The 51,343-nt window shown below is 46.0% G+C and overlaps 1 protein-coding gene and 1 long non-coding RNA gene across 3 annotated transcripts; one reads left to right on the forward strand and one right to left on the reverse strand.

Annotated features, from left to right (window-relative positions):
* Nucleotides 1-18,866: 18,866 nt before the first annotated feature.
* Nucleotides 18,867-36,615, reverse strand: LOC131915025 (uncharacterized). 2 transcript variants are annotated; one of them, XR_009380246.1, is made up of 6 exons: nucleotides 36,410-36,613; nucleotides 25,890-26,002; nucleotides 25,489-25,587; nucleotides 24,129-24,236; nucleotides 23,521-23,629; nucleotides 18,867-22,118 (listed from the first exon to the last, which is right to left on the reverse strand). It is a non-coding gene; the product is annotated as an uncharacterized LOC131915025 (long non-coding RNA). The 2 variants fall into 2 exon arrangements; XR_009380245.1 differs by having other exon boundaries at nucleotides 25,489-26,002; nucleotides 36,410-36,615.
* An 8,746-nt stretch (nucleotides 36,616-45,361) lies between these two features.
* Commd4 (COMM domain containing 4) lies at nucleotides 45,362-48,812 on the forward strand. The gene is made up of 8 exons (XM_059267925.1): nucleotides 45,362-45,467; nucleotides 46,722-46,793; nucleotides 47,026-47,091; nucleotides 47,290-47,329; nucleotides 47,562-47,681; nucleotides 47,862-47,942; nucleotides 48,248-48,424; nucleotides 48,554-48,812. Exons 1-8 carry the CDS (start codon nucleotides 45,465-45,467, stop codon nucleotides 48,592-48,594), a joined length of 600 nt encoding a protein of 199 aa, XP_059123908.1. The 5' UTR covers nucleotides 45,362-45,464; the 3' UTR covers nucleotides 48,595-48,812.
* Nucleotides 48,813-51,343: the final 2,531 nt, after the last annotated feature.

Raw genomic sequence — 51,343 nt, forward strand, 5'->3', positions numbered from 1 at the left:
AGGGTCATAGTACAACATAAATGATGGTCAGGGTGTTGTTTCTCTTATTAATCATCTTATCATATTCCCATGAGCAATTTACAAGATATCACTACTTCAATTACTATTCAGGTCTGGACTTAGTGCACTTTGGTTTCTGCCCATTCTTTCCAAAGTCACTAAGGATTTCCCTACTGCAAATCCTGCTGACATTATCACCACAACCTGCAGTAGCTTTAAATTTTAATTTCCCCAAAGGCCCAGGTATTGAAGGCTTTGGTTCAGTGGTGGTCTTACCAGAGACCAAGGCCATGGAACAAGTAGATCCCAACAAACCAGATCAGCAATTCTCCCCCAAACCAAATAGAAATGATTATTAGATCAGTGCCTTATTCACCCATCATCAGAGAGGCTTTCTCCTGCAGCAGATGGGAGCAAATACAGAGACCCACAGCCAGACATTATGCAGAGAGAGATAGACTCCGGAACACACAGCTCTAAATGAGATATCTCCATCAAATCATCCCCCTTAGAGCTCAGGGAACCCCAAGGAAGAGGGGGCAGGAGTGAGGGAGACAGAGGGGACAGAAGAAACCAAGAGAACAAGACCCTCTAAAACCACTGAGCAAAGCTCATATGAATTCAGATACTGAAGCAGCAATCCCAGGGCCTTACACCAGTTGGCATCAGGTCCTCTGCATAATACTTTCAGTTTATTATTTTTAGGGGACTTCTGAAAGTGTGAATGAACGGGACTCTGATTCTTGTGCTGTCTCTTGGGGCCTTTTTATTTTTCTGTTGCCTTTTTTCCTTTATTAAAAGATTTCTTTTATTCATTTTACATACTAACCACAGATCCTTCTCTCTTCCATCCTCCTGCTTCCCCCCCCCCAGCCTTCCCCCCCAACCCACCCCCCATTCCCTCCTCCAAAAAGGTAAGGCCTCCCATGGGGAGTCAGCAAAGCCTGGTACTTTCAGCTGCGGCAGGTCCAAGCCCTTCCCCCTGCATCAAGGCTGTGCAAGGTGTCCCACCATAGGTAGTGGGCTCCAAAAAGCCAGCTCATGCACCAGAGATGGATCCTGATCCTACTGCCAGGGGACCCCTCAAATAGACCAAGCTACACAACTGTCTCGCTTATGCAGAGGGTCTAGTCCAGTCCCATGGAGGCTCCACAGCTATTGGTCTAAAGTTCATGAATTCCCACTAGCTTGGTTCAGTTGTCTCTGTAGGTTTTCCTGTCATGATCTTGGCCCCCTTTGCTCATAGAATCCCTCTTCCCTCTCTTCCATTGGACTCCTGGAGCTCAGCCTGGTACTTGGCTGTGGATCTCTGCATCTGCTTCCATCAGGTACTGGATGGAGGCTCTATGATGACTTTTCTGTTGCCTTGGATTGTCCAACTTTGATAGATGGTTTTGTTTTTTCTCACTGTATTTTACTTTGTTACATTTTGTTGTTATGTCTTAGAAGCCTGTTCTTTCTAATGAGAGACAGAAAGGGAGTGGATCTGGATGGAAAAGGAGGTGAGGAGAAACTGGGAGGAGGAGAAGGAAGGAAAATGTATTCAGAGTCTATTGTGTGAGAAAAGAATCTATGTTTAATAAAAGGGAGAAAAATAGAAAAGATACTGATTAAAAAGCAGAGTGGGAAAGTCAGTCAGTGAAGCTACCTCAAGCATTCAAGCACAGCATCAGCCCTGTCTTCTAAGGCACTGTCACCAGGCCGGATTAACCATTATTGCAAGACTGTCAAGTAGTGTCTCAGCGTGACTGTTGCTCTGATGTTGACTATGACCAAAAGCACCTTTGGAGGAAAGGGTTCATTCTGCTTACACTTCTGGGCAACAGTCCATCACAGAGGGAAGCAAGGGAGGAACTCAAGCAGTGCAGGAACCCAGGGCAGGAGCTGATGCAGAGCCCACAGAGGAGAGCTGCTTACTGGCTTGCTCCTCATGGCTTGCTCAGCCTGCTTTCTTACAGAACCCAGGACCACCAGCCCGAGTGTGGCACTGCCCAGGATAGGCTAGTCCCTCTCCCATCAATCACTAATTAAGAAGATGCCCCACAGGCTTGCCTGGCTACAGCCCTATGGAGGCACTCCCCCTCCCCCACCCCCGCATCTTCCCTTCTTTGAGATGACTGCAGCTTGTGTCAAGCTGACATAAACTAGCCAGCACAGGTAGATTTTGTCCATACAAAGTTGTCTGATCACTTGTTTTGATGCTTGCACAAGATGCTTATACATCAGACCTGTTTTTAGAATCCGAGGTGATTTGGGGAGAAATTACCCAGAGCAGAGGAATAGACACAAAATGGAGGTGGAAATGCCAAGCTTTTATTATGCACTCTGTAGCAAGCAGCATCCTCCTGCAACCTCAAAGAACGAGGCTGCTTGGAGCCTGCTTGGGGTCCACTGGAGTAGTCAACCCACATCCAGGCAAATTTAGAGGGAGGAACGGCACAGACCCTTCTATATACATCCATCCTGCTAGACCAGCCCTCCAGTGGGACTCAGGCACCTCTCCACCTGTCCTCTTGCTGACAAGCCCCAACCCAGCTGGTAATTGACAGGCTGAAGAACAGGCAAGTCAAAGTTCTGGGCTACCTCCTTGGAAACCTGCCCAAGGACCAAAGTCCGTGGCTATCTCTACTTTCCCTCACTCCTGTGCCTCCTCCTCTGCCTCTCTGTTACATCTGTTCACTTCATGTACTTTTAGAAATATACATAAATGGGCATTTTCTGTTCTTCACACTGTAGACACACCCTACTTGAGTATCCATTCTCAGTGGATCCCAAACTACAGTAGATGTAAGGGTTGATGTCAGGGACACCTGTTAGAAAACATACTTCAGGCCTCATCTTGAACAATTACAAGTGAGTGAATCTGAGGTAGGGTGCTAGAATTTAGGAACCTCACCCCAATGTCTGCTGATTCAGAGAATCAAGGAGCCATATTTTAAAGTATTTTTCCTCAAAGCTTTCTCCTATTATTAATATGTATGGCTTTATTATATTATTCCTGTTTTCATTGCATTAGTGTTGGCAATCGAGCAGCAATTTTCTCAAAATCTGTGGTCACAGACATGGATGTATATTTGTTCATAAAGCACTTGCAGATGCAGACCACTGTACCATGAAATTACTCCAGTGGTTTTGTTTATAGTCTCACCATAGTGAATACTGTGAATCAAGAAGCAACATTGATTCAACTATGGGAGAACGCAAACTACTCCAGAGAGAAGCTGTTTGTGTCCACGCAGACTCTTCTATAGAAGTGATTTCAACTTGAAACAGTCAGTATACTGCACTTACGTCTATAAAATCCAAATTGCTAATTATCTCTAACATTTTGCTTCTATGAGATTGCTGTTACTTCTTCATTTTCAACTTTACCACAGGGAAAGTAATATTATTTACTCATATCTATCAACATGATTCATAACTATTGCCTAATTATTTGGTATATTTATATTTGTTATATATGTGTCTGTCTTGAGTTGCTAATTAAAACTCTAGTCAGTCACTTAACATTGGTCCAATGGAGGCATTTATAGAAATACAGCTGAAATATTTCTGAACAAACAACTTACAGGATGCCTCATACAGAAGTAATTCCTGTATTAAAAACATTTCCCTCAAATATCCTCATATTTATTGGAACTAATTAGAAGTAAACAGAAACTATGAGTATCCTTAGGGCACATTTACCTGCAGGCACTGGGTCCATTGTTGATAGTTTATTGTTTCTAGAGCTTCACAGCATGCATACTGTTGTGCAATGCCTTGGTCTAAACTACTGAGTGGAATGAAAGAATGAATGATGCACTCTGTAGCCTTGGCACCTCCTTTGCCAAAGTCCTCCTGAGAGATGCTGCAGTGAGCAATGGATGGGTGGCTGTGGAAGCTGTTGCCTCAGCCAGTGAAGTCCACCTGTTCCTCCTTCAGTCCTAACCATGGAGTACAGATTCTCCCACTCCTGAAGAATCTAAACCACACAGTACAGATTCTCCCACCCCTAAAGAGTCCAAACCATACAGAACAGATTCTCCTACTCCTGGAAAGTCCAAGCCACACAGTTCAGACACTCCCACTCCTGAAGAGTCCAAACCACACAGTACAAATTCTCTGGCTTCTAAAAGTCCAAACCACACAATACAGACTCTCCCACTCCTAAAGAGCTCATTTGATTTAAGAACTGTTTTATCTCATTTCAAACACAAAGTTAGAATTAAATATCAATGTGGGGACTGGGGAGAAGGCTCAGTGAGTAGAGAGCTTGCCATGCAACCATGAGGACCTCTGTTTGAACGTCCACAACCCATGTAAAGCTGGGGCTGCAATGCTTGCCTATAAAATCCCAACAGCGGAGGTGACGATTGAAAAATCCCCTGAAGCCCAAGGGCCAATAGCCCAGCATGCAGTAGGTAATGACAGCATCAGACAAGGTGGGAAGAGAGGACCAACGTCTGAGATTGTTCTCTGACCTTTTCGAGTGCATGACTGTACTTATCCCCCACACCCTCTTCTCTCTCAACACATAAGTGGAATTTCATCTGCTATTACAAATTAGAAGGAACAAAGAAAATGAAACCCAGTTAACTGGCTGCAAATGAGCAGCTACAGCACACCAATGGGAAGAGGGTCCCTACATAGACTGAGAGCTGTTTATGATGTGTGGATTTATAAATTTAGAGATTTGGAGATTTGCACTCGCTTGTTTGCCAAGGCTAGTATAAGTGATGCTCCTGCTTCAGGGTCTTGAGTAGCAGGAACTACGAGAGGATTTAGTACCAGGTTCAGCCCTCAAAATATTACTCAACTAAGAGCCTTATATGAAATAATGAAGTACCATTTCACCTACATTATGATACAGGGCAAGTGACTACACCCCAGTTCTTTATGAATGAGGTAGGAGATGGGGTCATCATGTTTACTTCCTACTTGAAGGCTGGTGGGGCCTGTGTTGTCAGTGAACATGACTCTTTTTGACCTGAATAGATCAAATGAGACTGATGCACAGCAGGTGTTCATAAACTTGTGCAAATTCCCAGCACCTTCATTCAGGGCCTTTAAATTGCATTGCCCATGAGAACTGTAACATCATATTGCATATTCATTTGTTGGAAGTATATGTCCCCAACTACATCAGATTCTGAGATTAAAGAGGGACAAACTGTCTCTTTTCCCCATCTATATCCCGAGTTCAGCTCTCTGCATTATCAATAGGATGGGACACAAGATTGGGAACTGGCAAGTCCATATAAAGAGCTCACAGAATAATCAGTTAAGGTATGGTCAGTGTCATTATTCCCATGCTCACAGATTAAAAGAAAGCCTACGTTTTAAAAAGGAAACAATACACCTGGTTTTCATGCTTTCAGAGAAGTTTCTGCCTGGGTCTTATTTTTTAATAAAATTGAGCCGTAAAAAGGCAACAAAGCTGGGTAGTGGTGGCTCACTCCTTTAATCCCAGCACTTGAGAGGCAGAGACAGGTGGATTTCTGTGAGTTTAAGGCCAGGCTGAACTATAGAGTGAGTTCCAGGACAGCCAGGGCTAGGCAGAGAAACCCCGTGTGGAATAAAAAAGCAAACAGACACACCTTCATAAGAATGCTTTTCTGGGTCTCCATTGGACCTGCTTGTCTCCACAGCCCACTCCCTTTCCCACACATAGTCCTTCCTTTCTTAGGGCGGAGTGACCAAGGAAAAAATGTGTTTTATGAAGGTGTCAGAATCCATTTTGTCTTAAAGGGACAAAATACCATAGAGTGGTTATTGTATAATGAGCAGACACGTATTGGCTCACAGTTTTAAAAAGCTGCAAGTCCAAGATCGAGGGCTGAGCATCTGTTTCAGCCTCCTTATGATGTAATAAGAAGAAATTCAGACTCTCAATGTCCCAATGACTTTTCCTCAAGTGAGTCTGTGTTGCTAACCACAAAGTTATTAGTGCAAAATCTGGAAACCTTATTTAAATCATTACCTGAGTAAGCAGGAACACATATATCAATTCCTTGACCAAATGATCAGTTGGTGAGCATCACAAGGGAATGGGCATTTGGGCTAGATTATTTTGTTGTCATTTAAAAAAGCATTTTCTATAAGTGAACATAATACATATTTGTACATATAGATATCAGTATGTGTGTATTGTCTTGGACTACCTACTGGCCCAAACCCATGTCAGCCTGAGGGAGCTACCAATCTGCCCCAGAGCCAGTGATCCTACCTCCCTGGCCAGGGATCTTACACCCTCCAGGTTGGGCCTGAGTCACCTACCGGACTGTTGACCTGCATTGTATGGGGCCCATGGACACAAAGCATGTCCTCCAGGCTGCGAAGTCCCACTCTTTACATTTTAATCAGCTGAGACTTGTTGCGTGAGCAGAGGGAGGGCCCTGGACAGGGTGGGGGTGACAGAGGCAGACAAATCCTAAGGAAGGGGCTGTGGATACATACCCTCATTCCATCCCTAGGTCTACAATAGAGAACTGAGGCTCAATGAGTAACTACTTGGAGACACACACTGACGTAGTAGTCAGTCCAGGGTATGGACTGAGCATTCTGACTCCCAGTCTTAGGCTCCATGTACTGTTGTAAAGTATTATTTTAAGGTGTGTTACTTTTATGTTACATTTGTTTAACTCTGTGAAGCTGTGTTACTGTGCCTGTCTAAAACACCTAATAAAGAACTGATAAATAAAAGGTCTAATAAAGAGCAGAAGGGCCAATAGCTGGGCAGGAAAAAGGATAGGCGGGGCTGGCAGGCAGAGAGGATATATGGAAGGAGAAATTTGGAAGGAAGGAAGAAGTAGCCAGAGAACCAGCCATGGAGTAAGAAACAAAGACAGGTATACAGAAATAGAAAAGGAAAAGCCCAGAGGCAAAAGGGAAATGGGATCATTTAAGGTTAAGAAAAGCTGCCTAGAAATGAGCTAAGCTAAGGCCGAGCATTTATAATTTAGAATAAGCCTCTGGGTGTCATTTATTTGGGAGTTGGATGGTGGGCCCTGCAACGGAGCAAAAACAAACAACAACAATGCAGCCTTTCCCATCTTCCTCTGTTCACATCCTTAGCCTAAGTTCACCCACCCTTGGGTATGCCGTGTCCGTCTCTTCGGCAGGGGACCTGTTATGGGAAAGATGAGAGTCCCATGGGGCATTAGAGGTGGGTGTTCTCTTCCTTGAGCCCTCACTGTATTCCTACATGCTTTCAAGGACACATTTTGCACTAGACTAGGGACAGAGAAGGATGTTGTCTCAAACTGATCATGCCTTGCTGAGACTAAGAGTGTGCATGGGAAAGAGGTGACCATCCTGAAGGCCAGCATCCACATGGTGGAATTCCTGAGGCTGTGCAAGTCAATTGAGCACATCTGAGTCCAAATCCTGACTTCACTTTTACTTTGTGGCAGTGGTGTAAGACTCCTTGTCTCTGTGTGTCAGTTTGCCTTGAATAACACGGAGCTGGTAACCTCTGTGGCTCTTGGGATTGAATGAGACAAAATGTCAAGCACTGGCCTAGATCCTAGAAATCTGCGAGGTCCCGGGAATCAGGGGCTGCCAAATACATGGAGGCCACACTGCAATGTTTGCACACACTGGCCTTCAGGAGAAAGCAGGGTCTTCACCCTCCAGTTAACTGGCTGTGTGACCCTGACTACATTCCCACTCCCACTCTGGACTCTGTGCTGTATGTAAGGAGAACAGGCAGATGAGCCCAAAGAGACATAGGGAATCGCATTGCTCCCAAGTCCCCATGACTGAGGAGAGAACCATCCTAAAGGTCACTAGGGGCAGGGAAAAGGTGTGTGTTGGGATATTTTCAAGGACTGAGCTGTATTATAAGTGAGTCTAGAGAACGTCTCAGATGTCTGCTGCCTGCAGTCCTCCCGTCAGACACCAGCATCATCCTTCAGGCATCCAGGGGCAGGTAAGGGTCAATGACAGATCCCAGTGCTGTGCCCCACAGCCCTGAGCCTACACTGCACAGAAATGCTGCTAAAAGTGAGACCATCTGCCTTCCCTCCCCTTCCCATGCTTTCCCAAATCAGCACACCTGGATGGCCTTCTCTCAGTCTTTATATCTGCCTCTGTCTCTAGAGGACAGGTGACACCTGCCCCCGGGTCAATTAAGAATCATAGTCCCATTCCTCATGAAGCCTGAGTATTTGTGATTCAGATTGAATCACTGAGAAGTCCATTGACTGCTGAACAGATGAGTCTGGCCTGGATCCTAGAAATCTGCCCAAGGGCCCTGTCGACTGTACCCACCACCCACCCACCCAAGTCACTGCCTTGGATAGGAGTTATTTCCATGACTCAGACCCTAAATCAAAGGGGCCAAAGGCCACACAGGAGCCTTCCATGGCTTCAAGAAAGCAGCAGTGGCTACGAGGCCCCAGGGAGTCTTTCAGATCCAGATGCTCCTCTGGGGGCACTGTTTCACACACTCCCATCACCTTGTCACCTGTCCGTCATTCCACAAACACTTAGGGCGCCTACGTGGAGCCCAAAGTTCTCTCGTGGACAAAACACAAAGTCCTTCCCCTCTTCAGCTGACAGCTAGTGAGGGAGGCAGGCACTGGTAAGATCGGGAAATGAAACTCAGAGAAGATGGGTTGGATACATTCTAGACAGAACAATTAAAATACAGAAAGAGAATGCAATGATGGGCATGATGTTTTAGAGAGTCTAGTATGGCCAGAGAAAGCCTCTCAGGATTCATGGTGTTTGCAGACAGGCCTGAGGGAAATGAGAAGGGGGTCATTTGGGCACAGGGCAGTAGGATGCTCTGAGCAGAGGGAAGAGCAGAGCAGGATCCTGGGGTGGGGTAGGACATAGATTCAGGAAGCAGGCTGTTCTGGCCCCTCTGGAGAGGTTGAGGAAGCAAGTGTACAAAAGTGCAGGACAGGGTGCCAGCCTGAGGGCCTGGAAGGTCCTCAAAATGACTGCAGTATTAATGTACGGTGGAAGCCTCTGAGTTTGTTTTATTGTTTAATATACAATAATATTTACATGCTTTTAAAACATTTTAACAATTCAGTTCTTTCTAGTCAGTTGTGCAGACCCAACCACCATCAAGCTGAGCACTTCATTAGTAGTCACTCCACAGTCTCATTCCTTGTAGGATGGTGCTCAGTGAAGTAGCTTATTTCACTCAAGAATAGAGCTGGGGTGTGGATGTGAGCCCCAAGAAGTGTTCCTGCACCAGCCACCGGGTACATGAGAGGTGGGGCAAAATGTATGCATTAGCCATATGTACCTTGCCATGTACCACTCTAAAGGAACCAGGTTCTAAGATATAATACTTTGAGAAAGAAAGTTCTGCTGACCTTCACCTTGTATCCCAAACACTGGCTGAGGTCAAGGTCCTGTCCTGTCCTGAGAACAGACTAAATTTTAATAGATTTGTGACAGCTATCACTTCGACAACCTTTGTGAAAGGCTGTGATGTTTTGTTCTTGACTAGAGATTAAGTCAATAGCATTGGAACCAAGGACTTCTGGTGCCAATGCCTGCAGGTTTCCTCAAGGAAGGGAATCCTTTGCAACAAATGCCTTCAAGTTGAAAGTTCAAGAATCTCAGTCCAGTATCATGGACTCCATTCATTATCCACTCCTGTCTCTGGGCTACCACACTAAAGGTGGCTCTGGCTGTCCAGAGGCTGAAGTAAGCTGAAGGCCAGTGTGGTCCTGAAGCCTACTGGCCCCAAGCAACAGTGCTAAAGCCCTGGCCCCAAATGTTCTAACAGGTCATGCAATTGGACCCTTGGGTTGGAACTAGTCGGGCTGCTTGTGGAAGAGGAAGGTGAGGGAATATAGAACCCACTCCCCACGGGATATCTTTGTTTTTCCCAGAACAGGGGTTAGTGGTTTCCTCCTACTTCCTGCCTTCTGAGCCAGGGCTTAAGCATTCTGGCTCTTCTGTGTCATTCATGTCTTCTGATAAGAACAGAATTCTGGCCTCACTGTCAAAGTCATCTGGAAAAGGTACAGAGACATCAGAATCTCTATACACCAAAGTCCCACCTCAAAGCCACCCGGAAGAGTAGCTCTTCTTGCTCTGGCACAGTAGATGACATCCACAGTGTCAGAGCCACCACAGACAGCACTTCTTCACATGTGTCCACTGTCCAGAAATAGTGTTTCCTGAAAAGACACGTTCCTTCCCAGGGGATATCAGAGCTCCCTTTGAGGAGTAGGTAGCTAGGTAGCTCTAAAGAAGCTGCTTGGGAACACCGCAAGAGGAATGGAACCCTTCAGATCAAGAAGCAATGGCTCAGTCCAAAGCCCTTCCACTCAGAGGGTGAACTGAGGCATGGAGAAAGAAGGGTGGATCATACACCAGGAAGCCCTCATCCTTCTGCCAGAAAAGCCAGAGTCAAGGGGACAGAAGCCTGCGGGTTACCTGGAAACTGCTGTAGGGGGAGGAGGAGACAGAGAGCAGCAAGGGGAGCATGGAAACCCAGAAGAGAGGAGGGGCAAGTCTCTAGGAGCACCACAAGCCTGGGAGGGAATGTGGTCTTCAAATCTAGTTAAGCAGGCAGCTTAACTCTGGGGCTCAGATTCCCAGCAGCAGATATCCCAAGGAAAGGGACCTGATCTCTCTGGGTCCCAAGACAGGGTAAAAAGGGCATAAAGAGAGGATTGGCTGAGGCCCTGAGGGACCCTGAGCTACCCACACTCAGCAGGACACTAATACTGGCATTTCAGCTTAACCAAAGGAAAATGTGGGATCAGAAATATGGGACAGCCAGACCCCAAGTTTCCTGGTAGTACTTTATCTTCGTGCTTCTCCATTCCAAACTAGGAGAAACCCATGGCTTAGCATAATGTTGGGAAAGATACAGGGAACCTTCTGCACCTTAGTTTCTAAAGCTAAGAGGCTTATTCCTGAAGGCTGTGTGCAGAGGAAGTAAAGTTGTATGTGACCGTTGCAAAGAGGGCATGTTAGTGTGTATCTGGTGCACATGTATGTGTGCAAATGTTTGTGTGCTGGCCAGAGGAGCACCTTGGTGTCATTCCTCAGGCGTTGTCCCCCATTTTCTCTTTTCTGAGAAAGGTGGTCAATGACCCACAATATGACACACAGGCTAGGCTGCCTGGACACGGAGCCTAAACTGAAAAGGGGGATTGAAAACTCCAACTGCTCCCCCAGTGCACAGCTTCTCTCATGAGCTTCTAGGACTACAATCGGGGTCTCATGCCTGCAAGTCGAGTACATTACTAGCTGACCTATCCCCCCAATGCTAGAAAGAACATTCAGAGTTTTGACTAACTGTTACTTGTTGATGAAGCCTGATTTTGTTATATGATGAATGACATATTTGTATTGAATTTCTGTGATTTCAGACCTACAAATTATTTATTTCCCTTTTTTTGATTTTCTTTTTTATTATTATTAAGAAATTTTCTATTCATTTTACATAGAAATGACTGATGGAAGGAGATGCAGAGATCCACAGCCAAGTCCCAGGCAGAGCTCCAGGAGTCCAATCGATGAGAGAGAGAGAGAGAGAGAGAGAGAGAGAGAGAGAGAGAGAGAGAGAGAGAGGAGGGATTATATGAGCAAGAGATATCGAGACCATGATTGGAAAAAGTACAGAGACAACTAGCCAAACTAGTGGAAACACATGAACTGTGAACCAATAGCTGAGGAACCCCCATGGAACTGGACTAAGCCCTCTGGATAAGTGAGACAGTTGTTTAGCTTGAACTGTTAGGGGGCCCCAGGCAGTGAAACTGGGACCTGTCCTTAGTGCATGAGCTGGCTTTTTGGAACCTAGTGCCTATGCTGGGACACTTTGCTCAGCCTTGGTGCAGGGAGGAAGGGCTTGCACCTGCCTCAACTGAATGTACCAGGCTCTGCTGACCCCCAGGGGAGACCTTGCCTTGGAGGAGGTAGGAATGGGGGGTTGGTTGAGGGGGAAGCCTGAGGGGTGGGAGGAGGGAGGACAGGGGAATCTGTGGTTGATATGTAAGACGAATAGAAAATCTCTAAATTAAAAAAAAAATTTAAAAAGAAATTTTCTATTCATTTCACATAGCAACCACAGATCCCCCTCTCCTCCCTGCTCCCACCTTCCAGCCTCCCCCCCCCCAATCCCAATCTCCCCCATTGCCATCTCCTCCAAGGCAAGGCCTCCCATGGGAAGTCAGCACAGCCTGGTACATTCAGTTGATGCAAGTCCAAGCCCCTCCTCCCTGCACCATGGCTGTGTAAGGTGTCCCACCATAGGCACTGGGCTCCAAAAAGTCGGCTCATGCACTAGGGATGGATCCAGATCCCCCTGCCAGGGGGCCCTAAACAGTTCAAGCTAAACAACTGTCTCTCGTAACCAGAGGGCCTACTCCAGTCCCATGGGGGCTCCACAGCTATTGGTCTACTATTATGAGTTCCCACTAGCTTGGCTGGCTGTCTCTGTATGTTTCCCCATCATGATCTCGATGTCCCTTGCTCATAGAATCCCTCCTCTCTCTCATCAACTGGACCCCTGAAGCTCCGTCTGGCACCCGGCCACGGATCTCTGCATCTGCTTCCATTAGTTACTGGATGATGGCTCTATGATGACAGTTAGGGTATTCACCATTCTGATTACCAGAGTAATTACCCTCTCCACTATTGCTAGTAGTCAGACCTACAAATTCTTAAGGCTTCAGATTGTTTGTGATATATGTTCCTTTTGTTTCCATTCTCCATGTCAAAATAGATTCTATGTCTCATGTATAGTTTTTCTACAAATACACAACAAGTACTTATGTCAGCAGAGGTAAGCAAACAGGCTTTGGTTTGATTGCCTGAATGATTGGGGAAAAACTTGAAAATTGCTGAAAATCAGCTGTTCCAGAGGACTAGGGTTCAATACCAAGCACTGACATGGTGGCTCAGCATCATCTGTAACTCCAGTCTCAGGACGTCCAATGTTCTCTTCTGGGCTCTGTGAAAGTCATGGTGCATAGATACATATGTAGGCAAAAGATCCATATACATAAAAATAATAATCATAATGATTAAAAAATTTTTAAAAACTGCCTTAAAATCTTGAGCAGATGAGGCTGAGTGTTATAGAGCATTTGCTGCTCTTTCTGAGGACTTGGGATCAGTTGCAGGCCCCTCAGTGGTGGTCCAGAACCATCTGTAACTCCAGTTCCAGGGACTTCACATCCTTTTCTGGCATGGTACCATGTGGCCACATCCAAATAGATTTTACAGACACTTGAATACAGGGAAATTTGTGTATTCTTCAGTTCTCTATTCTGTGAAAGATGACACTAACATCTCATAAGGACTCATTTTGTTGTATATTAATTGTATATATTGTAGATGAAGTTATTTCAAGAAATATTTTAACAAATATTAACCAGTCCAGTTGAGGGATGGCATTTAATGGTATTATCATACTTTCACATGAACATCTGCTCCTGTTTATTAAATCTTAATCACAACCAAAATATAGAATTCTATACTACCCAAGTATATGTTGAGACGTCTCAAGTCACCTAAGAACTGAAGCATGAACATAATGCGTAAGCACATATCCATGGCAACAGTATGACATAATTTTCAGCGTGTCTTCACAATCCACACTGGGACAGCCAGCTGCTTGGTCACTGAGTCAGCTATGGGCTCGGCTTGTCAAAAGACTTCGCCATACAAACCTGATGATTCAAGTTTGGTCTATTAAAGCTCTGGTAGAATGGGAGAACCAATTTCTCAGAATTTCCCACTAACCTCCATCCATATACCATGGCGTGGGTGTGTCACACTAAAATACCAAAACATGCACCCAATAATGATTTTTTTAAATAGGTTATACTAACCTATTTTATTATTAATCTAAATATTATAAGTGATACTTTATTACAATATTCATTCACTACCAAATCATATACTTTGTCTCATCTGTTGATGTACTATGAAGTTCCTTGTCCACATTTCTGACTTGACTGAAAATTTTTTCTATTACTAAAGTTCTTGGCACATTTAAGAGGAAATAAAACAGAAGAGAACAGCTTTGAAGGTCCCAGGCATCTCTTCTACAGGTTTGGGTCCTACTAGAGAGTCAGAGCCTTATTGGAGAGGTGGGCCTGGAGGCCACAGGGAATGACACTACCCGCTGGAAATATAAGAATGAAAGTGTGGTACATATGTGTGGCAGGAATTTTTCTCTCTAGAGGATAGGATTCGAGGAGATGTCTACCCCCTCCGTCAAAAGTCCGACTGATGAACCAAACTTTGATTCCTTCAAGGATCACCCTGGGCAAATTAATTTACTAGGCTTACTTAGAGAGCATGCCTGAGGGGTTATGGGCAGGAGTGACCCTAAAATAGCCATGCTGGAAGTCTGCACCCAACATGGATGATGTCTCCCCTATGACTGCATAAATAGAGGTGCTATGGGTTAAACTACCCAGACTGTATACTATGTATACCTCCCTCTTCATCGTCCTTGAGGCCACCTACAACCGGGTCTAATTTTTATACAAATGGCTGGAGGAGTGACTAGATACTCAGTTGAGAGTACAGTGACTTCCAATGCCCAACAGCCAGGAGAGCATATTGCCAAAGCCAGCCTTGATTACTATTTCTTACAGAGATATGGGTCAAGATAAACCTTGGTTACAGTTTAGCCCTGGGATTATTCCAGGCAGTAGAAGCTAGATTCACACTCCATGAGAGTAGTCTTGGATAGTATGTATAGATACACACTGTACAAGGACAAAGGAAGCTGTCACTTCAAACTCTAGCCTGCTCAAGATCAGGCTGTCACGTCTAGTGTGGCTGGGCCCAAGTTAACCACAGGTCAGAGCTGATGCACAGTGCAGTGCTGGAGGCCTTTGGTTAATTTGGGGTGACAGCAGGGAAGACAGCATATTGGTAGAGGGTGAGACCCACAGAGATGCAACATTATCCTATAGGCACTCAAACACAAGCTAGGCCCAGGTCCAAAACCAACTCAAGTGCTTTAACAGATGGCCCACAGGGCCTAGAACCTCACCAGAACCTTTAGTTAGGTAGGAGCCCCAGCAGACAGATTTCAGCTCACACCACTATAGTAGTAGCCCACAGCAAGTGTGGCTCATAAAAGACCAGGATCCTCAGACCAAATATCCAGAGCCCTGAGCCACATGTCCTAATCCTTCAAATAATGCCACTCCCCATGATCCTATGGAGGTCATTTTCATTCAATGTACCACACTAGGTAGAGTCACAATTTCATATCATAGAAAGTGGTGCTAGACATCATCCCTTCTACGTGGGAGGCAGTGTTATCTACAACTACTGTGAAGGACTAATGCATTCAATCTGTTTTGACAATGCCTTCAACAACACTGCAGTGCATTTTGTGTCAATAGGAAGTTGTGTTGCAGCTACTGAATTCTGCCTTAACGAATCTTTAAGTCTCTAACAGTCTATACATCACGGTGGAAACTGGAATGCAGTCACAACAAAATTTAAGTCAGCTGAACACCATGAAGGGAACCAGAAAAACCCATAACTGCTCTGTGTTTCAACACTGATGTCATTCTTTCTTGAAGTACACCCATCTGACTCCAGTGACGCCTCTGGAAGATTGGAGAACAGTGTACACGTCACACCTGCACTACAGTCAGTGTAGGGAAGGTTCCGTTTATAGGAGTGGGACAGTAGACACGAAGAGCAGTGTGAATGTGGGTTTGGGCACGGTAGCAGGTGGCCACATCTCAATCGCTTTAATAGACACTTGAAAACGGAAATTTGCGCAATTTCTCGGTTCTCCATTCTGTGAAAGATGACACTAACATCTCACAAGGACTCATTATGACCCCAATGAGACTAAAAAAATTCTCCAATGAATGTAAAGCCTTAAGGAAAAGCATGTACAGAAGTTCTCTGTGAAGCCTGCTAAGTGTCAAAGAGCCAGCTAGACCACAGTGGCTGGAACCAGAGATGGTGTTCGCATGGCCTCGGGGCAGCACACTTGGCTCTTCTCTTCGTTCTTCACACAACCATGTTTCCAGTTGGCCAAAAAACACCTGAGAGCGAAGATGACCTTGGATCTATCATGTGCACAATCCTGCCCCATATTCTCCATCAATGTGGAATTTTCCCCTTCAGCTATAATCAAGAGTAACCCTTCCTCCTCTGATTAGCTTCCCATCAGGCCTTTGGTGACAGCAATGAGGAAAGTTACTAACACAGTGATTCAGGGGTAGAGTCCCTTCGTTACTTTTGCCTATTTGGAGGTACATTAAACTGACTTGCTCCTTCCCACTGCCTCTCAAGCAGCTGTTATACCATGATGTCCTGCATCTTCTTGTCACTGTTGATGGTCTGCTCAGACCATCGCTGACTGGGAGAGAGTCAGAAGAGAGTGCCTCACACACACACTGGTGTCTGTAACAGGTGAAGAAGCCGCACTGCCTCACACAAGAACAACCTTGGTATTCCTGCTCCGTATCAAAGAGAACAAAATGGCTCCGGGTAAAAGGTAACAGAGAAAGGGTAACTGAAGGATGTGACGGGGAGGTGGGTTCTTGAGGGCTCTGCAGGACATGCTGCAAAACCACAGGAGCACCTAGGACACACAGGACATGTCGGCCAGACAGTTCCATTTTGTGATGAGTAGACAGTTGAGGGGAAAGGCTGATTGGATTCTATTTATTATGATTAGAGTATAATCTAGTGTCTTAGAACTGAGACAGCTCAGAACTAGCCAAGAATGGTGTACACTTGAGTACCAGAGAACTCAGAGGACAGACATTGGCCATAGACAGACGCAAGGTGATAGGAGAGACAGGGAAGGAGAGTGAAGCTTGAACACAAGGAAAGCAGAGGCCAGGAGTGTAAGCCCCTTGAGCCACACAAGTGGCCAGGCCCCTCCCCCAAGGACCCCCAACTGCCAGACTCCACCCACAGGACATTCTAACTGCCCTAACTGTGGGCCCAGCCCCAACCCCACAGAGTAAAAAGCCCAATCTCTGGACGTGAAATCCCACCAACCTCCAGCCTGAAAAGTTTCACTCTCCCTCCCCAAGAAACTCTATATAAGCCCTGTATCCTGTTCAGTTTTCTACTGGTTCCCACCTGAGCAGAGGGAGCCACCCTCCTGTTTTATTCCCTCCCAATAAATCTTGTGTGAGGTTTGTTGTGGGGTGTTACTTTGTGGTATTCCCTGGCTCCCGACTGCCAGGATACCTTGCCATCCTCACTGTAAGGCTTACAAGGAGAGATCCCAGAGTTGACATACTACTGTCCAGGAGTTTCCCCTTATGAATTTTAGTGGCAGCTGGGGTGGGGGGACTTGCAAGCAAAACTCAAGCATCTTGAGTACTCAAGAATACTTGAAGAGGGGAGGAAGCTGAACCAAACACTCATACACGTCATCAATCAGTGGGTCTAAGGATCCTGGACAGACAGGCAGTCCTCTGACCTCCCTTGCCTGGTTCCTGCAAGCCCCCGAGGTTCAGGAGAACAGCCTGGAAATGAGTTGAGTTCCTAATTGCTGTGATCGCTTCCCAGGACAGTGCAGCTGCCACAGGGAGCAGACAAGGGTGACTTGTCCTTCCTTAGGTGTGCCCTTTCAATATTTTAATTGTGTGCTTCATTATGATGCTTTATGGTAACTGCAGCTCTGTGTCTCAGCAATTAAAAAAACCCAACAACTTAGTATTCTCCCCATGGCTGAAAATGGAATGGATGTATTCACAACAAAAAGAGGTCGGTTGAATGGCATCTAAAAGTTTGGTCTATCTCTTGAGTCACTTCATTGCAGGGAAACATGTAGGTTTATCTTTGTGCTGACCCACTAAATGCTATAGCGGGGACCTGAGTACAAAGAAGATCCTCCAAGGATCAGAGGAGTAGGAAGATCTGAGCTGGGATTCAGATTAGACATGGGATGTGTAAGAGGCATTCCCAAGGCCTTCCAAAGAACCCAGAAGGGACAAAGGTGGAAGGCTAAGGCTGGATTGTTAAGGTAGACGATTGGCATTCATGCATTCACCACTGGATCTGTGTGAGACCAGGTCAAAATACTTACATTGGATATATGAGTGACCTGGTGCACTCTGGCATTCACAGTGCCCGGGAAGTTTGAGCTGCTCAGGGCCAGGGCCCAGCTCTACACCCAGACTGAACCCTAGTTGGAGCAAGCATGTATGGAAAGAATCCAGCTACTTGGTAGAAGGTTAGGCCCCACCCAACTCTCATGGCCCCAAGATGTATCTACTAGAAAGAGACTACGTATATGCCTAGTCATCTAGGTTTAGAAGCCACATGAGTCTGGGCTGAGGAGAGAAGGCTGCTAAGACAGTGGCCACAGCTTCTCCCCTGGACACCACAGTCCTGGGAAGAGCTGGTCTTGATTTCCACTAAGGGCTGGGGCTGTGTTACACCCATGTGCTTCTCTTCCTCTTTCCCTGTCTCTGATGAGCAGAGCAGGGTTACACCTCTGACCTGGGGTGACGGGGTAAAACAAAGCCTGAAGTCCCACAGGGAGGCAGATGGACAGGAGCGCCAGTGAGATGTCTTGTGAGATGGCACAAGACTGTCCACGTATCATTAGAACCTGGGGTCTTCTAGCCAGCTGGAAAGAAACAAAGAGGGACCCTGTTTGATGGAAGGGCAGGGCCCAGCACGCAGACCTGCCTCTGACAAGGACTTCCCACCTTCTGGGAAGCCTTATTATGGCCAGACTCCTATAATAAATGCATGTTCTCCTGGCCACACACCAGAGTGTGGAGGACTTCTCTCTGACCCTGGGCAAATTAATTTACTAGTCTTACTTAGAGAGCAGGCATGAGGGGTTATGGGCGGGAGTGGCCCTAGAGTAAGTAGCCTTGCTGGGAGTCTGCATCAAACATGGATGATGGCTCCCCTATGGCTGCATAGATGGAGCTGCTATAAGTTAAACTACCCAGACTATATACTATATAGCTCCTCTTCATCATCCCTGAGGCCACCTACAATCAGATCTAATTTTTTAATAGTACAAAAATAATGTTTCTGTGTGAGATAATTTGGTCAGCAGACAGACAATTTTTACAAAGAAAGGGGAAAGTGTCTGAAAACCAAACAGGCTCCCTGGATTTTACCTGAGGGTTGACTGAGAAAGCTGCCATCTGCACATGTGGCCTGTAAGCTGTTGCTGGGCCTCTGAAAGAATGCAATTAAGTCAATGCATAGATAGCTAGCAATCAGAGATTCTCATAACAATATGCAAACCAAGACTGCACGCTTAGGTCACTCCATGCTTGCTCCTGATTATCAACAGTTACTGTATGTACTTTCATCACCAATACCACCCCTCAGGTGTCATTACAGAAATAGTTGTGCCTGTTAAGCTGGTTGGATACTGAAGAATGGAGCCGCTGTGAGTTGTAAAATTACAGGCATGCCCTGTTGTGTTATAATAAAATAACAACCCTGCCCGAATCCCTTTGGTGTTGACCCAACTTTGGTATTCAGTCTTGATGGCCTCCAGTTGTTTGTGGTCCAGGGCAAGGGGAGGGAGTGTGGAGGCTGTTTCTTGCTTGGGGGAAGCACCCATGGAACTGAAAGGATTGGAAGGAGAAAGGGGAGGGATTGAGGCACTGGCAATTGTCACTGCTTCGCACTGGGTAAGGGGGGGGGGGGGGTAAAGGAGGCTCAGTTGGCATGGGCGATGACCAGTCTTGGGTGAGTATGGTGGTCAAGGGTTCACGGCTGTGAGCTGTGGGAGAGCATTGCTCGTTGGTTTGAGGCTCTGCCCACGACCCTGGAGAGTTAGGGACTGATTGGGATTGGATGGTCTGCCGTGGGGATCTCCCATGGTGGTTCTTTGGCGGGGAGGGAGGTGGTTCTGCAGTGTATCTGATCTGAGCTGGCTCGCTGTTGAATTGTCTGGTGTGCAAGATCTCAGGTGAAAGTTTGGGTCTGGGTTTTTCACAGAGCAAGTGCCCTTCATCTTCCTTACTTTCAGACTCAGCATCCAGGATTTGAAACATAGAATGTTGCGTGGGTGTACTGTCATGATCTGATAACTCACTTAGGTCATTGTCTTCCATATCTTGACCCTTGAGATCCTCAGAATCTGGTTCTGTAGTCCCTGCACTCCCTTGAGGCTGAACAGCAACTGGAGCAACCCAAGGAACTTGAAGAGATGCTGAAGCTACAAAACTCCCTGGGCTCAACGTGACTCTTTGATTATTGTTGCTTATCGAAGCAGCTAATTGTTGAAGCTTCTCCTGTTTTGCGGTGAGGATAATTTCAGCTTGTTGATTCCCAATTGCATGTTTCTTCTTATGAAAGTCAAGCAAAATCTTGGCTTCAGCCTGATCTAGACCTAACTGATGAATCTCTTGCTCCTCAGCTGCTCCTGTAATCTATGTTCAGCTTCACCAACTGCTTCTCGTAGTTGTTGATATTGCTCTCGTACGGTGACACCTGCTAGTATTCCATCATGTGCTGTTGTTACTCCCAGGGCAATGGCAGGCAAGTGTGGAAATAGCCATGTTCTAAGTTATTTACTCCTGACAGGTTTCACATTTGAGCAAATGGAGCATACTCATGGTGGTGAGCCAAACCTTTCAGAATAAGCCTAAAACTCTCAACCTCAGCTTGAACTTTTACAGTCTGAACTAGAAGGTGAAGCAAAATGTGGTCCCCTTCCTTACGGAGGATATGATCTAACACAGTTTCAACAATCGGGAGCCCAGAGAATCTTGCCTGAGAGAGTTTGTTATGATAATGATATCATCGGCATTGTGCCCAGCCTCTAAATTGATCCCTTGATAAATAAGAATTTAAATGTAAAGCTCACTCTCATGATCCCAAAACTAATTACCATAAAGCCTGGAGTCTGCCAGCTCTGTGGGTATTGTGGGAGCGCTTGCTCTGTACTTTCTCAAGGCAGGCCCTTTCCCCGACCACAAGTTTGGGAAGGAAAAGAGTGCAAAAGGAAAGAAACTGCCCAACTCGTCGACGCTCTCCAAGATTATTCATCAATGCTACTAAGGCTTGCCTTGTCCCTCAGCTAGGGCCCATCAATGCAAAAAACTCATTGAGATTACTATTATTTCTATTATCCAACATTAGTCTGTGAACCTCCAAGTATCAGCGGGCTGCACTTGTCTGCTTTTTTATTTCCCTCATAAGTGTGTTGGATACCTAGTGTCATAAGACAATTGTCCATCCTAGTCTCTATTGCATGGATGATTTGCGAGCAGAGTTCACTCGGCTCAGGAACATCAAGTGAGTATATCTTTCAACTCCTGATTAGTGATTCGATGGGTTGAGTGCCATAGTTCAAAATTCTACACAATTCTACATCATTTTGAATGTTAGAGTACCATGGAGAAGGGTTGCTGGTTCATTCAAACTATGACATTTTGAATGGGAAATGCCTCAGCTAGATGGACCCCAGATGATAATCCTAATCCAAGTCGATGTAAAGTTCAACGTTAATGTTTATGCTCATGAAGAATTTAATTTTCCTCCCATATTTAATTTTTATACAAATGGCTGGAGGGGTGATCGGATACTCAGTTGAGAGTACAATGACTCCTGATGCCCTCACATTCCGTGAAAGTATGTCATCAAAGCCAGCCTTGATTACCTCTTACAAACAGGTGGAGCTGGTACCACTCATGAAGATGGTAGCTGTACTGCTCAGAAGATATTGCTGTACATGTGTCCATTAGTAATCACACTACCATCCCTGAGAAATGCTACAAGTGCCAGGCTGCTTGGGACCTGGGGCCAGCAATGCCCATGACACCAGGAGAATGGCTGAGTCAAGTGTTGGCACGTTGTCAATCACAGAAACACTAGGTTGTTTTCAGATGGCTGACGAAAGCTGGGGACCGTGACCATCACTGGATGTGAAGACCACACTGGAGAATCACAAGACAGATTTGGGGAAAACCAGTCCCTTAATAGTTGAAAACTTTTACTATCTGCTAAGCTTGGTGATGCCAACATCATGGAAGGCAGGGCTGGGGTAGCACCTGGCTGTGGAGGGAGACTGTGGCTCTAGGAATTGAAAGCGCAGGACTCTGAAATTGCTGGTTAGAACTGTGGGAGGCAGTAGGTGTTCTGACAAAGGTCATCTTTCCATGGCAGAGCCTCCAGCAAGCACAGCAGAGTCCACGGCCAGCACTGCTCACCCTAATGCTCTGAAAGGCAAAGCACACACACTTCCGGTGTCTCATCCCTTCTCTGCTCCCTCAGCCTCTGGAGCACAAGGTGTGACCTGGATGCTCCCGGTCCCACTCACTGCATCCCACAGGGACGCTTTGACTTTACCCCATTCTCCTCCCCTCTCTTCAGGGTCCTTAGATCCCAATGTGCCATAACTGCTATATTTGTCAAAAAGAAGAGACACTGGCTCCATCATTCCTGCCTATGCCAGGTGAAGCCACACGGTTCAAGAACTTTCCTCTGGTTCATGCTTTCCCTCCTGTTTCATCAATATCAACTACAATAATCACTTAATTATTTCTCATATTATTTGTGTGGACCCCGTTTTGTTTCCCTGTTTTGAAGAGTCTAGAATTCTTGTGTCTCTCTCTGAAGATGTTGCCCTTGTGGTCTGGTTTCATTCACAGAGTCACACTCAGGAAGCTCTCTAGAAAGCACTTGTGTTACTAAAGCTAAGAGGCTTATTCCTGAAGGCTGTGTGCAGAGGAAGTAAAGCTGTAGGTGACTGTTACAAAGAGTGTGTGTTAGTGTGTACATGGTGCACATGTGTGGGTGCAAGTGCCCGTGTGCTGGCCAGAGGAGCACCTTGGTGTCATTCCTCAGGCGTTGTCCCCCATTTTCTCTTTTCTGAGAAAGGTGGTCAATGACCCACAATATGACACGCAGGCTAGGCTGCCTGGACACGGAGCCTGAGCTGAAAAGGGGGGATTGAAAACTCCAACTGCTCCCCCCAGTGCACAGCTTCTTTCATGAGCTTCTAGGACTACAATCGGGGTCTCATGCCTGCAAGGCGAGAACGTTACTAGCTGAGTTGTCTCCCCAATGCTAGAAAGAACGTTCAGTGCTTTGACCGACTGTTGCTTGTCAGTGAAGCCTGATCTTTCCATCCAATGAATGACATTTTTGCGTTGAATATCTGTGATTTCAGACCTACAAATTCTTAAGGCTTCAGATTGTTTGCATGATATACATTCCTTTTATCTCAATTCTCTATGTCAAAATAGATTCTCTATCTCATGTATGCTCTTTCAAGAAAGAAAATAAACAACACATAACAAACTGTTATAAATGAAAGCAGAGGTAAGCAAACAGGCTTTGCTTTGATTGCCTGAATGATTGGGGAAAATGTGAAAATTTCTTTTTTTTTTTTTTTTTTTTTTTGGTTTTTTTTTTTTTGGTTTTTTTTTTTTTTGGTTTTTCGAGACAGGGTTTCTCTGTGTAGCTTTGCGCCTTTCCTGGAACTCACTTGGTAGCCCAGGCTGGCCTCGAACTCACAGAGATCCGCCTGGCTCTGCCTCCCGAGTGCTGGGATTAAAGGCGTGCGCCACCACCGCCCGGCGAAAATTTCTTAAAAGATGACTCAGCAGTTAAAAGCACCTGCCAGAGAGATCCACAGCCAAGTACCAGGACGAGCTCCAGGAGTCCAGTCGAAGAGAGAGAAGAGGGATTCTATGAACAATGGGCATCAAGATCATGATGGGGAAACCTACAGAGACAACCAAACCAAATTAGGGGGAAACTCATGAAACTTAGACCAACACTCGTGAAGCCTCTATGGGACTAAACTAGGCCCTCTGCATAAGTCAGATAGTTGTGTAGCTTGATCTGCATAAGAGGCCCCCTGGCAGTAGGATCAGGATCCATCCCTAGTGAATGAGCAGGCTTTTTGGAGCCCACTACCTATGGTGGGACACCTAGAACAGCCTTGACCAGGGGGAAGGGCTTGGACCTGCCTCTACTGAATGTACCAGACTCTGCTGACTCCCCATGGGAGGCCTTACCTTCTTGTAAGAGGGAATGGGGGAGGTGAATTGGAGGAGGGGAGACTGGAGGAGTGGGAGGAGGGAAGAGGGGGATCTGTGATTGATATGTAAAATTAATAAAGAAATTTTTTCTTAATAAAAAAAGCAAAAAAATAAATTAAATAAATTCTTTTACCCATAAAAAATTAATAAATAAGTAAATAAATAAATAAATAAAAGCACCTGCTAGCTGTTCCACAGGACCAGGGTACAATACCAAGCAACAACATTGTGGCTCAGCATCACCTGTAACTTCTGACTCAGGGCATCCAATGTTCTTTTCTAGGTTCCCTGGAAGCCATATTACACAAAAATATATTTAGGCAAAACATCCTCATACATAAAAATAATAAATAAAATGTAATGATAGTTATCTATTAATTCTATGATATACAACAATAGCTTATTGAACAGTGAAAGATAGTGATATTAGATTTTGAACATACACAGTGATTAAGTAAGATGATACCAGATACTAACATGTCACTGTCCCACAGTGTATATAGCTCACAAACCTCAGAAACTCCCGCCATACTATATTTACTATAAACTATATACTATAAACTGTCTCCACATTTCTAAGGCTTCAGAGCAGGTGGGAGTAGTGACTCACTACTCACAAAGTGTGGGCATTTTGAATATTGATAATCAATATTCTCCTATAAGCACTGGATTTTTTTACAAAAATCTACATAGACTTTGACAAAACCTGACATTCAGTCAGTGATACCTGCCCTTGGCTATGTTAGCTCAGATTCTCCCTGATCACATGTTTTCTACAGGCTTCAGAAGTCAGGGATTTACACAGAAAATGGTCCTCACTGTGTGGGGGCTAACTATCCCACAGCTAAACAGCACAGTTTCACAGTTTGCAGCTTCTCAGAAGCAGGAGTGTGGAGGTGTGGTGTACTTCATAACCAGCATTCAAATTGCTTTAGGAGCCACACGAACACAGGGAAATTTGTGTGATTCCACAGTTCTCTGTCCTTGGCATGATGACACAACATTTTGTAACAACTCTTTTTTAAGGCTAATAAGTCTAAAAAATGACAAAGTTAAAGCATTATGTTCTGGTTTTGAAGGAGGAGTGCCTCCCCCTTTCATACAGACTCATGTGTCTGAACTCAGCTGGAGGTGCTGTAGGGAAGAGTTTGGAACCTTTAGAAGATGGAGTCTCCCTGAAGGACGTGAGGACTGCAGGAAGACTAGAGGTTCAAGAGTCGAGCCCCAGTTCTGTTTGCTCTCTGCTTCCTGAGTCTGCATGCAATGTGACCAGTCTGCTCCCTGGACCTCTGGCCACACCTTCTCTGTCCACTGCCTTGTCTTCTCTGCCTGGACAACATGAAGCACAATCCAGAACAAACCCCATCTACCTCAAATTGTTTCTTGTTGGGCTTTTGGTCATAGAATCTCACCATTATTTACACCGACCAGGCAGTCCATGTAATTTACTTTCCCATTCCTCTGCCTCTCTGGTAGGAGGGGACACCCAACTCCTGCTGCACTCTGTCCCACTAATCTGTCTAGGAATGTCAGTACTTACTGATGACGCCTTCCTTACTCTGGAGGCTCCGCACACTTGCCAGATCTTCCTGGCTCTTATTGTCTTCCTAGGGATCAATGTCCTGCAACTCCTCAAGGTCTGGAGGAAAGTCAGTAGAGAGAGTGGCTCACACACATGCTGCTGTCTGCAGCGGTGAAGCCACACTGCCTCCTATGAGAACAACCTCGGTTTTCCTCTGCTTCGTAGTACTCAGTTAGAAGCTAAAGGAACATTTAAATGCTTTGAAAAGTCTTTGGTGGTTGTTCTGCTGATGAGCTAGGTAAAGTCACACTTTCAACCAGTCAAGTGTAGTGTTAAACATCATGCATTTTACATGTGAGATTCAGTATCCTCTACAAGCACTGTGAATGGCTCATGTGATCATTCCATTTGGAGAGTACCTTCTTCGATGCTGCTGCATTGTTCTTTTGTTTGATGCTGTAGTGTGGCTATAGTATGTTGTCTTAAAGACTCTTTCCTGGTCAACTGCAGCCTTCTTATCTTATCATCGAAACTGGAATGTCATAAAACAGAAAAAAGTTAAGTGAGCTGAATACCATGAAGAAAACCATGAAGACTCATAACTGCTTGGTGTTTGTATATTAATGTCATTCTTTCTTGAAGTACACCCTTCTGCTCCAGTGATGCTTCTGGAAGATCACAGAGACCAGTGTACACGGCATACATGCACTCCATGGTCGGTGTAGGGAAGGGCTCAGTGTATATGGGTGGAAGAGTAGACAGGGCAGAGCAGTGTGTCTGTGGGCGTGGCATGGTACCAGGTGACCACATGCAAATAGCTTTAACAGACACTTGAATAGAGGTAAATTTATGCAGTTCCTCAGTTCTCTATTCTGTCAAAGGTGACACTTCTCCTGAGCACTCATTTTTTAACTTTTTTTTCTTTACTGAGGTCTCATTTTTAAATCCAACAAACCTAAAATACAACAACAACAAAGAAAAGAACAACAACAAAACCCAATGAATGTAAAGCCTTAAAGAAAAGCACAAACTCTACAGTAGTCCTCTGTGGGGCCTGCTAAGTGCCAAAGATTTAGCTAGACTGCAATGGCTGGAACCAAAGATGGGGTTCGCATGGCCTTGGGCAGTGCGCACTGGCTCTTCCCTTCATCCTTTACACAACCGTGATGTCTCCAGTTCATGGGAAGCACATAGTATCACCTCCAGGGAGGGAGGCATGTAAGCTCTATCCATACCTGCTACTTCTCACCTCAGGGACTTCTTTAGTTACCTTCATGTCACTGCAACTTAGCCACCTGACAGGAAACAATTAAGATAGGGCTGTAAATCCTGCTTCCGTCCATGACATAAAAGAGGCTGCTCCCTGCACAATCAGTGGTGTGAGGGATCTTGGGGAGTTCCACTTTCCCTCTGTCAGCTGTCTGTGAACATGCCTAACGACAAGATGACGACACTGGGAGGGGACCACACGGTGGCTCTGCTCCAAGTCATTCCAAGTGGTCGTCACGTGGTAATAGAGACTAAAAGCCGCTTCCCTTCATTTGACGGACTTTGGACAAACCTCCAACGTCAACCGACAGGACAAGAGGCATGGTGCTCTGGTCATTTAACGGACTGTGTGTCCCCTTACCCCTTTCCTGATGACAATTACCTCAGAGTCATCTGTGTAGCCTGGCTTGGGCCCAGCTGGGAGAACTGCAGAGGCCGTGCTCCTGTGAGTGTGCGTCTTCCATGCTGACCCCTCCCTCACCGAAGTCCAATTTCCACACTGCAGTCACCTCTGCCACACACAGGCCATCCGGGGGCAGGACAAACCAACAGTGCTAGCTCCCCTTGACCAAAATCCTCCTTACACCGTGCCTCAAAGCAGACACGTCCTGAAACATCAGGCAGTTAAGAAATGATGCCATGCAGTCACACTGCTGTCACTTGTGACTGTATAATCCAGTGAGTGGATGCAGATCCATATATCTGCTTCCTTTGCTCACATCGCCAGCAAACACGGAATCTGACCCTCTGTGCTGGGAGTTATTTTCAGGCATAGAGTCTAGCATGTCTTTGAAACAGTGTGGTCAAAGACCCTGAGTGATAGCCTGGCATTGACTGGAGTCCGTAGTAGACAGGAGGCCTTAGCAGACTGTGTGGCCCTATATGTGTATAAATGGCCTTCATAGTGATGATGCACCCCACCAGTTCTTACTAGACTGATCCATGTTAAAATGGAACCCAATTTTGACATGCATCCACCTTGCTTCTGGATATAGACTCCTCCTATACTGTTTCACTGGTTCTAGTAGCAGGCGGGCTCTTTTCTGGGTTTGGTGGTGGAGGCTGCAGCTTTCACCCATCATCTCATGTCGCAGCCTAGGCTGGCTTGGACATGCCTAAGACTGGAGATGACCTTTAACCCCTGGCATGCAAGGTGCCACAATACCCCAGTTTACACAGCACTGAGGATCAAACCCAGGACACCTTGAGGGACAAGCTGTGCTTCCATGTCTCAGCACACCTGGACTTTCTGGCCCCTTCACAGTTGTGAAAATATGCATATTGGGTTTTGGATGCTGCTTTGCATGTATGATGTGTGTGGCAGGAATAGCAGAGTTTGTGTTCTCTGCAAGTTGTACTGTTCTGGGTTTTTTCTTGAAAGTTAGAATACTTCCATAGGGACTAATGTCCTGGTAAGACATTAGGTAGAGACTGATACCTCATGTTTAAACCCATTTGCTCCAGTGATTACAGACACAACCTGGTTTCTCGCTTGGTTCCTAGTTGGTCAGGGTAAGCTGAGAAATCTACCATACCTGACTGGCCTAGGTTGGAACAACTGAATGTAGGTACAGTGTGAATTCTGACTTCTTTGCATGAAGATTGGGTTAGTAGACTGGGAAAGCTGATAGGGGAACCCGATAGAGGTGAATGCAGGGTTACTGAGACCTGAGCTTGGGTAGCAATTGCTGCTTTGTTTGTGGACTACACTGGCTGTCTTCACTGCCAGTCAGGTACCCAAAGAACAGCGGTGCACCTGACAAAAGACAACCAGTATGCACATCATTCTTATCGAAAAGCAATTGTGCCCTAAGGAAGTTTTCCCATGACACCTACAGGATCTTCTCTTTCAGACTGGACCTGCAATGCAGAGCAAACAGTCTTGGCCAACCTCATGTTAAATTCTGGTCACACATATCTTTGCTTCTGCTAATGGTTTATTATTTTTAAAGTCTCATTTTTGGTATTTTACCCATATAAATGTTTTGCCTACAAGTATGCAATTACACCACGTTGTGTGCAGTGGCTATGGACAGAAGAAGCGGGCATGATCCTCCAGAACCGCAGCAACAGATATGTGTAAGGCACCACGTGGGTGCTAGAAATGGAACCCGTTTCCTCTGCCAGATCATTCACTGCTCTTAACACCTGAGCCAGCTCTACAGCCCACTCTGTAGATTTCAGCAATGATGAACCAGTTGGTAAGACTGCTCAAAACGACATTCTCTATTACTCTGCTGTGTGATGCGGTCCCAAAGACCTGTGACATGTGACAACAAGAAGTGTACTTCACACTTTTCTCTATCCTTCCAGATTGTGCAACTCTGTAACTTGGGCTTACTAATGGGTTTCCCAAAGCTGCAATGAAATATGGCTCTGAAACAACCTGCTCTGGTGAGATGAATCACTAATTAGAGTTGCTTCCCTGCCCAGAATGTCTACTCTAAGCTCCTCACTGTGAAGGGCTCACTACTACAATGTCCCATGTGGGACATATTAACCACTGACTATCTTGACTTTGTGGGAACACAGTTTAAATTCTTTAACCTTAGAAATACCCAGAACAATGGTCCACCCCAGAACAGAGTGATCTCATGGCATGACAGTGGGCCCTGGCTGCTTTATTACTGGGGTACAGAAGAAGCTAGTTGGGACTGTTATACAATGGTTTGAGAAGTGGGCTTAAGCTGATGGGGATGAAGATGTCACAGACACCAGAGAGCATCCTTACTGAGCACTACCAGAACCCAAGGAGGAAGGTGTTCTTCCCAGTCCTTATCACCTACACAAGCTCTTGTTCTGTGGTAGCCCTGGTCAGGGAGAGGAAAATGGGGAAAAGTCTCCGGGGCCATAATAGGACACATTAGACAACTGAGGTTGCCCCTGTTATCAGGGTAGATTTGAATGCTACATCAGTAGAGTAATCATCCACAATGGTGAATCGGAAGAGGAGACCCAGAAGGAGATCCAGTTGTGCTGCCAGAGTGGCGAACTGTACATCTGGCCAGAGTGTGGCCACCCACAGCAGCTGCTATCTAGCCTGGAGGTTTGAACTGCCCTCTGCACCTCTGGGTCCACCCAAGACCAACTATGAGTTCTGCTAACCAGAACTCAAGACCACACATTTCCCATCTCTGAAACCATGCTCTGTTTACCTTTTGCCCAACTGCACTCCAGTGTGTTTGACACCAATTTCATGTGCCTTTTTGTATCCTAAGCCAGTGGACATTTTTGGACCAAATCCTTCTGTACCAAAGTGTCAGACAACCCTTGTGTCACTGTGAAAGTTGACTCTGACTGCCCTATATAGAGAGATTAAAATCTTCTGCTTAAAATAAAAAAAGAAAAGAAAAGAATTCCCTAAAGAGGACAAGGGTATTTACACACACACACACACACACACACACACACACACACACACACACACACCAAAAAAAATGTTATTGTTAATGTACCAGTCAACTTTTGAGTGAAAAATCGTACAAGGTTTAGTCAAAACAGAATCATTTGTTCAGGAGGATAAAAACTGACTAACATACAGTATGGACCTGGCACCAGCACTTTATATGAGGAGGTTTCTATGTCCTGGGCAAAATTAAACATCATCCAATTCCCAAGTAAACACGCCAATACCTATACTGTACATGTTCGGTTTGATTCAAACATAAAATCCAATGACAAGACAGGAATCACAAGGGTCACCTTGCTGTCTAGAAAAGGCAAAGGCCACCTTCCTTTGACCATAAATGGAGCAGCTCCCTCCTCTTCCCTTGTGCTGGTCACACTCTGAGCTTGCAGGCATTTTCTGTAGAGGCAGACAGAATGGCATGACCAGGGAGAAGGGAAGAACACAGAGGTTTTGTAGATAGTAAGGCAGAACTCTTGTAGAGTTCATCAGAGCCAGGAGTAGAGAGCAAGTAGAGATGAAGGGCGAAGAAACAGAGGACAAAGATGAGGTGAGAAGCATAAGAGCTTAGTTGTTAGCAGGACTATGAGGGGGCAGTAAATGAGAGGACAAAGAGGGACTGAGTGTCAGGACGGAACTGAAGTTATGTAGACAGGATTTCATGCCAGGGAAACAAAGTTAACAGACATAAGAGCACAGTGTACGTTGATTTTTTCCCTCAGATGTCCCATGCCGGACGTAGCATCTTTCCCAGACTCTGGGCAATCCAAAAAGGCTATCATTGGAAAAAGCACTGTAAGTCCCAATTCCATCAGAATGGGACACCACTAGATGATGCTATTAACTCCAAACTACAGCAGGACCACCACCCCCAGTCAGGAAAACGGGGTGATGGAGCAGGCCTGGCCCCAGAAAATAATGGGAGTGATAAACAACCCTTTCTTGAACGGAGGTCAATCGAACAATTACAAAGAGCCACCCTCGGGAGCAGGACTCGACCTGCACTCCACCACCTTCACAATATTAACTACTGACTCCCCAGGAATATGCATTAATACCGGAGTGTACGGACCTCCCCCAGAAGGGACGCTGGGGTTAGTAATAGGACGTAGCTCCTCAGCTGTACAGGGTATAAAAATTGTTCCAGGAGTGATTGACCCTGACTTCACCGAAGAAATTAAGATTATTATACAACCCCCCCTACAAAAACAACTCAGATCCATCCAGGACAGCTCATAGTGCAAATACTGCTGTTCCCATATCAGGCCACGGGAAGCTCAGCCTCTCCAGTGCCTAGAGGAGCTGCTGGCCTCAGTTCTAGTGATATGGTCTTCTGGATTCAGGAAATTAAAAATTCCAGACCAACAAAAACTCTTAAGATACAGGGGGAAAAGATAACTGGTCTTTTAGACACAGGTGCAGACATTTCTTGCATTTCTGGAAAATATTGGCCAAATAACTAGGAAACGTTTGTTACTTCCTCATCTTTAGTAGGCCTAGGTCAAGCAAATAATGTTGCCAGAAGCTCAGGAATATTAAGATGGTCAGATGGAGAAAGTTATGACACATTCTGTCCATATGTCGTTCCCTCCATACCTATCACATTTTGGGGAAGGGACGTATTACAACAGATGGGTGTGTTATTAATCTCTGCTAATAAAATAGTTTCAGCTCAAATGCTACAAATGAGTTATAACCCCGAAAAGGGCCTGGGTAAACAGGCCCAAGGTAGAATTGAGCCTATTATTCCAGAAATAAAGAATGACAGACATGGCCTAGGATATCAAAATTTACTGTAGGGGCCACTGTTCCCCTAACTGCCAACCCCATTAAGTGGAGGTCCAGCACCCCAATCTGGGTTGAACAGTGGCCCTTAAGTACTGAGATTATTGACACTGCTATCTGTCAAATTAAGGAGCAGCTTGTAAAGGGGCATTTAGGACCGTCCACCAGCCCGTGGAACACCCCCATATTCGTTATTAAGAAAAAAATCAAGTAAATGGTGGCTGTTACAAGATCTTAGAAAATTAAATGAAATCATGGAGCCAATGGGGGACCTTACAGCCTGGCCTGCCATCCCCTATGGCCATCCCTAAAAATCAAAATATAATCGTCATAGATTTACAAGATTGTTTCTTTAGCATACCTCTCCATCCTGAAGATTGCCAGTGTTTTGCCTTTAGCCTGCCTTCTCCAAATTTTCAGACCTTAGCAGAGGTATCGGTGGAAACCCCAAGGAAGCAAAACTAGCCCAACCTTGTGTCAAAAGTTTGTGGATACAGCGCTTTTGCAAGTTCATAAAATGTATTCTGATGTTTATCTTGTTCATTATATGGATGATATATTAATTTCTCATACTGATACAGCATATCTGCAGGAGGCATTACAATTTCTGGACCAACAATTGACTTTATATAGGCTCCAAGTAGCCCCTGAAAAAATCCAAATTCAGCCTCCTTCCTTTCTCACATTTGGGACTTGTCATTCACACGGACTTTGTCTCTCCACAACCTTTTCAATTAGGAATGGACTGTTTAAAAATGTTAAATGATTTTCAAAAATTGCTTGGAGATATTTCCTGGGTACATAGTTATTTGGATCTACCCATGATGGTATTTAAACCCTTATATGACATCCTTCATGGTGACCCTAACCCAAGATCACCACGAAATTAAACACCTGAAGCTAAAACCTCCTTGGCTCTGATAGAAAAAGGACTTAACTCTAAAAGACTCCCTGGTATAGATTAAATTAACCCATGGAGTCTGATTATTTTGCCTACTGTTTATACACCCACTGCCTGCATGTGGCAAGAGGAGCCTTTAGAATGGTTACATTTACCTGTGACTCCCAAAAAATTGTAACAGCTTATACTTCTCTAGTTGCCTGTCTATTGACTAAGGGAAGGAAGCAAAGAAAAGAACTGTTTGGACAGGATGTCCACATGATAATCCTCCCTGAACAGCTGAACAGCACAATATCCTGCCCTGTGAGTCTGTAGATTGGCAGATAGCTCTAATAGGATATACTGGCACCTTTTCATATGAACTGCCTGACCATTATCTATTAAAATTCATATGCGCCGGGCGTTGGTGGCGCACGCCTTTAATCCCAGCACTCGGGAGGCAGAGCCAGGTGGATCTCTTTGAGTTCGAGGCCAGCCTGGGCTACCAAGTGAGTTCCAGGAAAAGGCGCAAAGCTACACAGAGAAACCCTGTCTCGAAAAACCAAAAAAAAATAAAATAAAATAAATAAAATAAAAAATAAAATAAAATAAAAAATAAATTAAAAAATAAAATTCATATGCTTGCATCCTGTAATTTTTCCATATTGAACTAAATCAGATCCATGGCCTCCTCCAGCAGCGTTGGTATTCACTGCTTCAGGCTGAGCTGCACTAATTATTGATGGTTCTACAGAGTCTTTCCTTACACAGGAAACCTCTGCTCAGAAAGTGGAATTGCAGGGACAGAAGCTTTAATTTATATACAGTCTCCCAATACATAATTAGACTATTCCCACATATAGAGATTGCCCCCCTCCCTTCTAATCACTCTACAATTTTAAACTTGCTTTCAAAATTGCAGGAGCTAATTCAGTCTAAGACCCATTTTTTTCTTTGTTGGTCATGTTCGTGCACATATGATGATTCCAGGTCCCACTCATGAAGGGAATCATATGGCTGACTCTCTAACCAGAGTGATAGCCTACTCCACGGAAGCGGCTCAGAAAAGCCATGTCTTACACCACCAAAACGCCACAGTGCTCCACTTCCAATTTCAAATTCCCCCCGAAGCTGCCAGACCCATTGTGCACAATTGTAATGTTTGCCCTACTACTACAAACTCTCTCCCAATGCGGGTTAATCCACAAGGCCTACGACTTTGTGATTTATGGCAAATGGATACAACCCATATTTCTTCCTTTGGAAAACTGGCATTTGTCCACATGTGCATGGATACCTATTCCCATGTCATCTATGCTACAGCCTGATCTGGAGAAGCATGAAAAGATGTAACACAACATTTGTTTTACTGCTTTTCAATACTAGGAATGCCTAGAGGCTTAAAAACAGACAGTGGCCCTGTATATACTTCAAAGGCCTTTAAGAACTGGTGCCTGGGGGTTGGGGATTCATATCTCCCACTCTACAGGCATCCCTTATAATCCCCAAGGTCAGGCTATCATAGAGAGGGCTCACCATACCTTAAAAACCCAAATATCCAAATTACAAAGTGGAGATCTTAAATATTCATCTCCACATCATATTCTAAATCATGTTCCGTTTGTACTTGACCATATGAATATTTATGAGGATAATACGAGAGCCCTTTCTCAGGCACTTCTCCACAAAGGTGACACTCAAGCCTCTAGTCAAATGGAAGGACCTCCTAACCAGTAATTGCAGAGGACTTGATGTTTTAATAACGTCAGGGAGAGGATATGCTCTTGTGTTTCCACAGGACGCTGATTCCCCTTTGTGGATCCCAGACTGCTTAATCCGACCTTACGGCCAGCCCTCAGAACAGAGACACTCCAAAACCGCCAGCTCCAAGACCACCAGTGGCGACAAAGAAAAGGAAATTCCCTTCGCCACAGCTCAACCCCTGCCCACCGCAGATGACACCGGACAGCGCCACTGATGGAGATGGGGATGACCAGCAGCCAGTCTCAGATGCCATAGCTTTCCTGGTCGAAGGTCTTCAGATTCACCAGCAACATCTCCATCCCCCAAAGCGACGTGCCACCTCTACACATGGCAGCACATTTCCTTCTTGGGGGCAGGTCAGACGTTTGACATCTGAGGCTACTCAGATTCTTGTGAATCAGGGCAAAGCCTTAACTCCTGAGAATCATTTCCTGGCAATGCTGACCCTTCAGGTATTTTCTCTATTTCCATGTACTCTTGCTCAGGATACCTATTGGGCATATGTTCCAGAAACCCCTCTCTTCCATCTAGCTATGTGGGACTCTGAGGAAATAAAGGTTGTTTCTAACGACTCTTCCTTAATGGGGGGAGAAGGATCTAGTTTCTTACACCCTTGTTTGGCCAAACATTTTAGTTACAAGGGACATTCAGATAGGCTTCCCTTGTGGTTTTTGTTTGTTTGTTTGTTTTGTTTTTGTACATACAATGCATCTCATGCCAAGATGCCTGCCCTTAAGGCACAGGACTCTTAAAGTTAGCCAAATCCCCCATGAAACTTGGTCATTGAATACTACTTCTCTTATAGATGGGTATCTGTCTAGTAGATCTGTACCTGATAATTCACCACCTCCCAGGACATTTCCATTTTGTGACCCTAAGTTCTCACACCATGCCTAGGATAACATGAAGTTTATTGCAGGCCGCCCTAAATGGACACGCTGTGTTTTTCCAGATATGGGAGTCACTTTTTGTCCTTATGACGTTACCTCAGTAAAAACACCTGACTGGTCTTATACTTCTTTAGAGCCCATTGCAAATCAATAGACAGATTTTGGCTGGTTCAGTCCCACCTATGTGGCACTGCCTTCTCACCCCCACCCCCCAACCTCAGACTCAGCTATATAGACTGCTAGCAGCCACTGACCTTGTTGGTCTTAAGCCCCACACACAGCCTAATTATAATTTCCTCTATATCCAAGCTTGTGTTATGTCTCCCTTTGCCATCCTATACTCAGGTGAGACAGGAACCCTGAACATTGTACCCAATAGGTCAATTTTTGATATTTACTGCAAGGACTGCTATCTAACTAACTGTATAAACCCCACAACCAACCCTAAAGCTCTCATTATCCTTCGTCAACCCTCCCATGTACTTTTGTCTGTACACCTTTCTTCACCCTGGTATGAAGACCCTGCTATATTCACTCTAACACATTGCTAACACTCTTTCTCGCCCTAAAAGGTTTATAGCTGGACTTACCCTTGGCATAGCTGCTCTGATATCTACTGTAGCCTCAGCAGCTGCTTCTGCCACAGCTTTAACTCAACTGATACTAACTGCTCATCATGTTAATTCTTTATCTAAGAATGTGCCTATGGCTTTAGTCACTCAGGAAGGAATTGATCAAGGATTGATAGAATAAACGTCTTAGAAGAGGCCATACTTTACATGGGTACTCAGATTCAGAATATTGAGACACGTTTACAGATCTTGAATCCGAGTGTAAAACACTCTGAGCTATGTTTAATAGTGGGGAGGAGTCACTTTTCTTCTATCAAAACAAACTGTTCTAACGTTTGCAGGTGCATGCTTGAGAGTGGGAGTCTGGGTTTACCTGAGATGATGAACAGGATCCCTGAGCTCAGTGTCATCTCGGCCTTGGCAGGATCATCCATGCTGCCAATTCGAATGCACTTCAGGGCGAAGAGGGATACTAGAAAACTGATGACCCCCAGAACAATGCCCACGATCATGAGGGCTCGTACTGCTTGCAACATGGCTGTAGAAGAAGGGGAATGACACAAGCCAACAAACAACGACACTGATTAGGTTTCATGTTGGTAAAACACAACAGCCCCAATCCACCAATGCTGAACCTTCGAGGACTAGCAAGACCATAAACCGTGAACTCTGACATTGTGCAAAAACGTGGAATGCAAAAGGGCATCACTTGTACTCCTCTGAGTGATGAAAGATGTACACACAGATGTCCATAGAAAGGGAGTTATGGATGGGTGAGGTTCAGAGAACTTCACATGGAGTTTCTTTGACGCTCATCATCTTCTTTGAAGTAAATCAGTGCTACCAGAAGCAAACGTGTCTCATTGTCCAGAAAGTCCAAGTTTTTAAAACATTTTAAAAGCCATATTCTGTAGGTCTTTGAAGTGTTTGAAGATTATCTACCTAATTGAAATATATTTATGTATACCTAGAAAACTTAACTAACATGACTGTAAATGTGATTATCATAGATGACTAATTATTAATCTGCATTTCTTAATTATCCATTACAATTTCCAATGAGTTGTAAAAACATAATACCTTAAACAAGAGTAGAAATATACATACAGTATAACAAAATTAACTTTAAATATGTATCAATAAACTAAAATCCATAGCCATGTAAAACATTTTAAACAAGTTGTTTCTCTTTAAAAGTAGATTCAATAATCTACCCTTTTATCCTATCATATCTATAATATCCCCTTTTCTCCTTTAGAAAGAGATTGCATTTATAATCAACCCCCTTTAAATAAAAATAAACATTTATAAACAATACTTTGAGAATTTGGGCATAGCTTCTCATATTACATTCTGTTGGTTGGGGGCGCTGGCAATCTTATGGGGATCCTGAGAAAATTAAGAATTATAGTTAAATCTTGGCTGTAGTAGGCTGTATTAACCTTTCAGGGGGTCTTGATCAAACTATATTAGCCTGGAAGCAATCCACAGGTTCTCATCTTCTGTGGAAACAAAAGCAGAGACTCCTTTTCAAAGCAATATATCCTTAGACTCAAACTTAGAAGTCAAGATATCTTTAAAATATATATATATTGGTTTAACTCAGCAGCCTTGATAATCAAATGTCTTTCTGCAGTTAAAAATCCCAAAGACAATATAACCCAGAATCTCTGTGTGATTTTTATCTTTATGTAGCTTATTTTTTATTGTCTTTTTAAAGATTTCATTTTTTAAAACTATTTACTTCTTTATATAATTGTCTTTATCCTTTTCCTCTCTCTTCCAAGCCTATGTATACTTTTACATACATTGTAAACTGTTTAGAGTTTTATTCCATATGAATCTGTCTTGTTGTGAATCTATAATCCTTCTTTGACCAGGAGAGATTTTAAACTGTTAAGCTGTCCTGCGATTTTAGCTGTTGACTCCATTCCTCTCAGTTTCCCAACATGGCAGAGGTACGTTTACCTCCAGCTCTGGGATCCATGCTCACCATCAAGTCTGGGAAGCAGTGGGTCTATGCCTCCATCCAGCAGTGTGTAGCCCAGAAACATTATATTTATTTATTTATTTATTTTTGTCTGTACTAGCAAAAGCTAAATCCACCATGCAATGCACTGCACAGCTTGGAGACACATCTGTGCACCAGAGCAGGAATCCGACCATGCTTTAGGTGAAGCCCACACGCTGCAAACCCACCATACTGTGGCTCATGGCTTGTCTGAGAGACACAATTAGGAAGCTGTTTTTAGCTCTGTTTTAGAATCTTTTTTTAAGTTTTCTCAAGTTTTAGGTTGAAAGTCAAGCCCCACGTTGGGCACCAAATATAGTCCAAAGTTTTCTCTGGTCCTGCCTGGCCCCAAGGTCCCTCAGACACTTATAAAATAATCATTCAGAGGTTTAATATTAATTATCAATTATATAGCCTATGGCAGGCCTTTTGCTAGCTATCTCTTAATAGTTTAACTCAACACATAATTATTAATCTATATATTGCCATGTGTTCCATGACTTTACCTGCATCCCATTACATGTTGCTCCTTGGGCAGCGGGCTCAAGTCTCTCCCTCCTTTCCTTTCTTCTTCCCATATATCTGCTTGGATTTCCCACCTGCCTCTAAGCTGCCTTGCCATAGGCCAATGCAGCTTTATTTATCAACCAATCAGAACAATACATATTGACAGCATACAGAAAGACATCCCACAGCACTGCAGGATTCCCTGAGCTCCACCTAATTTTTGGCTGTGGTCTCTGAATCTGTTCCTATCAGTAGCTGGATGAAGCCTCTCTGATGACAATTATGATAGTCTCTGGTGTAAGAGTATAACAGAATATCATTAGGAATCATTTACTTGACTTTTTTTTTGCCAGTTGTGTTTGGTTCTATCCTAGGTCTCTAGGCCATCCAGCTTCTGGTTCCTGTCCCTCCAGTCAGTGTCAGGCATGGGCTCCCTCTCCTGGAGTGGGTCTCAAGTTGGACTAGTCATTGGTTAGCGATGCCCACAAGTTCTGAGCCACCATTACCCCAACACAGCAGGCAGGACAAATTGTAGGCCAAAGGTTTTGTGACTGGGTTGGTGTCCCAGTCTTTCCACTGGAAGCCTTGCCTGGTTATAGAAGCAGGCCAGTTCAGAGTCTGTATCCCCCATTATTAGGAGTCTTCACTAGGGTAATCCTTGTAGATTATCGGGAGTTCCTATTGCACTAGGTTTCTACCTTGCACCCAAAATGCCCCCCAATTCCAATTCGTCTCTCCCAGTACTCTCCTCCACAACCTCATCCTTCCTGTTCCCATCCCCACCTGCCCCAAGGCCACCTGTGAAATCTATTCTGTTTCCCCTTCCCAAGGGAGATCCATGCATCTGCCCTTGAGCCTTCCTTGTTACTTAGCTTCTCTAGGTCTGTGGATTGTAGCATAATTATTCTTTACATCACAGCTAATATCCACTTATAAATGAGTACATACCATGTTGTCTTTCTGGTCTGGATTCCCTCATTCAGAATTATTTTTTTCTAAGTTCCATCCATTTGCCTGAAGATTTCATGATGTCATTACTTTTAACAACTGAGTAATACTCCATTGTGTAAATGTACCACATTTTCTTTATACATTCTTCGGTTGAGGGACATCTAGGTTGTTTCCATTTTATGGCTATGATGAATAAAGTTGCTATGAACATAATTGAACAAGGGTCCTGTAGCTAGAGTTTTCCTGCCTGGCCCACAGTCAGGACAAATCTCTATCACCTGCCAGTCCCACAGCCACTCAGACCCGACCAAGTAAACACAGAGACTTATATTGGTTACAAACTGTATGGCCGTGGCAGGCTTCTTGCTAACTTTTCTTACAGCTTAAATTAATCCATTTCTATAAATCTATACCTTGCCACGTGGCTCGTGGCTTACTGGCATCTTCACATGCTGTTTGTCATCATGGCGGCTGGCAGTGTCTCTCTGACTCAGCCTCCCACTTCCCAGCTTTATTCTCCTCCTTGTCCCGCTTACACTTCCTGCCTAGCCAATGGCCAATCAGTGTTTTATTTATTGACTAATTAGCAACACATTTGCCATACAGAACATCCCACAGCAGGGTCCTTGTAGTAGGATGGAGCATCCTTTGGGTATATGCTCCAGTGGTGTAGTTGAGTCTTGAGCTAGATCAGTTCCCAATTTTCTGAGAAGCCGCCATATTGATTTCCAAAGTGGCTGTACAAGTTTACATTCCCGCCAGCCATGGAGGACTGTTCCCCTTGCTCCACATCCTCTCCAGCCTGAGCTGTCACTTGTATTTTTGATATTAGCCATTCTGACAGGTGTAAGATGGAATCTCAGAGTCATTTTAATTTGCATTTCCCTGATGGCTAAGGATGTTGACCAATTCATTAAACGTCTTTCAACCATTTGAGATTCTTCTGATTAGAATTTGAAGATGGATTTCAGAGTAAATAGCTCTGAAAGAGCTCATTGGAAATGGATCCATCCCTGGAAAATAAAGGCTATTGTAGGTAATTTATTTATATGGAATAAAATGCATTCCCTTTTGCCCTTGTTTCTCAAAACCTGCAATTCTCATGTCTCATCAGAATTTAAACAAGACTAATAAAACACCCTTTGTCCTTCACAGGCATTTTTCAGGTCCCCATTGCAGACAAGTCTTTTAAGATGTAATGGAACACAAGTGTATGTACTATTGAAAAGGTTTTGTCAAAACTACTTTGCTGCATTATTAGTCTAGTCATTGTTTGGTAATAAAATTAGGTCCGCCACTCTGACCCTCCACCTGTCCCAATCTAAGGGGAAATTAACCTTTCTCTGCCTTGCCTCTCCTCCTGTCCTTTGCCCTTCCAATCCCATTCCCCTTTCCTTTCTTCCCATTTATACATTTTATTTTTTATTTAATTGCTTTCCTGGGGGTGGATGCTAGGGGGAGATGGTTCTGGTTGGGTTTTTTTGTCCTTTTGAGGTAGGGTCTTACTATGTAGCACAGTCAGTTATTGACTGCAACTCTCCTGCCTCCATCTTCTTCTTCCAGTGATAACAGCACTCCACCAAGGCCCTTCAGCTTTTGTCTTTTCAAGGCACCCTGCTCCTATGGGCACCAGAGACCCAAGTGTGACCCACCCACTCTCCGATCCATGTCTCCTGCACCGCTCCTTACTTCCCAGCGGGCATGAGCTCTGCCAAGTCCATAGCAACCTACTCAATGCATCCACCTCCTCTTGGATCAAGCAGCACCCTTGGCTCTCAGCCCTTGGGCCACTTTGGGCAGAGAAATCTGGGGGGCAGAAGGGCAGGGGCTCTGGGACACAGGAAAGCACAGACTTCAGTCTCTCTGAGCATATCAGGATCATAGTGCAACCCATCTGGCCAGGCTCTTGGCATGGCCAGGCAGATTCAAGTGCTCAAGTTCCTGCCTATCCCAGCCCTAGCTGTGGCTTGGCCCACAGCAACTTGTATTAAGGATAAAAGGTGGGTGGAAAGGGTTGTCCCCAGTCCACCTAGCTAGAGTCAATGAAGAGAGAACACAGGGTCATGGGAGGGGGTGTGGAACTTTCCACAAGATGCCTAGAACTTGCCAGAGTTCCCAGGGCCCAGTGAGAACTGAGCTTCTGTACAGGGAAGACATGTCAGGGTGTGAAAGAGTGCCCCACACAGAATGTCACCGTGTCCTCGAACAGGTGCTTTCTACAGCCTGTGGAAGCAGTGCTTGAGGTCTTGAACTCCTCGGTTTGCAGGCCCCAGGACCAGCCTCCAGGCTAGCCCAACCTAGAAAGAGGAAAACTTTGGCCTCTGAAAGCAGAATATGGCCAGCCAGGGAAGGCTACACCAACTGAGCAACATACCTGACCACTTGAAGGGAGTGGGTACTAGGGCTCAGAGGGTGTACCTCACTACCCACAGGGACCCTAGAGCAAGCTGGGTAAATACTTGAGGAGTATTTGTCTTCCCACCTGGACTACCTGCAACCACCTGACAGAGAAGAGACAAGACAGACAGGGACTATGCTGGGCAGTACCTCAGCCTCTTTCTGCCATCTGGTGGTAACAAGGCAGAAAGACATGAACATATGACAAATGGGGACAGGAAGGCAGCCATTGCTACCATCATGTATGAGTTAGGTTTGGCCACCAAGTGGCCCTACCCCACATCAGTCTGAGGGAGTCACCCATTATGCCCTAAAGCTCTTGATCCTGCCTCTGCCACCTCCCCCTGGACAAGGTTTCAACCGCCCCCTCCAAGCTGGACCTATGTCACCAAGCTGAAGAGGTGGATGGACTGTTTAAGGCCCACAGTCACAAGGGACACCATCACACTGCAGAGCCCCAGTCTCCATTATGCAACCAGCCTGACCCACTTAGGTGAGCAGAGGGAGGACTTTGGGATTTGGGGTGAGTAGGCAAAGGCAGAGGAATCCTGAGAATGGAACAGCTGAGACCCTCTTTCCAACCTTTGGTCTACAGAGGACCCCAAAGAACATGCTAGAGGAAGATAAGGGCTGAAGCCTGTGCCAGCCAGGAAGCCTGTCTCCCAGGAAGCGATTTCACACAGTTCTAACAACTTATGGGATCATCTTGCAGGAGAGACTGGAGCAGAGACAAGGACGGGTCAGTGGTGGGTGGGGCCACACCTTGACCCAGACTGCTTAGTCATGTATACCTCTTATCCTCATTTTAAACCAAACTTTATATTAGTACCCTAAAGATGGGCTTGGAGGAATCACTGGATCCCTTCATTTGCTCCTCTCTCAATGTGGCCACACTGAATAATTCTCTTTTCTCTGCTTTTCATTATTACCCACATCTTTAATTAGTATATTGGACACCAATGGCCAAGCCTACCTTGTTGGGGCTTCCAAGGTCAAGTCTATTACCCTAAAAACTCTGGTAACATTAGGAGCCCTTTAAAAGTCTGGAACACGACACTGGAAAAACTGACAGCAAGATGCTTAAAGGAGACAGACCCAAAATGAAGGCAGAGAAGCCAGGCTTTCATCCCCGCTTTAGTTACCTTGTGGGCCCAGTGAGCCAATGTAAGAGCAGTTCCTCAATGCCTGCTGCATAGTCATGGCCAAGAAAGTTCCACTTGTTTCAGACAGGGTCTCATGGGGTCCAGGATGACCTTCAACTCTCAGACATTCTGCCCACCGTCACTCGTCCAGCACCCAAGAGCCGGGATTATAGGTGTGCACACCAAATTGCTTTTCTAAGCCAGGTTAAATATTCTCATCTGAACAAACAGCATAGCAGTGCTTGGAGAACCCACTCTCGTAAGCCTCAGGGACAAGGCAGGGTGATAACACAGGCACTAGTGCTATCTTGCCTGTCTGGCCTGCCTAGTCTGGCACTGATGGGGCTAGGGGACCATGCTCCTCACCTTGTCAGTTTCTTTCTATCCATTGCTTGACATCAGACCCCTAGGCTCCCTAGAAGTGCTGCATGGGAGCTGTCAAGAGCCCAGGACCCAGGAGCTCAGGTCATTCCCTCCTTCCAGTGTGGGCACCCCTCCCATGCCCAAGTAATTATGGCCCCAAGCATCCTAAACAAAGGGCTCCAATGGGAGAATCTTTATCCAGGGACCCAGAAAATCCATCAAAGGTTCTGCCACCCCCTGTAGGATGTAGGAGGTAAGAACCTACTGGTCAAATGATAAATTTGTAGTTCTTGAGGACTTCCCGGGGTTTCAGGCCATGAGGACTGACTCCTCCCTTATGAGTTGGCTTGGGACCCCACCTCCTGTTACCCTAATAACACCAGAAAGGTAAACAGCAGCTTTGCTACTCACTAGGATTTAAATTACCATGTAGGGGTTGGAGGGTTGGCTCAAGGATTATGGTTAAAAGCACCTCTTGCTTTTCCAGAGGCCCAAGTTCGGTTCTCAGCAACCACATCAGGTGGCTGTAATTCCTCTTCCAGGGGGTCTGAAGCCGTGTTCTGTCCTCTGAGGGCTACTGCATGCACGTGGGGGCACATACACGCACACAGGCAAATACACACCCACATACATAAGATAAATAATACATACCTTTAATTAAAATTAATGTCTGGTGTTAGAAAACCTGCAGGGAATTTTTCCTGGGTACAGAAAATGCTATGGCCCTCTGTGCTAAGCACCCAAGAGTACTCTTAAAGTGAAGTCAAATACAGCCATACTCGAAGGAGATGTTGGGGAGGATACTGGTAACTAACTCTGTGGCTAGCTCTGTCCTCTGATCTTCAGGCAAATTTTATTTCTTAGATTACATAATATACCACCACAGTTCTGTCTCCTTATTTGGGTACTAGTTATATGATGACATGGGGGAGTACAGTTTATGAAGTTTTGCCTTCACACTTATGTGCAATTTCCAGTATGTGCATCATATTTCAGTAGGGTCTCATTTATTTTCATTAATATATTTTTTGGTTTTGTGTATGGATTTTTATTTGGGGGTTTTGTTTTATTGTTTTTGTTTTTGGTGTGCGTGTCTGTGTGCACATGCGTGCATGCGTGAGCCTACACCAGTGTGCACGTGGGTGTCAGAGGTCGACATCTTTTGCCAGATGTCTTCGAGTTCCACTTCCCGCTCCTACCTGAATCTTACTGCACTAGGAGCTCACAGATTAGTTAGGCTAAGGAGCTTGTGAGCTCTGGGGATTCACCTATCTCTATCCACACACCCCACTCAGTTCAGCGTTTTACATGGGTCCTGGGTACCTGAACTTGGTTGGGTCCTCAGGCTTGCCCTGCAGACGTTTTACCGACTGAGACATTCTCTCATAACTGGATTTAGGTTTCCTTCCCTTTTCATTAAAAAATTTGTTTATTTACTTATTGTATATGTGTGATGGATGTGAGGGTATACTTGTGCCACGGTATGTATGTGGAGGTCGAGGACAATTTCTGTGACTTGGTTCTCTCCTTCCACCTTCATATGCGGGTTCCGGGATCGAACTCGGGTGCTTCTGTAAGCCATCTGGGCAGTTTTAAGTTTTGGGGGACAAGGTCTCACTCTGTAGTCCAGGCTGGCTTGAACAACTCCGATCCTCTTGGCTCACAGTCTCTCAAGTGTTGGTATTACAGGTGCGTGCCCTCACGCTCTAGGAATTCAGTAAGATTTTTAAAAACATTTTGCCATGCACTCCATAGCTGTTTATAACGGTATTGCTCACAGAGGAAATCATGGAACCCACCTGAATACTCCCAGCACGTGGGTTCCCGCCTCCAACTTAAATTAATGAAATTATTTCCACCCCTTTCTTCCTGCCTTGATAGGCAGGTTGTTTCTGGAAGGGGATCTGAAGGTACAGGAGGGCTTACTCTTCAGTGGTCAATTTGTTTTCACTGTAACGTTCCGCCCTCCCAGACGCTGCCGGTTGGTGTCACGTGATCGCCGAGTCAGCTGACCTGTGTCTGGCCGGAAGACTCCTTGGATTCGGTCTCTTGGCACCATGGTGAGGGATTAGTGGAGATGCGAAGCTGGGTATCGGGCGAGAAGGGGAGTTGGTGGTTCTAGGGGCATAGGGAGAGAATCTTCACCGGCGCCTGCTGGGTGCGGCAGGACGGCCGAGTTCGCAGACGCAGCCCCGCATCACAGCATGGGCGCGCGCCCGCGTTCATCCCTGGCCAGGCCCCACCTCCCGGGACCCCGATTCTCACACGCTCCCCACCGCCCCAAGAGGCCCTCCCGCGGGAGCCCACTTTCCCTGCTGTCAGGTGACCAAGACGAGAACGTGCTTGGGACGGGTCCACACGGTTAGGAAGCCTCTGCGCTTTCCTGAGTCAGGAAGTGGTTCTTGATTGGATTGAGCTTTCTTACTCACTCATACGTGCATTCATTCAGTAGATTCGTGTTGAGTGTCCAGCCAGCACAGGCATTGGGACTTCAGCTGCAAAAGGGGAGGGCAAGTCAGAAGCAGGAATTGGCAGGCATAGTTCTTTCTCGAGCCGCAGAGACTTTTCCTGAACCTTGGGCCCGCTCTGCTCAGTGAAGGGTAGTTTCTGTAATCCTATTGAGAAGCAGGGGCAATGGAAAGGTGCCCTCGGACAGGGAACAATTGTGCAACCTCTGAAAGAGCGAGGCCCCCGGGAGAGTGCATATCTTGTCTCGCTAGAGCTTGGTTAAGATCAGGCAAGACCAGTAAAGATCAAATCTTTCTGGGACTTGGATCGCCTTATCAAAATAGTAAGCATTCCCTCTGGCCGCCCAAAGCGCTTTGTTTGAAGAGGAGATTGTGGGAAGTAGGATCTGGTGCTGTGACTCAATGGTAAACATGCCCGAGTCTTTGAGCCCCAGCACTGCCAACAACAAGCCCCCAAAAACCTAGGATCGGGAAGGGCACGTCTGATAACTTGATGTTTAAGTGGATCCCTGAATGAGATGGGAGGGTTGAGGGCGTGGTGCATGAGAATAGAGGATCTAGCAAGGATGAAGGCGGGGTGAGGTTGGGAAAGGGCAGCATCATGCAAACTGTTGTGGCTGGAGCATGCTGGGCACTCAACGTAGAACTGCCACAAACTGATGTTTGTTGAGCAGATACAGTAAAAGTCAGAACAAGGTCAGGTGGCAGTGTGGGCAGGGATGGAGTACTCAAGACAGTCTAGAGGTAGGGGAGAACCGGTGACCAGAGAGTGCTCATCCTGGACATGGATCCTGACCACACCTCAGCCCTTCCTGAGGCCTGATTTCCCACCTTACTCTCTTGCAGAGGTTCCGGTTCTGTGGCGATCTGGACTGTCCTGACTGGGTCCTGGCAGAGATCAGCACACTGGCCAAGATTGTTGAGTGCACTGGTTCACTTAGGGTTGGGAGGAGGAAGGCTTGGGGTCCCGAATGGAGGGAGAAGATTGGGACTGGGAGCTGGGGGTGGGGGTGGAGGAGTCTCCCTGACTATGGGGCCTCCATACTATGTGGCCTTGGTCACAGTCACATGGCTGGCCCTCCTTCAGCCAGTCCCCTAGAAATGAGGGTAAGGTGGGTCAGTCTGGCTGAAACAGGGAAATCCTTTCCAGTCCTCTGTGAAGCTGCGGCTGCTGTGTAGCCAGGTGCTAAAGGAGCTTCTGGGGCAGGGGATTGATGTGAGTACAGTACCCAACACTCCACTGTCGGATAACCTTATGAGCCCCAGAGAAGTCTGTTCTGCAGCCTCCCAGCCCCCTTGGACATCCTCTTCCTTCCCTCCAGCCCCAGCACATTCCTTACCACAGGATCTGGGCCAGGGGCAAGGGGCTGGTGACAGGGCTCTGGCACCCCCTGAGGACCTCCTTTCCCCATAGTATGAGAAGATCCTGAAGCTTACTGCTGATGCCAAGTTTGGTGAGTACCCCAGACCAGGAATCACGGCCTTCCTTGACCCTCCTGCGTCACGGGAGGACAGGAAGGGAAGAACCATATTGGCAGCCCTGTCCCCAACCTCTGCCACCTCCTGCTGGTCCAGTAGCAGTGCCCAGGGTTCAAGAAACTTGGGGCCCAAAGCTGAAGATAATAGGGCAGGGAAGTGGTTGGGGCCACAGTGACATCCCCTGCCTCCTCGCCTGTGGGTCTCTAGAGTCTGGAGATGTGAAGGCCACAGTTGCGGTGCTGAGTTTCATCCTCTCGAGTGCAGCCAAGCATAGTGTGGACAGTGATTCCTTGTCCAGCGAGCTACAGCAGCTGGGGCTGCCCAGAGGTACGCAGGGTGGATGGGCAGCTGGGAAACCTGTGGGTAGGGGTTCCTGGAGGGTACACTGAGGCCTTGTTGACCCTGAGATGTACCCAGTCCTCTGTGGGCCCTGGATCCTGAGACCCACCCCTTAAGCCCAAGGCTAGTCTCCACCCGCCACCTAAGCGGAGCTCCATCTACCTGCAGAGCATGCCACCAGCCTGTGCCGCTGTTATGAAGAGAAGCAGAGCCCCCTACAGGAGCACCTTCGGGCCTGCAGCCTGCGTGGTGAGTATGAAAACAGCCCAGGTGGGGACGTGGTGGGGGAGGGGGGCTGTACTCTAGGATGCCATTGCTCTAGGAGAAGCTTTGACCACAATTACATTCAGAGCAGTTGATGAGATTAGAACTGGCCAAAGATCTCATGGCTATGGCCTGAGTTTCTTTTCTGAGGCCCATGGTAGATATTCGAGTACCTGTCCTACAACAGGCCTGGGTTGAAGGGCCTTGAAGGGTTTGTGGGATGAGCCCCATTGTGGAGTGAGGACTTCCTGGCTTGCCTGGTTGATAGCTGCCTAATTTCTCGCCCGCAGTGAACAGGCTGGCCAATGTGGCCTGGCGGGTGGACTACACCCTGAGCTCCAGCCTGCTCCGGTCTGTGGAGGAGCCCCTGGTGCACCTGCAGCTAGAGGTTGTGCCTGCCCCGGGTGCCCTGGCCCAACCTGTTTCCATGTCCCTCTCAGCAGACAAGTTCCAGGTTCTCCTGGCAGGTGAGGCTGGACAGAGGGTGGGGGCCCTCCTGGGTCTGGCTGACTTGGAACTGGCTATAAAGGCCAGGCTGGCCTTAGAACTGGCTTCTGCTCCTTACCACTCCCCATGCACCCCCTTGTCCCCTGCAGAACTGAAGCAGGCCCAGACCCTGATGACGGCTTTGGGCTGAGAAGGGTGTCCCAGCCTCTGTGGAGCTGCCCTGCCTGGACTGAGCTGCTCCCCTCCACACTTCTCTTCCAAGGGTGGCCCTGTTCTCTTGGGTCTCTGGCTGCCTGACTTTCTATGTAGGGCTCCTGGGGATCTTCCCCAGAAGTCCCTTCTGTCCTTTGAAAGAAAGTGCTTGTCAACCATTTTTACAGGAAGAAAGAATAAACTTGTGTACAGCAATGTGTGTGGGTTTTGCTTGCTTCTGTGGTTGCTATTGACAGAAGTCCTGAGGCCAAGTTGGACTCCAACTTGGTATCTAATTGAGGTTGATCTTAAACTTTTAATCCTCCTGCCTCTACTTCTTGAGATTACAATCATGCACCACCATGCCTGGTTTATGTGGTGCTGGGAACAGACCCAAGGCTTCATGCATGTCAGGCAAGCTCTTTACCAGCTGAGCTAAATCCCAGCCCAAGTAAGAGACCAGGTGACGTTCTAACCTCCCTGCCCATCACTTATTTTCTCAACACTGGGACTGAGGACCAGAATGAACAGCGTGTCTGTAGATTGGCAAGTTGGGGTGCTAGCTCCATCTTGTGATGTTCTTGGCTCTTCCCTTCCTGTGCAGTCCTTGTCTTCAGGATCGCAGCAAGTGAGCGACACTGATCCTGGTGTCCGGGGCAGAGAGGAGAAAGAGCTTTTCCTTGCTGTCGTTACTAGGAAAAGAGTGTAGCACAAATCTTAAAAGGTCTTATAAAAACAAACCCAGAGCCAGGTATTGGGGTGAATGCTGAAAGATCAGAGAAGCAGAACAAGCCACATCCAACTTCATCTTGCCTATTTCTCAGCTGATCCTCTTTCCTCAAACTGGAAGCCTCTGAGTCCTCACCTGAATGGATCTCAGCTGAACTGCTGCTAGAAGCCTCAAAGCTTAAAAGCCTCTACCTAGTTCCTGGTCCTCAGGCCTTGTATACCTTTCTGCTTCTGCCATCACTTCCTGGGATTAAAGGCATGTGTCACCATGCCTGTCTGTTCGCAGTGTGGCCTTGAACTCACAGAGATCCATCCGGATCTCTGCCTCCGGAGTGCTGGGATTAAAGGGTTGTGCTACCACTGCCTAACCTTTATGTTTAATATAGTGGCTGTTCTGTTCTCTGACCCTCAGATAAATTTATTGGGGTACACAATATATCAACCACAGAAGAGTCCAAGCCTGAGCATCTCCTTAGCGAGAGGTTGGGTACTGCAAACTGAATATTCACTATGGTGATACTTTCCCACACATCATGTCTGAAGCTATCCCTCTCTGTACATGTATCTAGAAGGGCTATTTGAGAGTATGGTGGATAGGTGGCTGCTTACAAGCCAGGAAACCCCCTCCCTGGGAACTGAGCCTGCCAGCACCTGGATTTTTGACCTGGACTCCAGAATTAAGAAATGTGTCGGGCTGGAGAGATGGCTCAGAGGTTAAGAGCACTGACTGCTCTTCCAGAGGTCCTGAGTTCAATTCCCAGCAACCACATGATATAGCTCACAACCATCTGTGATAGGATCTGGCGCCCTCTTCTGGCCTGCAGTCATACATGCTGTATACATAATAAATAAATAAATCTTTAAAAAAAAAAAAAAAAAAAAAAGAAAAGAATTGTGTCTATTCAGTCCTAAGCTAAAACCCATGGTCACCCAAGATGGGAGTAGGCTGGGCAGTGCTCCTTGTAAAAGTCTCACTGTGGGGTCAGGGCAGGGAGAACCTGGAGCATCTCACAGTGTAAGGAAGCTGTCAAAAGAAACCAATCCACCTCACCATCCAGAGGGAGATCATTTTGGGCATCAGAAAAAGCTCAGGACTGAGGTAGAAGGTTGTGCCTCACCCCTGTAATCCTAAGGTTCAGGAGCCTGGCTCATGGATTACCAGCCTGGACTATAAGAGTGAGATACTGTCTTTTTGTTTTTGGAAAGAGAGAAAAGAAATCCCATGAAAAATTCTCAGATGTGTCCATATCAGCTTGTTCCCCGGGTGCCACCCCTCCTGTGTCATCCCAGGGTCCTGGGTATTTCTGCCTTTGCCCTTGGGACAGTGGAATTTTGTCAATCATTTGTCTCTTTGACCAGCCTGAGCTGTTTGGGTTGGTTTTGTTTTCATTTGAGACTGGGTCTGTGTAGCCCAGGCTGGCCTCATTATTAGCCCAGTTTAGCCTCCTGGAACTCATTCAATCCTCCTGGCTCCGGCTCCAGAGGATTGGGCTTACAGGTGTGGGCCACCATGCCTAGTGTCAGCCTGAGTTTCTCAAGGATAGGAACTGTGTAGCCCCGATGAATACTCTTCAGTCGCTGTGGGGGTGAGGGGAAGTGGGTAAGGACCACAGTGGCTGTTTGCATTTGCTCTTCTTTGAGCTAGGGCTCACTATGTAGCTCTGGCTCACTGGGAACTGGCTGTAAAGGCCAGGCTGGCCTCAGATTTGATTCTGCTTCTCAGCATTCCCAGATGGGATGTTTTACAGGTGTCGGACGCAGCTGGCCCTTGGTGCTCAGAAGTGAAGTCAGGAATTTCAGGTTTTCAAGATCATCCATAGCCACATCCCAGGCCTGCCAGTGTCACCTGAGACACTGTCACTAATTAATTAACTAAAAATCTGAGCCTGGAGAGAAAGCTGAGCAGTTAGAGCACTGGCTACTCTATGAGAGGACCTAGGCTTGATTCCCAGCACCCCATGGTAGCTCATGACTGTGACGCCATTTCTAGGGGATTCCATGTCTTCTGACCTCCACGG

This window comes from Peromyscus eremicus, chromosome 7 (genome assembly GCF_949786415.1).
Source record: "Peromyscus eremicus chromosome 7, PerEre_H2_v1, whole genome shotgun sequence".
In the NCBI taxonomy this organism is placed as follows: domain Eukaryota; kingdom Metazoa; phylum Chordata; class Mammalia; order Rodentia; family Cricetidae; genus Peromyscus; species Peromyscus eremicus.

Bases quoted from the DNA above. Each gene is read 5' to 3' on its own strand.
- Commd4 (XM_059267925.1), top strand. The intron at 47,682-47,861 runs GTACGCAGGGTG...ATCTACCTGCAG, and splicing joins GCAGCTGGGGCTGCCCAGAG to AGCATGCCACCAGCCTGTGC. The intron at 48,425-48,553 runs GTGAGGCTGGAC...TGTCCCCTGCAG, and splicing joins GTTCCAGGTTCTCCTGGCAG to AACTGAAGCAGGCCCAGACC.